We start from the raw sequence: 72,089 nt of genomic DNA, 5'->3' as shown, positions 1-72,089 counted from the left end.
TTGAACAGTGACAATTCCATGTCTGACTTGGGGGTGGCGACGTGCACCGATTTTTTTCTCTCAATCCTCTCCAGACCATTCACAGGAAATTACACAGGTTTCCGGCGCCAATGATGACGTCACTTCCTGCCCAGATGAGTTCGCCTGTGATGACGTCACTTTCCATTTCTGTCCCATGATGATATTACTTCCTGTCCAATCTAAGTTACTTCTGGTTCCACCCCATGATGATGTCACTTCCTGTCCAGACCTTTAAAGCTGCCATCTTTGCCACATGTCATCAGTTCTGTTTTGGACTTTGAACCAGACACAACTAAACAATATCCAACCCTTTGCAACCAGGGCATAATATACAGGTGGTTGCCCAAACCTTTTTATGTCTACTGTCCATTCTTGGCATAGGTTTTTCCCTTAACTATCACACGTTTAACTCTTTCACCGACACACTTGACTCTAGTCAGAGTTTTTGTTATTGTCCTTATCTACCATATTTGGCTTTAATCTGCATTGTTAAAAACACATTTTCTTTAATATGGTGAGTGAATAAAATATAAAAGTTTGATCTGAAGGTGTCATCATATATCACATTTGTTTCCCTGTCTGACTAACATTTAACTCATCAGTTAATCTGTGCAACAGACCATCTTTATTGTATTATCTCTTATACACATAAATGAGGTACATTTTAATCTCTTATTTCACCTTCACCACTTTTTTAGTTTTGTATTGTTGTATTTTTACATAAGCGAAGAAAGGGATGAAGGTGAGGCAAAAAAGTATCTGAGCTTTGCACACATTTGAATTTATAGTACTTAGGTTTAGTTTCTAACTGGTTTAAAGGGGAATAGGCTGAATTGTCCCACTCTGTATGATATCACAAACGCTATTAATGAGACAATACTTTTCTACAACAGAGGCACTGGTTATCAGCCTCATTCAGAATTTTAGCACATGGTCTGACAACTTCAAAATCCCACGTCAGTTGTTCCTATTTGTCTCACAGTCTTTCACAGTCACACGTCCAGATGAAGCCAATATTGTTTTGCTTAGTATCAATAAAATGTCAACTGTATATTTGATTAATTTACTGAGCAACAACATGACCAAAGCCAAGTTCTATAAGAAGGGACAGTGTACATTAAGGACACAATCTGCACAGCAGTACTCTAAATGCATCGGACTAACCACTTGAATGTTTATCATTTTTGACTCTACATGTAATTATGTCTGTGAGATGGGAGTTTTGACAATTAATGTTATTTTAAAGAATTACTTGCACAGCAGACTCATAGACCAGTACACGCATCTAACTCTAACCTCCCTCAAGCCTGCCTTCAGCAAACTCTTGATGAACCTGTAATATCACCTGATTAATCGCCCCAGCTAGGTAAACTTGCAACATTCATTATATTTTGGGCAATAATTGCTGTAAATTACTTATTTCTCTTTTATAATATATGTTAAAAACGAAAAATTTAACTTGATGAATGAACAGCAAAACGATTTACTGCTGTTACAAATTAATCACAAGTAGCTTCAAGGCCTTCTGTCTCCAAGTGTCAAGAAAACGGACCACTCTGGCAAATAAGTAAATGCATGGCCTAAGAACCCAAATGAAATTAATTGAACATAAAAAAGGGCATACCGGTATTTTTTTCTCAAAATTTACATCGAAATCTCATCTTTCATTTAAACTATGAGATTTTCTGTAGTTCCCTATTAAGATATAAACTAAGCTATTTTTCTTTTTTCTTCATAAGATTTGCTTGAAAACTAGAACTATGTGGTTATTCAGTTTTCTGTATTGGTCATTAAAGTATTATGTTATAAAATATTAACAGATTTTAATCTTAACAGTGCTCATTGTAAAACATTAACTGAAAAGCTTAAAATGCATGTGTTGTGGGTTTTAGATAGAAAAAAAAGTTTATTTCAAGTTTTAAGCAGGGTAAGTCCTGACTGGGACAAAAAGTTAAGAAGTTGGAAGATCAGAACAATTTGATCCAAGAATTTCTGATATAAGCAAAATGAAATTTAAAAAACAGACAGATCATCTTGAAGATAGAGAGGAAGGTCTAAATCTGTGTAAGTCTTGCCAAACTGTTGTAAAAATATTATTTTTACTATTACTAATATTTTGCCTTCAACCCTTCATTTGTGTGATTCATTTCTGTACTTTAATACATAAGCTATAGTCTTTTAATATTAATTTGGTGTAGATTCCTACTCTTTTCTGGTCTCAGAGGTTCAGATGGGGGTGTCAAACTAGGAGTTTCATTGAATGGGTAAGCAGGGTTAGATATGTAAGGTGAGACAGTGACCTGCAACATGTAACCAAAACCTGTTAAAGTTTCAACTCTGGGTGTTAGGACCAGAAATTTGGAACTGTTGTGTGACTCTTGGGGGCCCCCAAGGTCACCATTGCTACCACATCTCTCACTCGCTTAGCTTGGGAAAGAGAAACTGAAAACCTGAGAATCTCTCCAGGCCCAGGTCTGCATACCAGTCTGGCATTATTTATCAAAATTGCTCCCCAGGCTCAGGTCTTAAAGGATCAGTGCAATGCAGCACAGGCTTGTGACAACTACAGGGTGTTGATCAATATGTTATCAGTGGCATTGACAAATGGATAAATTTGTGAATTATCTTGTGGAGATGTGCATCTAGTCTCCCCTTACTGTAAAAGCATAGCCTCCACCATACTATGTTACTGCAGAAAAAGGTTACCTTTACCATATTCCATTCATTGAAGCACAATAATATGATTTTTTTTTTCATTTTTTATATATAGATAGTACTTTATTTGTCCCAAATTATTTTGCAGGAATATAAGAAATATTTTAGTAAACAATAACCATCCCTCAAAGACACAAAACAATTATAAAAAAAGAAAAAAACTTCACACATGACTAATGATATTAAAGCAGTCACGGTGAGGCACTAAAAAGGCATATTACTGTTGGTAGTATAAAGGTGCCCCAGTAGCACAGTGTCACAGAGAGGATGTGCAGCATTGTTCAAAATGACACACAGTTTTGTTTTAATTATCTCGTTTGCTGCTTCAAGAGATCCAAAGTTCATCCTTTAACCGAGTCTGCTCTTTTAATTAATGAAAATATTTGAACAGCTTGTTTTATCTGAAGTCTGTTACTTCTACTGTTCTTGATCCTCTTCAGTTTGCATAATGAGGAAATAGTTCTGTGAATGATGCCATCAACATGGGCCTTCACTTTATGCTGGGTAATCTGGACTGTAAAGGATCTTATGCCAGAAAACTGTTTGTTTACTTCAGTTCAGCCTTTAACACCATTGTCCCTGAACTGTTGTTAACTACTCTTCTACAGACTGAACTGAATTCTTCCATCTGTAAATGGATTTACAGTTTTCTGATAAGCCAAAAACAATATGTTCACATTAGCTCCCACCTCTTAGATTGTCTCCATATTAGCACAGGTTCCCCTCAAGGCTGTGTACCCCTACTTTATGTCTTGTACACCAATGACTGTAGGTCCACTGATCCTTCAGTTAAAATCATTAAGTTCGCTGATGACACCACCATTATTAGTCTAATTACTATTGGCAATGAAATACCTTATAGAAAGGAGGTGTCATGTCTTGTTTTTTGGTGTACTTCCAACAACCTAGTGCTCAATACCACCAAGACAGTGGAAATGGTCATTGAATTTTGCAAACAGCAGTTACAACCTCTCCCACTAGAAATTAAGGATTCTTCAATATGATGGAATCCAACAAATGTTTGGGCACAACTACCACAAACACTCTCAGCTGGGAAATTAACACCACTTCGATCACTAAAAAGGGAGAGCAGTGATTGTGCTTTTTACGGCAACTTAAGAAATTAAATATTTCCCAGCCAATTTTACAAAGCAGTAATTGAAAGTGTAATCACATTCTCCATTGTTGTCTCAAAAATAAATTACATTGTGTTGTGAGGTCTGTTCAGAAAATAATTGGCTGTGCTCTTCCATGTGTGGCACACCTGTAAACATCATGTGTCACTAGCCATGTCATAAGGATCACCATGGACTCATCTCACCTAGCTCATCACTTATTCCAAAAACTCCCCTCTGGTAAACGCTTCAGGTCAATTAAAACTACAACTAACAAACACCTCAATAGTTTCTTTCTTGAGCCATAGCCTTCTCAAGCCAATAACTTAGCCTGACCTCTTTGTATATTCATGAATCGTCATATACTCTATGAAGGTGTGTGCGCTTACAGTGTATGTACATGTATACAGTGGTGTGAAAAACTATTTGCCCCCTTCCTGATTTCTTATTCTTTTGCATGTTTGTCACACAAAATGTTTCTGATCATCAAACACATTTAACCATTAATCAAATATAACACAATAAACACAAAATGCAGTTTTTAAATGATGGTTTTTATTATTTAGGGAGAAAAAAAATCCAAACCTACATGGCCCTGTGTGAAAAAGTAATTGCCCCTGAACCTAATAACTGGTTCGGCCACCCTTAGCAGCAATATCTGCAATCAAGCGTTTGCGATAACTTGCAATGAGTCTGTTACAGCGCTCTGGAGGAATTTTGGCCCACTCATCTTTGCAGAATTGTTGTAATTCAGCTTTATTTGAGGGTTTTCTAGCATGAACCGCCTTTTGAAGGTCATGCCATAGCATCTCAATTGGATACAGGTCAGGACTTTGACTAGGCCACTCCAAAGTCTTCATTTTGTTTTTCTTCAGCCATTCAGAGGTGGATTTGCTGGTGTGTTTTGGGTCATTGTCCTGTTGCAGCACCCAAGATCGCTTCAGCTTGAGTTGACGAACAGATGGCCGGACATTCTCCTTCAGGATTTTTTGGTAGACAGTAGAATTCATGGTTCCATCTATCACAGCAAGCCTTCCAGGTCCTGAGGCAGCAAAACAACCCCAGACCATCACACTACCACCACCATATTTTACTGTTGGTATGATGTTCTTTTTCAGAAATGCTGTGTTCCTTTTACGCCAAATGTAACGGGACATTTGCCTTCCAAAAAGTTCAACTTTTGTCTCATCAGTCCACAAAGTATTTTCCCAAAAGTCTTGGCAATCATTGAGATGTTTCTTAGCAAAATTGAGACAAGCCCTAATGTTCTTTTTGCTTAACAGTGGTTTGCGTCTTGGAAATCTGCCATGCAGGCCGTTTTTGCCCAGTCTCTTTCTTATGGTGGAGTCGTGAACACTGACCTTAATTGAGGCAAGTGAGGCCTGCAGTTCTTTAGACGTTGTCCTGGTGTCTTTTGTGACCTCTCAGATGAGTCGTCTCTGAGCTCTTGGGGTAATTTTGGTCGGCCGGCCAATGCTGGGAAGGTTCACCACTGTTCCATGTTTTTGCCATTTGTGGATAATGGCTCTCCCTGTGGTTCGCTGGAGTCCCAAAGCTTTAGAAAATGGCTTTATAACCTTTACCAGACTGATAGATCTCAATTACTTCTGTTCTCATTTGTTCCTGAATTTCTTTGGATCTTGGCATGATGTCTAGCTTTTGAGGTGCTTTTGGTCTACTTCTCTGTGTCAGGCAGCTCCTATTTAAGTGATTTCTTGATTGAAACAGGTGTGGCAGTAATCAGGCCTGGGGGTGGCTACGGAAATTGAACTCAGGTGTGATACACCACAGTTAGGTTATTTTTTAACAAGGGGGCAATTACTTTTTCACACAGGGCCATGTAGGTTTGGATTTTTTTTCTCCCTAAATAATAAAAACCATCATTTTAAAAACTGCATTTTGTGTTTACTTGTGTTATATTTGATTAATGGTTAAATGTGTTTGATGATCAGAAACATTTTGTGTGACAAACATGCAAAAGAATAAGAAATCAGGAAGGGGGCAAATAGTTTTTCACACCACTGTATGTGTGCATACACACTACACACTAACCCTTTCACTTGCAAGTTTTTCTTTTTAACGTATGCTATTTATGTTATGCGTATGTGATGTTGTTTTCTGTTATAAGCAGCCCCAGATCTACCAAGTCATTATTCTGTACATTAAACACTGATAAATAAAAGTGATTCTGACCTGATTCTGCTTCATTAGCTTGTTGATTTCATGGCCTCTCATTCCTGTTACTGACCTAACACACCACAACATAGAAAACTGTATTAGCTACCATGGAGTTATAGAATATGCAAAGGAAGTCACTACCCACATTAAAGGAATACAGTGTCCTAAGAAAAAGATTCTGCTTTGCTCTTATTTATTAGTTCCTCTGTATGACAAGAACACTTCAACCTGTCATTGATGCTCACCCTCAAGTATCTGTAGCAGTGCACCACCTCCTCATAGACTTCCTGAATAGTGATTGGACAGAGAGGTTCCTTGGTGCTGCAAAAGTAAAAATGCACTTCCTGGGGTTCCATATGGTTGAGTTGCATACAATTCTTGCTGCACCAAGAAACAAAGTTCTCTACACCTGAATCTTATACTCAATCCCTGTCAATACAACCCATTAAATCAGAATCATCAGAGAATTTCTGCAAATGACATGACTTGGTGTTATGTTTATAGTCAGAGGGGTACAGTGTGAGCAGAAAACATGACAGAACTTTTCCTTGTGGTGCTCTAGTTTAGCTCATATCCACATTAGAGACACAGTCCTTGAGCCTGACAAACTGCAGACTGCCTGACAGATAGTCCACCATCCAGGCCAATATAGACTCATCCATATGCATATCCCTAAGCTTACCCTTTAGCCAGGATTGTTTGATGGTATTGAAGACATTTGAGAAATCAAAAAACACAATCCTTAGAGTGCTGTCAACTTTGTTCACATTAAAATAAGCTTTGAGGAGCAGACAGATAACTGTATCGTCCATTCCAATATTTGTCCAATAGGTGAGCTGCAGTGGGTGCAAGTGCTCCTTCACCAATAGTCATTAATCATGCTGCCTGTTCATCTTTATAATGGCCATTCCCATGGTTCACCAAATGCAAAATGAAGAATCACCAACTGACCTAACATGTATATACATCTTTAGGATTTTGGTGAAAACCCCACACTGACATGGAGAGAATGTATAAATTCTACCACTGATGTTTTATAAGAGATCACATTTAATATTTTTATCTAAAGATACTGTTTTTGATTGTGTTACTTTTAGTAATAATCCCCTATGAATGCATAGCTCAGTTTTATTAGTCTGTTTATCCAAGTTCAGAGTCTATGCAAACCAAATGAAAAAATTCTATTTCTGTCAAGTTGTTAATTATGACCAAACTCTGAAAATTTTATAACATTGTAATTGTTTTGTAGTCCTATACATCCTTTATACAAGTTTTTTCTCAAAATGTGTATATATTTCAACAGTTATTTATTTGCAAAAATTACTGCAGGAAACACATGCGCATACACGAAAATGAACATTCAAACTAACTTGAAACAATTTAAACATTATTACAATTTACTTGCCACTGCACACAGATGAGTTCTAACTGGATATCAAATGTTGCAAGTTGCCTTGTATAAAGGTGTCAGATAAATAAGTTAATTAAATTAACCTCTGTCTGTACCATAATGCCTAGCAGATGGGAGAAGTTCAAAGAGGTTGTGGCCTGGATGTGAAGGGTCAGTGATTATTTTTACTGTTTAAATCAGGAAAGCTGGTGCGAGTGATCGTTTTGGCAGACTTGACTATTTGTTATAGCCTGTCCTTGTCACCTAACTTTACTGATCCAAACCACACTGTAATAGATGACATTAAAACACAATCAATGACTGCTAAGCAGAACTGAATCAGACGATCCTGTGGTAGACTGAACTGACAAAACTGTCACAGGAAGTGCATCTGTTGTTGTGCCTTATTGATGTAATCTATTTCTTTCATCTATATCAAGTGCTGAGTCATTATATATCCTAGAAACGTGAAGGTTTCTACAACTGACACATTATAGTTAATTATGCAGAGGGAAGGTAATATTTTCCTGAATTACACTGACATCTACACAATTGTGAGCATGTTTAACTCATTGACCACACAACAATAATAATACAATTTATATTTTTGTATGGCCCAACATAACACAAGTAGTGCTGTATTGGGCTATAACAGGCTTTTTTTTTTGACACCACCCTAGCCTTGACTTCAAAATCCACTAAGCTCTACAGTAGTAGGCAGACACAGCATTGGGGCCCTGTAACTAAAAGCTCAACCTCCCAGTGATAGTTTATTAATACTTGGAATCATAAGCACATTGGCAGCCAGACCTTGGCCATTTAAGGCTTTATATGTTAAAAGGAAGATTTTGAAATATGCCCTAAACCTAACTGGGAGCCAGTGTAAGGATTTAAGAACTGGAGTTACTGTATATGTTCATATTTTCTTGTTCTTGTAATAATTCTTGCAGAAGCATTTTGAATTAACTGATTAACAATTTGAACATCCAGTGAACACCGCATTGCAGTATTCAGTCCTTCTAGAAATATGCATGAATTAATTTCTCAGTATCCCACATATTTAGAAAGCACCTTCATTTCCCAATAGTTTTAAGATGGAATAACTATGTTTTGGACAATTTGGTAATATGCGCTTTAAATGACATGCTAGAGCCAAAGATAATGCCTAGATCGCAGGCTGATTCAGTAAAACTAATGGGGATTTCAACTGAGATAAATGATGACAGAATATTCTTGCAGTCAGCATCATTCCCTCCAATAATTAACACCTCTGTTTAATCTGTGTTTAAAGAGAAGTAGTTCTCATGTATATACTCCTTTAATTCACTAACACATCTAATTAAAGACAATATCAGAGAAACATCATTTGTTTTAAAAGAAAGGTATAACTGGGTGTCATCTGCGTACAAGTGTAAATTTACATTATGTCTTCTATTGATAGATCCCAGTAGAAGTAGTAAAGTAAAAACAGTAAAGGTCCTAGTACCGAGCTGTGCATATTGATGGAGTACTGTCAGAACATTTTTGTACATACTGGAATCGATTTGATAAATAAGAACTAAACCAGGCAAGTAGAATGCCTGTAAGCCCAACATCATTTTCTAGCCTGTGTAGTAAAATAGAATGGTCAGTGGTGTCAAATGCTGTGCTTAAGTCCAACAACATAATTACAGTGGAGTTTCCTTCATCGGAGGATATCAGAATGGCGTTTATAACACACATTAGTGCCGTTTCTGTACCAAGACCAGTGTGGAAGCCAGACCTGAATTTCTCAAATAAATAATTTGTAATGCACAAGGTGTGACTGATGCTGATTGCCAATTACTTTTTCAAGTACTTTAGAGAGAAAGGGTAAATTTGATATGGATTGAGTTATTAAGTATATGTGGGTCTAGGCCTAACTTTTTAAGTAATGGTTTGATGACTGGCATTTTCAGTGCACCAGGTACTGTGCCATGCAATAATGAGCTATTGATAATGCAAATAGGTCTTGCAAGAACATCTATTGTGCTTTTTACTATTTGTGTTGGCACTGAATCTAAGAAACAAGTACTGGGTTTCATTTAATAATGAAAGATTTCCTGTTTTTACAGGATCATATTTTTTTTTTTATCTAAAACCAGCTGCTCAACCTCTGTTCTCTAAGTAGATTCATCACTATTTGTGATGAGTCCAATGATGTTTGTGTTGTCCAGATATTTTAAGGAGCTTCACAGAGGGGTTTTTAAGAGGTGCAGACATTTGCATAAAGGGAGAAGAGCAGTGGGGAGAGCACACATTCCTTGGGACACCTATGCTGATTGAATGATAGCTAGAGGCGAGTTTCCGCTGTTTCACCTGCTGCTTCCTGTTTGTCAGGAAATTCGTAATCCACTGACAGTTAGAGGAAAGGACAAGAAGCTGAGGGAGTTTACAGTGTTTATTGTGCTTGTATTTCGGCAACCATATCACATGCACTTCATAACAGCTTATCCTCCTAAAGGTAGGCATGTTTGGGATTGCCCAGTACTTGGAATCGATTCTATCTAGGAAAAGCTTGGGTTGCTGCTGGAAATGGTGGTGATAAGCACATCAGGGGGCACTTTCCCTATGGTCATTGTGTTTTCTAATGTCCCAAGGCAGTAACTGGGACACTATGATGTAAAAATTGGTGCTCATCAGATGAGATGTAAAATTGAGGTTCTGACTCCCCGTGGCCATGAAAGATCCCTAGGGAATCTATGGAAAAACAGTATGGTATACCCCAATGTCTTGAATAAATTGCCCACCATAGCCTTGTCCATTCAGTCTTTCTAACTAACTCTCTCACCCATTCATAATCTAACAGCTGATATGTAGGGCGGATACTGGTGGAAGAACGGCTGCCATGACATTATCCAGGTGCATGCTACACATTGGTGGTGGCTTACGTGCTTTCAGCAGGTTAGGCACAGGTAAATGTGACTAATTACTGTTGCTATTATGGGCATTTGCATCTGTTTTATTACGTGGCATGTACTAATCAATAAAATGCTTATGTCTTGTAAGAGCTGCTGCTATACCCCGCATAATCTAGTTCTGAGTCACAGAGGCCGCAAGGCAAAAACAAATCCTGGACGAAACGCCGCTATATAAAAGGATACACTCACTTTTACAAGTGCAAGTTTCCGTCAACATTTGCGTACAAATTCTATAGAGGCGACCCGTATAGACTAAACATTATAAAGTCTATTCTGTAATACACATAAATAAGAAACACGTAACTAACACAGTCAGTATCAAAACTCGGTACTCTTCTCACGTTATATACGACTACCGCAGAAATTCAAACAAAATGGGTCAGCTCGGCAGGCGTGACCTTTGCACCGGAAGTTATGGAAATCAGCCCGCCTGGCGGCGGAAGTAAGTGTTCAGTTGTTTTTCTAAACCTTTTTGAATATATAAATATGACGTCATAACCTTTGGCAATAATTTGGTTTGCTGCGCTTGTTTAGTTGTTTGGCTATTTCCAAAAAGTTAAAAAGAATGACGATGCCAGTGAACTGCTTCTTATCTCTACTAAAGGTCAGAACCGTCAATCATTTTTTTTTACAGTACATGAGAAAACCGATCTTTTACTTCTGAGACATAAATCGTTTACTTTCCAGCTAAAATAATTAACCAACGTCAACGTCGTCAGCACTTGCACTCTGCGATCTATATAGAGTTTCATGCGGTACGTGGTAATTCTAAAGTGCAATGCTGCAAACCAAAGGTTATACTTTATGCTGCAGAGCCATCTTGTGGACATCTTTGTGATATTAAGAACATTTTATAAGAATCGTTTCCCAGTGTCATTTTGTTTTTTAGTGGGCGACTCTAAAATAGCCTAAAATAGCCCCGTGGGTATGAATGTGCTGCCCTTTTTCCAACTCCACTTTATCTTTATAATTTATAGTAATTTTCAAAGAAATAATTCTAACGGTAACAAAAAATACAGTTGTTGAATCTACCAGCATGCCAGGAAGAGAGAGATGTAATACTTCAAACACCTCAAGGAATTTTGACGGGAAGAAATTAAAATACTTCCTGCAACAAAGATTCAAAAGGTAATTTAAAATGACAATTCAATAACTGGTCAGAAAATTGTAAAGATGATGGATTTTTGCTCTTCTAACAACAACTACTTAAAAAGATGGTATTTAAAAGTCGTATAATGGGACAAATCAGGCATGTCGCCTATACCTTTTTTATTGTAAAAAAATCATAACAAAACATAACTCAAATCAAATTAACACGTTACTTAAACTAATATATTCATATCCAAGAAATTCAGCATTGAACCCTCTTCAACTGCAACACATTTAAGACTAGAAAGCCCCGTTTAAAATGGTTGAAAAGAGATTTAGCATGGAAACTGATGAAAAATATGTATATTGTGAAAAGGATCCAGAAACACTTTCTCATATTTTTTGTGAGTTTCATTACTCTATGGTGCTCTGGACTGATATAAAACATTTGCAGAGTTACACTGTTAATTCTGAATAGTTTTTAAAAATAGTGATATATTTCTGTGTTTAAAAAGGAATGGTGTTAACCCTAAAATTACACATCTGGTTAGCCTGTTATTAATTCTTGGAAGATAATATATTCATATAATGAAATGGTCTAGGTGAAAAGCAAAATGTAACATTTCCGGGGTTGAACTTAATCATTACCTGCGGTCAATAATTGACTAAGAACTGACTGTAAGAACACTTGTGCCTATGGTGCAATTCAATGGCTTCCTAAAAGTGGTTAGATTGGTTGGATATAGGACATCCAAGACTGAGCTCAGAGAAGATCAATCATCTTAAAACATCAATACAGTTTCCAAAGAACTGGATAAATAGGTAGTATGGTGCAGAAATGTGTGTTATATGAAATTCACAAAAATATTTTTGCCCTTTCAGTCCAGTTTTGGATATTCATGTTCTGTAATGTTATAAATGAATGAACGATTTTCCTTTTAATATTTACTAATCTTTAAAGTCAGAGAGATTAAAATTTTTACACATTACATACAAATAGAAGTATTTTTATTCGTTATACATTTGATACACTAGGACAAATAATTTAATAAAATTATATTTGTATATCACAATTCATCTATCCATTTTGCAAATTCATTCACTTACATTGAGGACATTTAGAGATACCAATCAAACTGATATGCTTATTTTTGAAATACATTAGGAAATCACAATACCTGCAAAATGTTCCATGCAGACTTATACAGACTGGCAAATGTCATGCAGATACTGAATGAGCTAACCATTTTCAGCTCATTTTTAACCAAATGTTTAGTAATCATTAGCAATAGGCCAACAGATTGCTGTAGTGGCAGCTCCACTGTTCACAACTCTGGCATCCCGAATTTGGTTATAATGCCTGTAATAATGTCTGTATGCCATTTTCTTTCCACATCCCCAAAGTTGCGCAGTTTAGATTAAAAATTATGTCCTGATGGACCTCTGTGTGTATACATAGTCAAGTGGCCACTGAGATGGACTGGCACTCTTAAGAGTTGGTGCCTACCTTGCACCCAGTGTTGCCAGAATAAACTACATATACTGCATATGATAAAGAAAACAAAACAAAACCAAAAAACCCAACTGATCAAAATATACGAGGGTCATGCACTTTGTGGAAGGCCCACTTTAAAAAGATCATATTAGTTTTGGTATAGTAGTCCATGGAAATATCTGCATATTTTCTTAAATTGTGTCTAAATATCAATTATGATTGTCTGTGCAGGTGCAGTTTTACATTTAATAATCTGGTAATTGAGTTGGCTAGTAACAGTCTCACTGTACACATGAAAATGCTACTTCTACCCCACAAACAAGACAAAGCAACAAAGGCTCATGATCATGATGCATCTTTTGTCAACCACAAACAAGCAAATTCATACTAAAAGCACTCAAGTGGTTTTGATGGCTAGACATAACATACAATAGGCTACAGTAACAGCAAACACAGGGTATTTGTCCAGAAAGAACACTGACTGTACTGTACATGCATCTCTGTATGTGTATGGCAGTGCATCGCCCTCCTACTGTAATGAGGGAATTCCAAGGTTTTGGTGCAATAGAAAACTAGGAAATTTTTTACAGATGCAGCAAGAGAGTCTAAATGTTAATTTGGAGGAAGTTTAGTAGCCAACCAGTAGTTTTAGTTAATTATGTTGTTTTTGATATTTTGTTAAGGGTAATACAATAGGCAGAGCACAGAAGAATTGCACAAACAGCGCAATTACTTGTTGCATGTCTCACAAGATGTTTTATGATGTCAAAGTAGAATTTTTTTTTTCCCTCAAAGTACTGGCATGTCTTTGTTGAGCTTTTACCATTTTTCTATGATACATTAGTTTTCCTTTGTGGTCACTTTAAAACACTTTAAAAATAACATATGCCTTTTTGGGTTCAAAAAGAGAACATGAGGTTTGGTATAACCCAACCAGTAACTAACTCCTCATTGAAGTCATGAAGGATGGCGATGGCATAATAATATTGTTTGGATGCATTTAGTACTATAACCTGCCAGGAAGACAAACTCAAGGAATGGAACTGAACATAACCTTCTTCTAGGATGAAAAGGAATATTTCAATAGGGCACCAAACCCTACAGTAACACATAAGTGGCCATAAGAAAAAAAAAAGTCAATAAGCATGACTGGATCATTGAAAAGCTCTGAATTGAATTCTTTTGAGAAGAGGAAGGTTGCAACAGAGATTGCAAACATTCCTTCAGATTTGCTTTCTGTACAGTAGCCAACTGGGGATAAACAGAATTTAGGATACTTAATTATCAGAATCCTTGAAGTTTTAAAAATACAAACAAGCTTTCAATAAAGTCCATAGTAGGGATTAATTTTATAGCTTTTAAGTAAATCACAATAAGTATAATCTCTCTATTACAAAAGAAAATCCTGGGAGGGAGAGACTAGGGAGACGAGATGTGATCTTCATGGAAGACACTTAAAAGACCCACGAAACGAAAGATTGGCCACGGTGCGTCTCGCCGAGACCTTAAACATGAGACTTTGTGCCAAAAGATTGACCCAGGACTGTCTCGTGGGGACATAGAACATGAGATTCTTGCAAGACACGCCCTACTTACAACCGATATCAAATAGGACTACAGGCAGCAAAACACTCATTCGTGTAAAAGCTTTTAGCAGCCACAGATCCAGGGCTCTCAGCGCATATAAAGCGTATAAGGACAATAAACAGTGTCACAGAGCAATGCTCTTTAAGTAACATTTGTGACTAATCACTAGAATTCAAATATAGTTCATCATTGCTTGTGTGGAAGTGTACATGAGAGAGAGAGCATGCCCCTTTAAGGCCAACCATGAAGGCAGGGACACTAAGTTAATAGTTCACTAGGACACAGAGAATGCTCACATTTATACATTCAAGGCAGTACTAGTCTTAACTTGTAGACTATTCAATATGTCCAAAATTAGAAACAAAGAACATTATTTTGAACTATTGGCCACCTCTTAAGTCTGGCTAAACTGATGAAAGTTAATGCTCACTGGCAAAATTTGAGGTTTTTGCAGCAGTTTGTTTTAGATGCAATAAATAAAATACAGTATAACACAGCCCTCAGAAATAGACCTAGCTGAACCCAACTTTGTGAATGGGAAGTTAAACACCTTTGGTAAAAAGCCTTACCGATTTCCACACAAAAATTATTCAATACTATACATATGTGCTCTTGATCCTACCTCTACAGGCTATTTTAAAGAAGTCACAGATTTCCTTCCTTTGCTTAACACTAAACTGGTATCTCACCAATTTGTCTTGCATGTGGGGAGTCCATAAGACTGCTGCACACCACCATTTGGGCTGAGCCCAGCTGCGTTATGTGGGTTGATAAGACACCAGGCACTCATCAAAGAATGTCAACCCAAGGCCTGACTCCAGAGCTGATTCCCAGTAATTGTATCTCATTTATCATTTATTATATTGTACTTTCATTAGGGTCATTGTCAATAGTTCTATGTCTTAACTTTAACCCCAAACCTGTTTGCCAAGGGAGACGCTGCCAGGAGCTCAAAGCTCTAGATGAGCTCTGCACATCACTAAGATGTACAATTCCCACCATTACCTCAAAGCGAAAGTTCAGGTCTGATCTGGTTCTGCCATGACCCTCCGATGCAGAGATAAAATAAATTACTTCAATGAAAAATTTATTCAGGACAAGCATCATTTGGTTTTAGATCAAGTCACAGTACAGAAACAGATTTAATTAAAATAGTAAATAATGGCTTAATGCTGAGACAAATAATTTATCTGTTCTTGTTCAAAAAGACCCGAGTGCAGCAGTTTATACCATATATCACACATTCTACAATAATGGAAAGGATTTTCTGACCTACTTTGTACACTTCTCTCCATCATTTGTACAGCTGGAGTTTGTTTTCCTGTCCTTACTGGCCATATGACAATAGAAGAAATTAAGATGGACATTTACTTTATTTTTCCTGACTTACAAAATTTTTATAATTATTCTTTATATTCTGTTTCTAGTTTGTAACTCTCTAATTTTAGATCCTACTATTGTAAAGCACTTTTAGCTACTTTTGTGGCTGAAAAAATATAAATATTAACTTCTGGATAAATATTTTGAGTATTAAACTAATTTTTAAAATGAACAAAATCATCTAAGTTATGTGCAATTTATTAAATACACATTTTTGCCGAGTACCTGGATCAATTCAGCAATAAAAATTTGAAATAATGGATAATAAATCTCTTTATGACTTAAGTTTATTGCAATGCAGATTAAAATATAGGACAAAGTGGCATTGCAGTCTTTTCTTTGGCATGGCTCAAACATTTGATGGACACTTATCAAACCCCAACCTCATCCAAAGCCACCCTAGTAGTTATGCATTTCTGTACAGAACTACTGCTGTATCTGGATCTCTACCAGATAAAATTGCATTAATCACACTCATATGACAATAGTGCTGTTCAGTAACTATAGTAACAGTGACTCAATGTTTTTTATATCTTTGATGGACAAAGCTTTGCACCAATTACAAACCAAAATGTTGGGCTAACAGTACTATGCAAAAGTCTTTGGTATAATTTTTATAAACATTTGGCCTAAAGCATTATTGTTTGTGTTCTGCATTAGTGTGTCAGTAGAACACAGTAAATTTGAGGTTTCCACACATTCATCTTCTAAACTGCATTATCCTAATGAGGGTTAGAGGGAAACTGGAGAGCATCCTATCAAGCATTTGGCAAAATGCAGGAAATATCCTCGGCAGGGCCACAGTCCAAAGGGTAATTTCAGATTTCTATATATTAAATTTACAAAAAAATTAAGTGTCAAAGAAATGTTTATATTTTGTTAAAAAAGAAATTAATATGTTAAAGCATTTTGTATATAAAAACCTAATTACTTTGTAGTTATATAGCCCAGTGCACAATTAAAAAAAAAATATGATAACACGCAGATGCCAATGATCCTAATGAATTAATTGAACTGATTAAATGAAACTAGGAGAAGGACTCAAACTGGGCGGAGGACAAACAGATATCTTAAACTTCAAATCATCAATTCTTGCACCACTGTAAGATTAGAGTATAGCAATAAGAGTCAACATGGTCATCGTGCAGCAGTAAGGTCTCTGCAAAGCAGACAGGAGTTTCAAGATTTGGTATGGGTCTTCTAAAGTAACACAAGAAATCAGGTTGGTCTGAAATGAGTCAGGTCAAAAAGTCTGAGCTGAGCGACAGAGTGGTCAGCCATGACAACCAAGCAAAAATTAGAGGCACATTAAACAGATGAAATCAAAAAAGTCCAATCCTGCTTTCCGCTCTGAATTCACAGAAACCACTTGATCCCAAATCAACCCTTCAACAGCCAGTAAGTTTTATCAGACACATTCTGTCAAAAAGCCATTTCTCCAGTGCCAATAGACTAACCTAGGAGACAAAAAACTAGAATGATGAATAATAAGTAGTACTCTGGACTGATGGGACACAAATAAAAATTTTCGTCTCAAACAGAAGAAAGTTTGTTTGTAGAAACGCTGGAAAGTGCTACATGTATGAGTGTCTGCAGCCAACAGTAAAGCATATCAAGCACTCCACAGAGCGCACAGCCAAAGTAAAAACACACCACACACGATCTTCACCAAAAACGAACAATTCATTGAGATGGTTTGGCCTCCATAGAGTCTGAACCGTAACATGATCAAAGCAGTCTGGGATTAGCTGGAGAGATAGAAGCAGATCAGTCAGCCAACATGTGCAGAAGGACTGGGGAAAGCTCTCAAAGATAATTAAAATAATACATTTATATGCCAAATTTCCCTTGATTAGAACAAACTAAAAGCAGATTTTCCTTACAAAACTGCATAACAGTAGACTGAAGAAAATTAATGCAGTTTTAATGCCAAAGGATGGTTACACAGAATATTGATTTTTTTTTTTTAAACAGTTTAATTCTTAGTTTTTTTTTTTTTTTTGATATTTTGAAAGTTTTTAAAGCAGCTTTGCTCCACAGAATTTTGCATAGTACTTAACTATGCACCAAGAAACTAATTTAAAAATATTCACACCTTCCTTTATAAACCAGTGTTGGTACTAGTTCCCCACTCTTTATTGTTGCAAAGTCTTGGGGGTTAACTCAATAGCAGAAATCTTACAACCAACAGCAAAAGACTGAAGCAACCCTTCCACTCCCTACCCTGACCTTTTCCTTGAGCCAGCACCCCCCTCTATAGACCCCCATGGAATTTTAATTCCATTCCTACCTACTTTGCAAAGATTTTATCGTGCATGCATGCATGCATCTGATCCTAAAGAGAACCACATGAGGCCCACTGTACTGCTGGCATCAGTTAGAGGGTGCAGTAGGCCTGATTTATAAGTGAACTTAAGGGATGGTTGAGCCCTGGCTACATTTCTCCTATTACATTATGGGTTCGATTTTACACAACAGCATAGAGTGATGGTGTGGTTCATTTTGGTCAAGTATTAAAAGGAGAATGTCATCGTTTTACTCTGTATACATGACAATAAATCTGACGTAATCATATGCAATTTTCTTTTAAATATACTGTAAATCAAAGCCTTAGTTTTAGTCCACATTAACAAGGGTAAATAAGTCTTCATTTGAAAAGCTTTCTCCCACACTAACATTTTCAGATTGTTTTATACAAGTTGGTCATCTACACTGCAACACCAAAAAACATCTTGTCTATTATAAGCATACAAAGTTTAGTCAGGTGCACAATTCACCGAGGAACAAAAGACGTATTTCACTGTAGGTCCAGACAAAGAAATCAAACTACTTTTAAAGGCTTTCCACAAGTATAAGTTTGCTAAAGCCTTGGTGGCATTTCAAGGCAAAAGTGCCCATTAGTTGCTGGATAAGCTAGTGAATGGACTACTCCCCATTACAAAGATGCTATAAGAGAATAAGTATAATACATCAAACTCTGAATCTGATATCACAATTATATATCAAATATTTTCCCCCCTATCTGGTATTTTGAAACTTTCACTAAGTGCGTTTCCAAAATGATTTTTTTCGTGGATGTAAACACTGTTTAAGTGTGGATGGAAGGCCCAAACGAATTACAGCTCATAAATTTTTACAAGAGACAAAGCCATTGGTTACCTACAAATAATTGCTAAAAGTTTACACTCATTATGTGCTGTCTAGGGTGTCACAATTTAAATGATTTAAAAAAGTGATAGATGAAACAGAGTTACCACAAAACAATTTTGTTTTTTTTAATTCCACACAACAGGTTGCCCATGCTAAAAATACAGTAGAAAACAATTAGCAACTTCTATTTCTTCTCAGTAGACATTGTCAATGTTCAGGTGGCATATCTAATTTTAGGCTTTTAATGCAATATAGTTGTGATTTGTTACTAATTTGTATCAGTTTTCAACCATCTTTAGAACATTACTAAATTCTGCTACTGACATGGTTTCATGCAACAGAAGTCATGAAGCAATTTGTGCAGCCATGTCTGCATGTAACTAGTCTGCATTCTCTTCAACTCTGACTAAAGCTTAATAACGCATATAAACCCCCTATGTATCTAACTATATGGAATCTCATTAGCTAAGCAAAATTTCAGTGTATTAAATATAATCAACCTTAAAGGAAGAATCCAAACATGTAATCTCACCAAAAACAGGTGAGAAACTATCAGTAGAAGCCACAGTAATGATTAAAGCAGTAGTAATTGTTACCTCCTAAGTAGGACCCTATGGAATCGATTTTATTATTTTTTTTTATTTTCCGATTTGTTTTATTTTTCCTTGATTCGGATTTTTGAGTTTTTCCTTTTTTACTATAAGAAAGTAGTAACAGCTACAACAAAACGAAAAAATAAAATGATACCACACTTTCCATTCCTTATAATGAAGCAGCTCATTAGCACAACTGAACCTTATTTTGCAGTTCCATTCATCAGGTAGGAGCCCAGATCCTCCATGATGGTGTATGCAGAGACTGCAGTAGGACAGTGAGTGTCCTCCAGAATTTTAAGAGCGGTTACTAGATTGATGCATCCTTTTGAGATAAAGGTTAACTTCACTTTTAGGGTCTAGGATATTTGTTACAGCCTGAGCTGATGTGTTCTCAGCTAGAAATAACTACTTGTAGAGGTGAATATGTTCAGCGTGATACCCTACTGATTCAAACCAGGGGGAAGGCCTTGGTCAGCAGAAACTCTTTCAGTGGCAAGAAGGTTATCCATCTCCTTTGCATGGCAGGCTTCTTGAAGACGACAGACTTTACCCACATCACTAGTGATCCAGCCTCACTAAAGTGTTTATAGTGCTGCCAGGTCTCTCCCCACAAACTGAAGGTTGAATGTACACTGTTAGACACAACCCCTTCTAAAACCTCCTGGTATGCTTTCAGAAAGTAGTCTGTAACCACTGCTAAACTGTCATTAAGATACAACTGGTTGTTGTGAAGGGACTGAAGTGCTGCCCGAGAGAAGGTGGAAAAGTTGCAGCTCTCCATAAAGAGAACATCTACCAAAAAGTACTGGACTTCAGTACCAGTAATTGTAAATTATTTCTGATTCTTAAACCTTAAATGTTTACAGATTGAAAACGTGCATCTTTACATCTGTAGCGTCATCTACTGCATATCTTAAAATAATTCTTCATTACAAAGCAAAAGCGAACTAATCTGCAAGACGCTAAATTCGGGAAGAAACAGACACCTGCTTTTAAGGGCTTGTTGCATCTGAGGAGAAGCCTGCTCTTCTACCCAGGTTTGTAGGTACAGAGTTTATAAGGGAAGAGCTAAATGTGGACCTTGTTTGCCTGGTCACCACGAGGCAAAACATTATTAAATCCAGAAACATTACATTTTTAAAAGGGAACCCGTTAACAACCAGTGCCATTCAATAACATTTTCTACGGGAAAGACTTAATACTGGTTAAATATAATTTATATCAGTAAAATGATTCACAGTAAATACATCCCGTTACAACAGAAATGCCTACATAAAGGAATTACAATACAGCCAAATATTTACTCACCTATCACTATGTTGAGAACTATGTGGTCTCAGCTCAGTGGTTTCATCAACTACGTTAATTTTCTTGCCACAAATTTTTCGAAGGACGCCATCCATATCTTGTTCAAAGACACGGGCAAAGGGCAAATGAGTTTGACGAAGACTGCTCTCATTTTCTGGCAGCGTGCCACACCTTGTGTACAGTGCTTAATAATGACAGGATGCATCTTGTATCCGACAATTTTGTCGTTTCCTCCGTTGTTACCTGAAGGGGAGCACTTTTTGATCTTAATTTCTCCTTGTTCTTGACATGGGTTTTTAAATTTGATGTGGTCGTGGCAAGTATCTTTTCATGTCCAGCCTAAGGTATGCTGGCAAAACTTGCAGAAAAGTTATTCAGATTTGTAAAAGTCGCAGGGGTATTGATGTGCCCTCAATCTCGTAGTTAAGCTCGTGTTTTTAGTTTTTTCAAAGTAGTTCTGGTATCTGATACTGCTCGCTTTGACATTTCTGTCTCGTGCAGCCTGGCAATTTGCGCGACTTTAACGAGAAAACACATGCACAATCAGATAGATGCACCGCTGAATTTCTACGAAGAATTGCGTTCGCTTGAAAAACAAACTAGAAAATAGTATCTGAATGATAGAACTACAGATTATTCAATCATTTAATTTATATGGGAAATTTTGTAACAGTTACCCCTTTACTCTCTAAAATTCTGCACATTTCCATTTTTAAATCTAAAATCCATGTTTTAATGGATTAATTTTGTGATTCTGTCCGTTTCCTGTATCGTGGAAATCATAGGGCCCTACCTTAATTACAATTTAGTATAATGCTAGAAAATGATAAATCTTTTAAACATTTTGGACGGGTTGAAATATGGTGAGATTAATACTGTGGGTGTGAAAACAGGAAGCCAAGAGTTTTGAATAACTTAAGCACACACTTATGAAATTAAGCTGAAATTATTTTTATTTTTAGACATGAAACATAGGCTTATATCTTCTGTCTAACAAGAGGCTCTCAACAGGCAAAATAAAAAAAAACCTTTACCAATTTAAAGGATCCAACCCTCAGTTTTCTATTAAAGCATACCTTAGTGAGGATCACCACCCAAATCCTCTGAAAAATAATAGAAGCAGTGCAAATCATGATGCAACGTGGACCACCAAAAATAGTATAAGTATTAAACAAAAATACTTTAAATTTTTAGGAGGGATACCAGGAGTTCCTGCTAGTATGTGTTTTTTTTTGTTTTTTTAAAAACACCAAGCACTAGGTGGCAATACTCACTTTAAATTGGGCTTGAACCTAAAAAGGTTGAATGGTGCTGCTCTTTGCACTCGCCACCTGCAAGGTAGAAAAAGGTGGGAGTCCGATATGCCAGCCACATGACAGACATGAGTGGTGTCAATCAAATCAATGATATATTGGCTAAACATAGCTAATCCATAAAAGATCAGAAAAGTACAAGCTGTTTGCACAATGCAGAAAGGAAAGCACACCACAAACATTTTAGACAAAACTTGAAAAAGAAAGCATCCATGCATATTTCTACATACAAATGTTCCACTGTAGGCAAATTAAAGGATTTCACATTCACTTCTATTACAGATGTAATTTTAACAAGAAAGTGATAGCATCGTTAGGATAGAAAAGTCTGTGAACACCAAAGGCTGTTTATAAAAAGTGTACATCTTATTACAGACTGTATTGACAAACATTTGGTGTACTTTTAGCTAATGTAAGAGGAGCCCAAAATCAGGTAAAGAAGTAACCAACCTTCACTCAGCCTATATCATTAATGTTTACCTTGTGTGTGAGAATCAAGATAGATAAGCTTCAGTTATACAAAAGCTAAAAAAGGATCATATCAAAAGGCACAGTTAAGCCAGGAATCAACTTGTTAAAAGTGAAGCAATCACACTTAAATTTATGATGACACAAATATATATAAAATTATGGGAATACACTGTTCCCGATAATTACATACACCTCAGTGTGAAATATGGGCGGTCACTGCCCCCGATATATACACATTGGTAGGCAAAAACTACCTTTTAAAAATTCACATTATGGAAGACACTGCTCCCGATAATTCTAGGATTACATATAATGTGCCAAAATTAACAGACCAGAAACTGAAACCTCTCAAACTTGAACAAGTAAAAATGTCAACTCTTCAGTGTCACAGTTGTACTGAAAGTTAAACAGGAAGAGGGTAAGGACAAAATATCCACTGAAGTACCAGGTCAACAACATAACCGGTTCTGATATTTAGTCATTTTTGGGTAGGGAAGTAGGAATAAGATACTTTAAAAGCTAAATTCTTCACAACCTTAATGTTATTTTATACTTGCTGTTCTTATTTGGCCTGAAACACTGTTGAAAAATTAAAGTTTCTGGTTAATAATTTTTGGTCACAACTGTTCCGGTAGCAGATGCTGCTTTTATTTAACCGACAGTATAACTGTCATAATTATGGAAGGCACTGCTTCCGATAATTATATTATGTATAAAAAAAAAAATACAAAAAAAGACAGAATATTTATAGTGAACACGGTCACTGATAAATAAATAAATGCAAATAAATACCTTGGTGCCAGATTTAAAAAAATAAAACAGCACACAACACACACAACTTTCCTGATTTTTCTTTTTTTGGCCAAGTGACATTGGCATACAGGAAAAATAGTCAAAACCTCACTAGTGATAGACCGGGAATGCAACATTTTACTTATTGTCATGTCAGTTGATGTAGGTGGGGTAGTTATAAATCAATGGAGGATTTAAACAAATACTTGTCAAGGTGAAAAACTGACTTCCTTTATTAGTAACTCTCTGTCAGGAAAATGAGGTTTTTCCAAGTAACATGCAGTGCTACCACTATTCTTTCAAACCTAAGCAGTGTTTACCTAGTTTTACTGTACTGTCATTTTGAAAATGTAAAACAAGGTTTACTACAGAGCTATATGCTTTACGAAATTACTGGACAAAAGCATATCGATATGTAGAAACATCTACTCAACTTAAGCTGGCACAATTATCTACATCTAAAAAAACAGTGAAAAGAGAAATGTCAACTCTTGACAGAAAAAGTTCACATTTTCAGAGCTTCTGAAAACTTGTCCTATTACTAAAAAGCTTGTGTGTAAGGGAGGCATGCAAAACAAAAGAAAAAATCTATGATTATGCAGTCAACATCCGATTCAAGATGACCGATCCATCGCATGTTACAAAAATGCTCTTTTAGAGGACTTGTCTAACACCTTTTCAATGAATTTGAACGAAAAGGATCATCAATGCAGGTTTAAAAGTATATCATGCACCGAGCATGGAAAATTCAGGGAAAGAAGATCTGATTTGTGAGACAGATGTACTTAGAATTTGTGTAGGTTCTTTTGTTCTTTGGAATTTCATTCCAGAGACCTGTTCATTCAGAATGAACAACATCATTAATAAACATTTCACTTTTACTAATACTTAACGCCAAAATACATTTTTTATATTAGATTGAAAGTAATCTCAGTGCTAATATTGTTACACCTGAAACCTTACACATACAAAGCAAGGATTATGTGTTAGAATTCATTGTCTAAATTCCAAACATCTCCAGACAGTGAATTAGCTACTCCTTGTATGGTCCAAGTGGCTAGTGCAAGCTGGTTTTTCATGACATCAACATTAACGGCATCCTTGTTTTTCTTCAAAAGATCCAGGTTATCAAGCAAAGCTTGTACAGTATGATCACCTTCGCCACTGAAAATATGTCTGAAAGGAGTATCCTTTGCTGAAACATAGGGAGAAAGGAACTGATGTTCCACCTGGAATAAACAAAACCATAAAAATTAATTTTAAAACAAAATAGAATTACCTGTCAGGGCATCATGGAAAAAATTACTAGCTTTTTACATTTACTAAATCTATTACTATTCCAATTTTCTTAGTCGATAAATGTTCCAGGCATTGGCACTTGGCCATCTAATTCACCAAGATCAATTTGTAGTTTCATCTAGATAAGTGATAATGCCATCATTTCAAGGATTTTTAACCTTCATGTCTGCAGGTTTAAAAATAGAATAAAATGCAGTACAAATTGTTTTTTTCTTGAAAATACAAGATATTCTAAGTTAAGCTATGTTAATACTATCAAATGTGTAAAACTGACAAATACATACCCTCATAATACGGTCATTAATGGCTTTAGCCATGTTATTTTCATTTAAGTCACTGTTAATTACGTCATTTTTTAGTGATCCAACAGCACGTTTGTAGTCGCCATTAGCAGAGGACAGCCACTGGGATGATAGATTTGCCGCCTAAAACAAAATTTAAATGCTTATGACTAGCAATTTCAAGTAAACCTACTACTTTGAAAGCAACAGGATGCAATCTACAGAATAATTAAAGCTACTTTTAAAAAAGCAATGCTAAAGGGAAAAAATTAAGGGAATTGGGGGATGACACACTATTTTAGTTTCACTTACCTTTACTTCTCTAATATAGCGATTGAAGCGGACCACAAATGCTGACACTACTTTACTGTATCTCTCACAATCCAAACTTAATAGGTTATCATGAGTCAATTTCAGAACCATCCGTCCAGCCACATTCATGGCAGAATCAAGTAGCAGTCTCAGTTTTTCATCTTCATTTAATGTACTAATCAGCCGTGATAATGTATCGAGTTTTGTTCCAAAGAAGTCATAGCTACGATCATCCTTCTAAAATGAAAACATACAAACACACACACAAAAAAAAAAATTAAAATTCACAAAAACTAAAATGCTAACTTTGACCATTACCAATATACTTTGAATGTTTTATGGCTCCACTAGGGAATAAATTCATTAATGAATTAGCACTTGACAAAAGATATTCAGCTAAATAACTAACCTCTGTAAAGCTAAAAGAGATAGATGGGATTCCAGCATAAGCCAAGAATGGGTAGGATGCATCATCCATTGACATGGGTACAATTCTGAAAAATATTCAAAAAAAAATCACTGCAGATTTAGCATTACATAAATGTTTATATATAAAAAGATTAAAAGGTTACATTTTGTAACTAAAGAAAATTATACAGAATGAATAAGTGGGCTCCCACAGTAAAACTACCTTCAGCTGCAGACATCCTATAACACATATTGCTTAGGCCAGATGACATTTTGCTAGCATGCTTAATGTGTGCTGTGGCATATACAAAACACACTTATGGACAATCAGAATTACAAAATTAAGGACAATCAGAATGACCTTTCAATTAAAAATTGGCTTCCTCTGTACATCACTGAAACACCTTTGTCAGGTTTAGATTCACTATATCCCGATTTAGCTGCCACTAAAACAGAGACACACAAACTCAAAATTCTGCCCTGTAAAAATAATTGTTCCTTTTTGAATTTATTTCAAACTAGTTCAAGTGCCCAGAATTACCCAGCTATGCCTGCATGATGGGTTAAGGAAAGAAAGCAACTGTGATATTGTTAAAATGTTGATCATTTGTCATTGTTGGCAGAAAAGCTAATGTTCCATTTGTTATCTACAGTATATCTCTGATAAGTACCAATATCTCTACTTTCATTAGTCAAGAACATGTTCTTTTTGTGTGTGACTAGATTACATAAATTGTAGCAACTACACCTTGCTGGGTTAGAACCATGAATGCTACTTCTTTGTATTTATTATAAAAGATACCACCAGTGGAAATATTTTGAGATTCAGAGTTAACACTAGAATCTCTGAAGCCTACGAAAAAAAACCTCAAACTCGGGCCACCTTAACAGTAGAATTACCAGAGCCTACGAAAAAACTCGTAGATCCGTCCCACCTTAAAATGCTTCTCACCTCGCCGTCAGTGTTTTTTGTCCTTAAAATGTGTTGATAAGCACCAAACAGCAAGCAGCCTGCTATCACAGCACCACACAGTTTTATTAGCTCAAGTATATTTACCTGCTTGTCAGTTGCTTAGAGTTGTATCGAGTGAGAAGTCAAGCAAAATTACACCTTTTGTAAATACTATCGTTATTTGGAACACTTGCATTTCATGTGTGTTCCGTGTCTACAACGATCACAGTAAACACATCGTTAAAACATTTTTCATGTTTTAGTAATTGACAAAATGTAGACATGAAGTGTATAATGTGTGAAGCCTGAATTCCAAATATTAAAGAAACACTTTCACAAAAGATACAAGTATAACAGAACAAATGCACTTTTTTCCCCCCCCCCAAGACTATGAAGAAAAATAAATCAGATTAGTGTTGCCTGTTGACCTGACTTTTCGGGCAGTATATTGGTTAGAGCTGCGGACTCCAATTCAGAAGGTTCTGGGTTCAAGTCTTAATGTCTCCCAAAATAAAATGTTTTGAGTAGTGAGCTGTTCTTATAGTTAATCTTATACAATAAAAGCATACATTTGATTTGCGTCTAACAGGCGCTGTAAATGTATAGCGTTTTTTAAGTTTTACTTTATTTACTTACTTACTTATCTTCCTACAGCATAAAGGCACAAGTATACTGCAGAGCTTCCTCTGTTTAAATCGTCAAGGGCATGCTCAGAAATTACACATGTAATGCTACGAAAAATACCTGCTGACGCTTTAGTAAGCGAGCAATGGTACGAGAATGCAGTTAGACTTTTTTTGGGCACATACACCATGCTAGTGTTTAGATCTGGACGGTGTAGCATTGGCGAGCTCTTTAAGCTGTGCTGTTTTTTTGAAGGACAGGTGATTGGTAGGATGATGCCGGACTTCGTCCTGTATTCAAATGGTGCCATCTTTCTCCTTTACGCCTGGTGCAGCTGTTCAAGCTTCCAGACACCCAACCCCACCCCTTCCGATCAGACGTCGTTTTCAAATAAAGATGCGCTATAACAGAGGTGAACTCAGATCAGAGAAAACAGAAGCTCTCCCCACCAGGTGCAGCTAAGTTGTTCATATGTGAGTGGACGTTTTTGCACTAATGCAATATTTGAAAACAAACAGCGTCAGATCGGGTTTGAATGTACGCTGGTGCTGTTACAGAAGGCGTGCGCTTATTCCGTGCTGCAGGATCAACGCACAGTACATGCAATATTATTTGAAAACGAACAGCGGCAGATCAGGTGTACATTCGACCCGATCTGACGCGGATTGTTTTCACATAGTATTGCATTATTGAGATGAGGTTTTCACATATATTGTCTCTTTCTTTCATCATGCGGTTTGGTAATCAGTGACCGCAATTTTTCCCCAATCTTGCCAGACTTCACATGTTGCTGTATGCCATTTCTTTTGCACTCCAGGACATGCAAAGGATAGTATAGTACAGAGCAGTAAGTTCAGCGCTATATGCAATCATCAGATTCAAATGTTAACAGTTCACACACACGCAAGGATCGTCCTTCCTACATTTACAACGTGCGTACCTGTTACAATGTACACACTTCTCTCTATGCTGTGAAAGACAATATATGTGAAAACATCATCGCACTAATGCAATATTTGAAAACAAACAGCGTCAGATCGGGTGTGAATGTATGCTAACGCTGTTACTTAGAGTCAGATCAGGTTGTTATTCAGTGCATTTTTTTTTATGCCTACATTTTGTCATTTACTACTAAAATATGAAAAATGTTTCTGTTTTACAAATGTGTTTACACAGATTACTGTAGAAAATGGAACAAACATGAAATCCATGTGTTCCAAATAATCATTATTTCCACTCTAAAACTCCACTCCCAGATAATCAATCAAGGCACGAGCTGGGAGAAGTTTGTGCATGTTCCAAGTCGGTCGGGGGATGGAATAGCCAGTTGCTTGCAGCTTCTCTTTAAATTGGCACATTTAGAGGACAAAGGATGCTGGCGGAGAGGTGTGAACGGATTTAAGGTGGGCCGGATCTACAAGTTTTTTTCATAGGCTCTGGTAACTCTAGTGTTACATTCCTTTGCACCTCTTCATTAGCGTCTTTTGTTTTGTAAATGTGTCGATCAGCAAGCAGCCAGCTATCCCATCTCTCTCCACCACAGCTCAACTCTGGGAGGGAAGTTCTCCCATCTCAAGGCTCTTTATCTGTGCGTTAATATTACCTTGAATTGTATAAGGTAAATAATATATTGTTATTTCGAACACATTCATTTCACGTGTGTTCTGGGTCTACAATGATCTATGTAAATACAGGATGACAGGAAATGCAAGAAATGTTGAAAAAAGCTTCTGTTTTATGTAGGTGTTCATGTTATGGTACTAATGACAAAGTGTATAATGTGTAAAGACTTAAGTCCAAATATCAAATGAAAAACCAGTCAAAAAGGTACATGTATAACAAAACAAGTGTGCTTTTATTCAAGTGAATATAAGTGAAGAAAATGAAATCTGGTTAGATGACAGGACTGATTGGGTGGTGCAGTAGGTAAGAACTGCTGACTCAATCAAGAGGTCGCGGGTTCGATTCCGGCCGCTTCTCAGAATTACCATTTTGAGAAGTGAGCTGCTCTTATTGTTACTATTATACAATAAAAAAATACGTTTGATTTACGGTACTCGTAAAGGTTAGTGTTTTTTTTTTTATTATTATTTTAAATTCAGTTTTATTCTCTCAGTCATATTCATGCTCTCCCTGATCTGATGCTGCAGTTTTCAAATAAAGACGTGCTATAGCAGATGTGAACTCCGAGGAGGATTCTGCAACCAAGAAAGAACAGAAGCCCTCCCCGCAAGAAACGTCCACTCACGTATAACACAGCTGCACTAGGCGTAAAGGCGAAAGATGGCATTGTATGGCTGCAGCAACATCCTGCCAGTTAATCTGCCACACGCATGTCCTTCAACGAAAGAGCAGAGCTTGCATAGATCGCCAAGGTATCGTGCAAATTTCCGTTTGTGATTATGTTTCTTGATGTTCTTTATATGAAAAAATGTATGTTGTTACTTATATAAAACGCCACATTAAATGTTGTTTAATTATGCTTATTTACTTACCCTTCTACAGCGTAAAGTCAACAAGTAGGCTACAGAGCTTCCTGTGTTTGATCAACATGGGCATGCTGACAAAGTACTCGTGCAATGCCACTCCTTATTCAGGAAATAAGCAATTATGAAAAAATGATGGCAGTTTCCACCTGCAGCTAGAGAGACACGTCAGTAAGCAAGTAACTCTTCACACTAGTGTTTAGATCTGGCAGTGCCATGCTTGCACTTCAGTATGCGAGCAATGGTACGCAGATTTCTTTTTTGGGGCACATACACAGTCAGATCTAAACACTAGCATGGAGATTTGCTCACATACCAAAGAATGTATAGCTGCAGGTAGAATCTGCTGTCACACATTTCTTAACTGTTCTTTTCCTGTATAAGGAGTGGCATTGTACATGTATTTTGTCAGCATGCCCATGTCGATCAAACACAGGAAGCTCTGCAGTCTACTTGTGGCCTTATGCTACAGGAAGTAAATATAGTAACATATGTTTTTCATATAAAGACCATTAAGAAGCAATCACAAATGAACTGTTCATGATATGTTGGCAAGCTCTGAAAGCCCTGCTGTTTCCTTAAAGCATATGCGTGTGGCAGATTGACTGGCAGGAGGACTGCCAACCTGTTGCTGCATCCAAACGATGCCATCTTTCACCTTTATGCCTGGTGCAGCTGCATTGTTACGTGTGAGTGGACATTCTTTGCGGGAAGGGCTTCTGTCCTTTTTCTCTTATGTAGAACCCTCATTTGCATATAAGTTCACCTCCATTATAGCACACCTTTACTTGGAAACAGCAGTGTCAGATCAGGGGGGAGCGTAAACATGACTGAGAAAATAAATCTAAAAAAATAAATAAATAAATAAATAAAAAACACACCACACACACGCGCTAACCATTAAAAGTTCGATAAAAATTTACACCAGCTGTTAGAGTCAAATCAAATGTATGTTTTTATTGTATAGTAGTAATAATAAGATCAGCTCACTACTCAAAACAATAATTCTGAGAAGCAGCTGGAATTGAACCCACGATCTCTTGATTGAGTCAGCAGTTCTTAGTCAGCGTCATACCCTAACCCAATTAAAATTTTCTTTGGTTATATTCTTGAATAAAAGTGCACTTGTTTTGTTAAATGTGTACCTTCTGTGAAAGTGGTTGATATTTAGACTTCAGTCTTCATACATTATACACTTTGCCAAATTTTTGTCACTAGTACAACAACATTGAAAAAAAGTTTTAGCTATCTGTTCAACATTTCTTGCATTTCCCACCATCCTACATTTACATAGCTCATTGTAGACACGGAACACACATGAAATGCAGTTGTTCCAAAGAACGATATATTTACCCTATATGATTCCAGGCACCTTACACGCAAATAGCAAATAAAGAGCTTTGAGCTGGGAGAACTCCCAAACCCCACCAAGAGTAGAGCGGCGGCGGTGGGGGGATGGCATAGCAGGCTGCTTGTGCCGATTGCCACATTTACAGAACAAAAGATGGTAATGGAGAGGTGCAAAGAAATTTAAGGTGGCCCGGGATTATGAGCATTTTTGAAGGCATCAGGGATTCTAGTGTTAACTCATTCAACGCTGATGTTGTAGTAAAAGTTTCTCTGTCCCAAGTCATTTTTTTACCATATTCTGAACAGCAAAGCCTGGGCATATGCAAAAACCACACCACACCGGTTTCAGTCTGATATGCTATTGATATTAACGATATGCAGTTGTACAATTGTGCTAAAAAAAGTACACAGTGCAAAGAAAATCTTATCTGCACGTTTGACTAACAGACTAAACTTCCACATTCCTTGATCTGCTGCCCAAGATTGCTCTGTTGTGCAAAATCACAAAATGAGTAGTTGAGTGAAACAGCAGGATATTCTTTCTCAGTTTGGCAAAATGTAAAATCACATGCAAATCAAAGTTTAGCATACAACTTTGAAACTCATTAAAAAGGGAAACAGATTTAAAAGTTACGGGGGAGTGATTGGGAGGTGGGTGTAGGGTTAAAAGAAGAATATTGTCCCTTAAGGGTTTACAACCACTTTAAAACCTCCTTCTGGGCCCATAGGTTTTTCAGAAAATGAAAAATATGGGACTGGGGAAAAAAAAAAAATATATATGGGACTGTGTAACGACTTTGTAATACAGTTTCACAGTATTGCAAGCTTACCCTTTCTGGACAGCCAATAATGTGCTACAGGATAGAGCAGGGGCATCTGCAAAAGGTTTACAAGTACGGGAAGTTCAACACTATCACTAATCTTTTTCCCCCATTCTATCATAGTACTTAAAACACAAGACATCTGACATATTATCCTCTCTTCAGTCTACAAAGTCCTTATTTCTTATCACTGCATTACATGCATTGCACTTCCAGGTCATAGCTCATTGGTAGTCAGCTCTCATTCACAAAGAACCATCTCCTACAGCTCAAGACTAGAATCACTGAAGCCTATGAAAATATTCGTAATGCCGGGCCACTTTAAACTCTCTTGCACCTCAGCGGCATCTGTTTTGCAAATGTGTCAAATGTGTTTCTACCCGCAACATACAGTGGTGGACAGAAAGACTGCTAAAGGTGATGTACATAATGTTTTTCTTTCATAGCCTTCTACTCTACTCCATCTTGTGACTTGATAAGGGATTGCATAGTAAGCAAACATGAAAAAACACCACTATAGGAAGATTTCTAGCCACAACCCTAATCAGCAAATTAGTGCTTAAATATCCCCTGTTGATTTTTAGCAGAAGACATTAACTATTTTAAACCAGTCATTTAAAAATACAAATAAAATAAGGGAGAAATTCCAACTATATGGAAATAGAAAACAAATGCATTTCACAATATCAATACAAACTTACATTTGGCTCTCCCAATCATCTGATTCAGCATACTTCTGGTATACTGAAAGCTCACCAGGAAATTTTACCTGTTAATCACAGATGAATAGAGGAAGGTTTCTTAAAAGAAACTCTGAAAAAGTAACATGTAACTACTTATGTGATCAACCAATCTTAAAATAGAATAGAGTCTTAAAACAGAAGTACAATGTATTTACAGTTATTCAACCAACTGGCATTATCATTTGATTTAGCTTGGAATTCCAACAACCAACTAAGATTACAAAAGGAATGTGTTAGGAAAGGACATAAAATGGTCTTTTGTGAAAACAGTGTTATAAATCGCTTCCCAGAAGTATGCTACCCTTGATATGGTGCAAGGGGAATATCTCTTTAGATTAGATTAAAGGAAAAATATTTCCAACTTGCAAACAAACTCAGTATAGCACAGTGTTAACTAATACTTATGTTTAGGCTCAGTTAAATAAAAGCCATGTTGAACAACCAAGACAGACTGACTATTTCACATACAGTATTTACTGATCTGGGTTAAGAAATACTTAGCATTTTATGCATCACTTATTAACTACAATGTGAAATAGATCCAAAAGATATCAAAACCTACAATTTAAAAAGAGCTTTTCTTACCTCTTTCAAAACATTTTTCAGAAGGCTATACATCATAGGGCTGGCTGAAGCTTTAAATTTTTTGGATCCTTAAAGGAAAATTTTTAATGAAATAAGTTTCACAAACTCATTTATAAATAGCAATAAAATTAAACACAACCCATAATTATTTAAACTGCTTCCTGGTATCGGACAAGAGTTCATTTACTACTTGCTATTGTGCACTAGTACATTAATATCCTCTGCACTTCATTCTAAAGCAAAGGAATTTTCATACGATAAAGTACTATGGTGGCAAACAAAAAGACATTCCTTGTAATTTAAGGAATGAAAAACTGATTTCAGGAGCATTTTTCCTCTATATCATACCTACTGTTTACAATGTACTTACCCAGCACTGTGCTGTCTAGGTTTATGTAAGCAAAGGCCTTTAAATGCAACATGGACATAAAACCCTAAGGAGACAAAAGATACATTTTAGTAAATGGTGAGCTGTATTCATATGTGAACAGTATACCATTAAATTCAGTGACGTGAAGACTGTCGGAACAACTTCCTTAAAAACTTGCCTCTAGCCATTCTGTTGCCCCAACATGCCCATAATCGCCACCACTCCAGCTTGCAAAAACAATGCTTCTTTTAGGTTTATAGCCATCTGCATTTTAAGAAGAAGAATGAATGAATTTTCAATTTAAGAAATAAAATGTATGATGCAGAACCTGGTCAGGTAGAAAACAATTTTGACATAAACTGAATGGAGAAATTGGGAGCTTGGGGAAGTATACCTAGTAAAACAATGAATGTTCAGGTTCTCTTGGGGTAGTCAGAGGAAGCCATATTGTTTTTTTTTCACATTTGTCTGGTATACACAACTGTTATAATTTTAATGCTCACAAACCTTAGTCAATGTGATGTTACATAAAATGCTTAACAGATTTATTATATACAACTATATTTCTCCAATCGTTAAGTAAATTAAGATTTATATTCTCTATGGGTAATCTTAATTTAGAAGAAGGGGCAAGTGGAAATCATTCTCTTTAGAAGAATCTTTTACTGACAGAATACAAGATAAAGAAGAATTAAACATTGTCTTATCAATGCAATCTATTATGCACAGAGCACAATAGTCTAAATAATAAATTGATGAATATAATGTCACAAAATGTAAACATTTCTTCACTAAATGGGAGTAAACCTCCTTCCATCTGTTTTCTCACTTTGAATGGAAGAGGGTTTTTAACTAAAGCTCAACAAATGGAAAGACAAAAAAGTCAGAAAGGAACTTTCAAAATTAGATTCTTAACAGGCTTAAACCTAGACACTAGAGAAACCATTAGCCAAAGGCTTGCAGAATTGAACTATATACAGGTAAAATTCCATTACAACGAATATCTTTACAACGTAATTTTCATTACGTTTATGGTCCCGACAATTTCCCCATATGACACGAGTCTACGGGAATCACGTTTCATTATAACGAAGTGCACAAAACGCCTTGAAATGCCTGAATGAATCATCCACAGAGCAGTTAGTTCTGTGGTCACAGCTCAGTTGTGCACAATCCCCAAACAGAAACATTGTAAAAAAAAAAAAAAAAAAAAATCTTTCTTCGAACTTTCCTCATACTGTTTTTTTGCTGTTTTCGGTTCGGTGGTTTTCAGTGATACCTTTTGCTTATTGCTCGTCAACATTTGAAAAACATCCATTGGAATGTAACTCATTGTCATCCTCCTTAGACACAAAAAACAATTAACAGTTCATATTAGGAAAAAATTTTTTTTCGTAGCTCTCTATTGCGGCAAAAAGAAAAAAAAAAAAAGGTGTTGCCAGTGAATTTGGAATTTCACCATCGACAATTTCAACTTTCTTGAAAGACCGAGCAAAAAAAAAAAAAATTAATTTCAGGTTGCAAATGTATGCAAACTGCTGCATTTGAAGATGTTGAAAAAGCAGTTCTTACGTGGTTAAGTGATGCTTGTTCAAGAAACGTTCCTAATAATTTGGCACTCATTCAAGAAAACGCGAGGTTTCTAAACTCTTGGGACCTCCCCCAACTGGACAACACGCTGAAGAGCATCCTGAAGTGTGATCACCGCAGCTGCGGAAGACTGTTTATCCATTCCCGGAGCAACAGCAGGCTCACAGCTGTGCTGCGGCTCTTCACCAAAGCAAAATAGAAAAAAATCTCGATGGGTGATGCAAGGAACATTGTAAATGCAGGGAACCTAGCCACAACCCAGTCTGACTGCTGTGTCTGTTTACAGATCCCACTCCAATAAATAACCATACTGTTCCGGTTTTAAGCTGAATAAAGCTGGTTTTGCTAAAGTACCGAGACTCAGCCTCATGTTTTGGGGTGTAAGACAGAGACATAGTGCAACCCGATCTTTTAGAATTTACTTCTGTGGCACCTCACCGCACCGCTGTGAGCCTGCTGTTGCCCTGCCCTGGCAACAGACAAACAATCTTACACAGACGCGGCAATCGTGCTTCGGGACGCACTTCAGCGTGACGTTTTTGTTGGGTGGTGGGAGATCCCAAAAGTGTTCAGAAACCTCACAATATGAAGAACAATGATTCGGCTTCTGATTGATAACTGTGCTGCACACAACATGCTTCCACATTTAGATAATGCACGTGTTGAATTCCTCCCAACCAATTGCACAGCAGTGTTTCAGCCACTGGATTTGGGCATCATTCGCACCCTGGAAGTGTATTACTGCAAGAAAATGCTGAGAAAAATTCTTGTGAGCATAACTTGCAGACAGAAGATTAAAATTAACGCAAAAGAAGGTATTGAAATGATTGCAAACGCCTGGATGAAAGTTAAAGAAAGCACTATAGCAACAAATATAGAATCTCATTACAACAAAATATTTTTTAGGTCCCTGGCAGTTCATTGTAACAGAATTTTACTTGTAGTTATTTCCCCCCCTTCACATTTTACCACTCAAATTGACTCACTTGTTTATACAAGGCAAAATCTTATTTAGGCATGGAGAGATGCAGATGGACTACACCTTTTTAACCAACACCCCAGTTCCTTAGATTAATCCACATTTGCTGAAATCAATCTTTTGGCCATGGATACAATGATGATCCAATAGGTCTACTACATTTTAGACTTTCTGCTCAAAATCCAAGTTAATCAGGAAGCAGGACATTAAATAGGCTTTAAAAATGTATACATTTTTTCTCAATCAATGACAAAATTTGTTGTGAATTTCTAAGGGTGTACTAACACAAGGAATGTTTGCTCTTTACCGTGCCCAAGCGTGACTGCCTTTCCTCCCTAGTCCCCAACTGGCCTGCACTCGCACCACGCTTAATGTTCTGGGTCCAGGCACATTTTGTAATCACCGTGTTGAGCGACAGCATGCAGGTTTTTACTTATTTTATGGCTGTTTTGGGGTCATGTAGGGCAGGGTAACACTCTACCCTCTTACAGATTTATTAAGTGTGCAACACAGCATTTTGCTGTTAATTGTGCTGAACATATGAGACGCTTTTTATGAAGACAAAGGATGTTAGGGGAGGAATTTGCAGCTTTTCTTGTCAGCTACAATTCATGTTCATGCGTAAGGCGAGAAAAAAAAAAAAAAACCTGTTTTTAACTCCAAAGGCATCGACTATCAGACATGTTGCATCATTGACGTCATGTCTGTTTTCCATGCTTGGGCACGTCTAGCAATCACACAGTTCATGAATGCTACCCACCTCTTCCATGCAGGCCAGGGCATGGTTTAGGTCTGGCATGGAGCAATTGCACTAGTCAAATGAAATTAGACTTTGCGTGGTTAAATGCGGACAAACATGCTCAGGTATGGAAAAAAAAAAAAAACTGCATGAAAGTTGAGATCCAAGAGTGTTCGAATGCGCAATAGATATTTTTCAGGAAAAAGGGCAGACTTTCATAAAAAATAAAATTTTAGTGAGATTCATTAAGTATATATTAAATACTCTGAAAAAGATAATTGATGAAATATTAATCAGGCCTTTCCTAAAACAACAATCTATACAACCAATTTTACTGCACATATGTATAAAATATACTGTAAACTTAATTGTGTAGCCACACAAAATCTATGTAGGAAACCAATATATAAACCTATAGGGAAGGTTAAAAAGTGTATATGTGCTTAAATTCAACCAGTTCAGATTAAACTTAACTTGTACTTCAATATGATTGATTTTCACATGTATTACAAAAATATTCTGAGTAATACCATGCCGAAATATATCCAGATACCTCAGAACACACTACTTACCTTTCACCAAACTTGATAATGCTCTGGAAAGTTCCAAAAGTAAAGCAGTGCCTACAGCAGACTTTGTAGCACCAGGACCAAACGAATCTCTCTGAGCACCAACTACAACATACCGCTCTGGAAAGAAATACATGAAAAAAAATTGAGAGGGGAGGATATTGCAGTCAGGTTCCAATAGAGTTGTCTGAAGTCTTGTATTCTGAATACAGCTGGACATTAAAGCTAAAAGTCAGACAGACAATTTTTCCCCTCAACACACACCATTTTATACTAGAATATAAAATATATGATGTAGAATACTGGAAAGTATCCAAACATCTAAATGGCCATGTGTCATTTCACATGGATAGGCTACACTGGCTTACGTTCTGTCATAATATTAAAAAGGTTCTTAATATTTTTATGTAATATTTTTAATGTTTTTCACCTTGGGTACTGAACCTATACATTCTTTGCATTTCAGCAGTTTCCCCCTTTAGTCTACTTTTCTGCAAACCTTTAATGCAGACAATAGATTTATCCTAATGATACAATGTTGATACAAATACACAGATTTTGTACAGGGCAGATCTTAAATAAGTTAAAACAGGAAAAGGAAACCATTTCAGTTAATCTACCTGTATTACAAGTTAAAATTATGACAGAACACAATCTTCACTTTGAAATTTGACTTAAGTTCATTATCTCTCAATATCTGAAGGAAATGCTGGCCAGTACTACTTGATCCAGTAGATACATACAGGAATTTCTCCCTCAAGTGACTTTTTTATATAAATCAAGCAACAATGTAAATGCAATATTTGTATAAGGTTAATAATCTTTCAGAGATAGGGTGTATCTGGTTTTAAAAAAAATGTTGAATCATAGAAAGGTTATACACTGTATTTTGTTACGTGTAATTTAACAGCAAGCTCCATAAATTTCATATACAGGACCAAACTCTCTTAAGCATTCATCCTTGAGTAATCTGTTTACCTTTTTTTTTTCCAAACTTAGGATACAGAATAAAACACAGGATCTGAGTAAATTAGGGCATATAATTTGTTCACTTCCTACCTGGATCAACAAGGCCCTTAATGACACCAAACACACTGTAGAGCTTCTTTTCAAGAAAAACATTGTTAACTTCTACTTTGACCTTTAAGCTGTCATCTCCTGTTAACTTGTATGATGTGAAACTTCCTTCCCAGTCAGAGGGTACATGTTCTCCATTCATTTTACTGGAGTAAAGAAAATATTAAAAAAATAAGGCAACATTTTTAGGAAAAACCTGAATGTCCAAGGTCCTTGTGTATTATGTCTAGGACACTAGTAAGAAATTTTAATACTAAATGCCCCAACATATATACCGAATTGTCAAACAATTGTTTCAACAGGTTATAGGCACATCAAGTTACTTTTCCTAACAATTAATATATGTTTATCTAAGCACATATACAAATAAAAACAATCATCCTTAGTTTAAGTAGAGAAAAAGCAATATGTATTAAAACAAACATTAAAAAAACTTACTTGAGAAGTGTTTCAGCAAAATTAGCTGAAATGGACTGTGCTTGAATACCAGGTAATCCAGATGATTTAGCAGGAGGAAACTGGGTGTGGTTAAAAGATGGGAAGCCAGGAGTATAAGGATCACCACAACCAAAGTGAACCTGCAAAGATTATGAACAATTATAAGCACATTGGATGGAATTTAAAATTCTAATCAAATATTACTACTTAAAAGTATTTAATAATTAGAAACCACTATGATTTTAGGAGATCAAACACAGTAATCAAATACAGCTTTGGGATAGTATCTTGGATGCATTTTTTTCCAACTTGCTTATCAAATTTGGTTTTGCAAAGTAATAATTTCTGGACCAGTCACCAATCCAGAAAGGTATCCAAGATAAGTTTCTTTAATAGTTCTAGATGATATATTGCTGCCACCTCTTCCAAGCAGAATGCCATCTATTTATAACGTAAAAATTGCTACCATACTTATATTTTCTTTGCATCCTCTGTAAGCAACATGGCATGTGTAAAGGAATTCTGGGCCCTGACTATCACATGTAATGGCTTCAAGGTAAATACTTTATACTTGTGATGCAACTGTTTTGTTTGCTTCTAGCAGACAAGTTTGTACTTTTGACAACTTCAAGCAGTATGCAAGTACTGTCACACAATAGGATGTCCTATCTGCATAGTTTATTCATGAGAGAATAAATGTCCCCTGCAATGCCTCAACCAGTTTTAAAAACTGCTTTGTACTTTATGCTGCTTGAATAAGCTCAACTGAAGAAATTCTACATTAGGCAAAGACAGCATAGAAAATAACATGACAATGGGTGTATATTTTCACTACTGCATGAAAATTATATGGCTTTTACGTCTTATAAAAACCTTTGCTACACATAAAAACTACACAATTAAAAATATGTAAAATCTAACATTACAGATTTTAAAATAAAGATTAGGTTTCAGTTCAGGCGCAACTGAAATTTTTCCAGCTCTTCCATCTTGAGCTGATGCAGTCACAAATTAGGCACACTTGCATTATAAATTTAATTGGGACATGTATATACCTAGCCATAATATTTTTTCACACTTGAATATGAAATTCTGCACATCAGATCAAAACAAGCAAAAGGTCCACAAATGACAGCATAGGTGATGTAGCAATGTCATGCTGACTTGCCATCCCACTTAGTCTCTTTATTGGTATTGAAATCCAGATGTACCTTAGAACTTGCTTTACGCAGCATGTAGAGCCCGATACCAAATTGTGCAAAGGTTCAGTTTCTAAAACTGGCTTAACAGCTTTGTTTGCTACTGTGTGTTTTTGGTGCTCAGGCTCTGCCCCACTAATGAATATTGATGAATTACCATACACCAACAAAAAAGTGGACGAACGCATTGAAACATTCATTATGCAGCTTGTTATTTCATCCACTAGGTGGCAGCAGAATAATGTACAGTGGAACCAAAGTAAATTTCCCTCCCCTTAGGATTGTACATAAATACAATTAATCCGTTCCGGACCGTACAAGCTTTATGTCAATATATATTTTTTAAAAGATTTTTAAGCACAAAAATAGTTAATTATACCATAGAATGCAGTGTAATCGTAAACTAAATGTAAAAACATTGAATAACACTGAGAAAACATTGAACAGAGAAAACTAACACTGTAGGAGTTCACGCTATATAGCCTTACGAATTGATCGATGTAAACACTTTTTTTTAAATGAGGTTTTAAGCACAGGGAAAAAAAAATTAACATTTGAAAAATCTGTAATTTATACAAAAACTAACCATAAACAACCAAGAAAACTAACCTTGCATGAGTGGAGTTCTGGCATGAAGGAAGCGAGGAGGAACTGGGTGGAGAGGAGATTACAGTTTTGAGGTAAAGTCCCTATGCGCGATGCATGTCTGACCAAGATGTACTTGTACATCGAGAGACTGAACACGTGCTTAAATCACCGGCACGTACGAACCAGAAGGGAAATGAAATAGAGCACAAAGAGTTCACAGCGAATGCACAGGGAGAGACTGAATACGTGTGGAAATGATTGGCGTGTACAGAACGGAAGGGAAACTGGCTTGTTCGTCACCCGAGTGTGTGGTCATGAGCAGATGCAAAAGTTTTGAAAACTTTTGGTCGTAACCCGATTTGTACGTGTTCCGAGACATTCGTGACCCGAGGTTCCACTGTACCAAGAGTTAATAATTACATCTCACCGGAGTTTAACTTGAGCTTTACATATGTACGTACAAATGTAAATATAGTTATGTAGACACAACAAAAACAATTCTATAACATTTATGTATTTATCATAACATTCTAATTTAACCCAATTAAAGATCACTGGAGACTGATACTTATCTTTGCTGCACTGGAATAAACTATTCATAGAAAAGAAATCAGTTCATCATGGGCCCCACAACAATTGCTAGGCCAATCTCCAAATAAATCAACATTTTCCTCCCAAATCACAAATTATCTAGAGAAAAATCCACACACGAACACACACAAACACACACACACAAACAAAAAGGTATGGGATTTGAACCAGAAGACTAAATCACTTCAGCATCAGATATAACCAGCGTTTCCCTTTTTCAATTCAGTTTGATCAATCAATCGATTCAAAAAGTAATTTTATTTATGTGGACTAATTCAGGCAGTAAATGTTTCACACCAAGTGTTGACGTGACAAGGTATCATGTGACAAGGTATGGAAGCATGGATTTGAATATGTACCAGCACAACAATCAACACCTACATGCCCAAAGAAGTCATCTCCTTTACTAAGATTTGGATAGTCTTTTCGATCCCTGTATATCAAAACAGCAACAGCGTTTGCACTTTCTGCAAAAGCAACCTAAAAAAAAAAAAATATATATATATGTATTAAAAACAGATAAATAACATTTTTTAGAGGATTAAAAATATTACTCTACACAAATTTGCTAATGAAGATAAAGAAGATTTAACCTTTGCAGATGTGTTACTGCTTACTGTAGAAGATTACCAGTTACATAACACGTTTATATGCATTGAACAATAGACTTGAAGGTGAACATGCATCTTAAATGGGATGTCCATTACTTACTCTACAAGGGTATGACAATTGCACACCAATGCTCCAAATACATACATATGGAACATGCTTTTTAAGATGTTACACTGTGAAATTCTCATCAGTGTATATATTTTTCTGGTGGGGAAAAATGATTAGGAAAATATACCATATATACAGTATAAATTTATAAATGGACACAGCTTTAGTGTAACGCAGTCAGCAAAAAAATCAATTTACAACAGTGCTAATAAACAGGGACGGTCCAATCGATCAGCCAATTTTCAATAAAAGAGACTGATTGGTAAATGGGCTGATCACAAAAATATAAACAATAATTTAGTTGCAGTGCCCCTTTATTTAAGCTATTATGATATTTGTGCAAGTGTGTTTTTTGTTTTTTTTTCCAAAAAAAACAATAAACTTCCTGCAATATAAAAACAAAGACCAACAAGTCTTCTAGCGATCCGGGGGAGATAATGTCCTGTGCACGCTCTCTGCCCTATCCTTCCACTATGAAGGTGTTTGCCACTGTAGTGTAAACTACTGTGTTCTATAGTTTAATTACAAAAATAGATTTTAATATAGAACATAATGTTTCTATGTATTTGGCTACGCTGGAGGCCAGTGCATAAAGTTTAAATGGGGGGGTGTGTATGGGGGGTGGGAGAGAGAGAGAGAAAGAAAGAAAGAAAGAGAACACAATAAATCTGAATCAGTATTGGCTGATCAATTCTGTGATCAGTGTCAGCCTTAGAAAAACTCGATTGGAACATTCCTACTAATAACTTAATTTACTTTGCACATGCTTTACATTTAAACCATCTAAAATAACAATACCACTCACTTTTTCTGCAAGACTAATTTTGCCATCTCTGACTAAAACAACTGTTCCATTGACTGCAATATTTCTTTCCTTCAGCTCATTAAAATCATCCTTTCTTCCATAATTTGCATAAACCAATTTGCCCTATAAAAGAAAATAAATTGTTCTATAAACAAAAACAGATAAATGGTTAATAAGAACATCTCATTTTCTTTTCAAGCTTGGAAGACATAAAAACTCCTTGCAAACTGAATTTAAAATATATAGAAAAACAAATTTCATCCCCAAAAACTACTATATATTGATATGCAATACATAAAGCCAGTCAGATGCAAGTCAACATACAAAGTTAAAAATCTCCCACTTCACACACACACACTTATTTAGGACCACTAGAAACATCTAATAGTGACATAAGAAAACAAAATCTTTAGGTTTTACCGTGACACTCCCAGAAGCACTATAAGCCAAGTATCGGGCTGTAATGTGAGATTCTGCTGGTACACCATTTTCCAGAATAGTCACTTTATTGTCACTGTTCATATAAGAAAATAAGGCAAAAAATACAACAAAAAGGTATTTAATTGAATGTCACACTTTTTCAAAATATTGGATTAGAAATCTCAAAGGTCATCAACACTAACCTTCCACTTTGCTGAAGAGTCACATACTGTTCATTGTTCCAAATGTCCAACCCATAGTTCTTGAATTCCCCAGTAATATACCTTGCTACCTGATCATCACGGTCAGATCCAGCCTCATGGCCATCAACTGCTATCTTCCTTTAAGAGAATGAAGGAATTTCACATTCACAAGAAATCCCGATTTAACTAAAGCTGTAAATGTGACAAATTTTGCATCAATATTCAATAAAAAGACAAAAACTTACTGAATACGATCACGATAATTGGAACTTGGCAGTTTAGTAGTAAACTGATCTTTCAGTTCAGCCAAACTCAACACTTGTGGAACGTCATTATTAATTGCTTCAGGAATATCTTCTGAATCTGACTGAGTAGTTTGACAAGATGGCACAGTAGTTCCATAAGAACAAATATTGTTTGTAATATCAACCTTGCCTCGAAATGCTAAGTAGCCAATCAAAAATCCTGTAAAAATAAAAAAATGTTGTTAAAAAAATTAAATAAAATAAAAGACGCAACTTTTTCAAGAATGAAGTTTCTCAAGATAAACATCTTCTGATACAATGATACAGTGTATGTTGGGTCTGCTAATATGCAGTAAAAAACACTAAAACAAAAAATAAACTGAGTATTATCTGAAATGCTTAGGACCAGAAAAAAAAAAAATAAAAAAACACAAAAACAACCACACCTGTCCTTATTATAAGCTTTTGCATCTTTCATCCTACCACCTCGACCCACTCTTTAAAAAAGTTTCTGTATATGACAGTATTTTCAGACCTTCAGTTGAAGGACACATACTCACTATCAAACAATATACTTCAATTATATCAAGTGAATTGTCTTGTATATTACTCATGTAAAATAAAAACCATTTTAGTGGACCTCTAATATCAAGCATCAAAACGTTGTAGCATGAAATGTATGATTTTATTTCCCTAACGTGACATAGCATGACTTGAGATGCACACATTGCAATGACAATGTTGAAACAATGTACCATGAATCCATAGCTATTACCTCCTTTTATAAAATTGTGATATTCAGTAGAAAAATGTTTGTAAATAGCCTTAATTAAAATAAAACACAGGTGTGACATGTGGCACCACAGATTAACATTTTGACATGGGATTTTTTAAATTGACCCTAGTGTTTCATAATACAAAAATCTGAGCAGTTTTGGTGCACTCCCTTAGCACCCAACTTAACATGGCGATCTATCCATTACTCTGCAAGTAACAGTACGATTGTTATACACAACAATGCTGCTGCAGAATAAAAAGAAAAGGAGAAATCTGCCATATAAAATCTGTGGCAAATTTTTATTCATAAAAGGCCAAACCACACTGATAAAAATATTTCCCCACAATTGCACAATTGGCTCAAGCAAGAGTGTGTGGACCATCTACGTATAAGCACGTTAACACTTTCCTTGCCTTTTCCTTACCTATGAGAAAAGTGCACATACAAAGTTTTGCAAGCAACTGATGAAAAAAGGTTCAAAAGACAATTCATCCATTCAAAGCTATTCAATTCAGACACTGATAGCTCATTAACATAAAACTTTTTACTAATGTAAGCAACAAACCAATCTGGGTTTAGCCTGTATGAAATTTTAACAAAATGGTTCAACAGAAAACACGATATTAGTTGTATTGCTAGTTTTATACATCATGCATGGGTACATGTGTACAGTAAATGTAGGCCCCAGAATTCAGGCCATATTTAATTATGTACTTTTAATATGAAACCCTCAGATAAATTAAAGGCATCTGCCCAATCAGCACTGTTAGCAACTATGCTATCATGACACCATTTCATCAGAGTTGCACTGCCTGTCCTGAATAATAAATGTCATGAGGAAACAGCAAATGTACCTATAGCCAAATACTTTGCCACCACAACATACATTTGGTCAAGCTACATCATGGAACCAGTCTTATAACCGATTACAATGTCTTCAATTTGAAATTATTGTCAAAGTGTCTATAAACCGTGCTTCTCCTTAAAACCACACAGGGAAAAACAGCCCATGGACTTAGGGAAGCAATGGCTACATGAGGCTTAAGAGAGTATAAGCTTGGTGGCCAAAGTTAATGGATGTACAAGGCAAGGACAAGGACAAATTTGTTGGTACCCCTCCAAAGAAAATTGCCACCCACAATTGTCTCAAATAACTTGAAACTGACAAAGCAATTTGCATCAATCACCGTTTATTCCATATTTAAACAAAAAAAAAAAAATAAATAAAAATAAAATAAAATTTTGACTTAATAAAATAAGCAAGGACAAAATGAGACCATTGTGTGTGTTATATATATATATATATATATATATATATATATATATATATAACACACACATACACACACACACAACTGCACCCCCTCTCGGAGAATCAGACATCAGTGTCAGAGGCAAAGCCTCTTTACTTTGCGCCACAGCGTCTGGTTAGTTTATTTGACAGCACGTACATCGTGGTAATTACATTCATGGCTGTCTGAATCTGCAAGTCACCAAACATCCGCCACGGTGCCCTCTTTCAGTTGCAAGAAGCAGCAAGTGTGTAAGCCTGATGAGCCCAGAATTATGGCGAAACACATGTTGCATACTCTTTGCATTATTTGACAGTAAACTATTCAACCATTCTATGATCTTCTTTGGATACTTCCAAAGTTAATGAGTAATCTTGATCTCAATATTAAACAATGCAGTGATGTACCCTGCAGCAGGTTGGCTCCCTATAAGGCTAGTTCTTGTCATGCACTCCATTAGTATTGGGATTGTCCCAGATCCCATTTAAAAAAACACACCTTAACTCCCACCCACTCTCCACATCAACAGGTTTAAGACACATTAGGATAACATTTTTGGACTGAAAGTGGCACAATAAGATCTCAGGGTTAAGATATAACACAAAGTAAAATTGTAAAAGAACTCACCAATGAGAAAAACAAGCAAAGTCCCTATGATCATAAAACAAGTGCTCCTTGGATTATTTCTCTGTTTAATGCGGGTGGTTGTAGTGTCTCCAAAGGAGTTTCCCACTTCTTCTTCCATCTCGGAATTTCCTAGTTTCATTTCTACTTGGCTATGGTCTCCATCCATCTGCTGGGCCAGGCTAAAACGAGTGTATGTACGTGGCTCACCGCGAAACTAGCAAGTAAAACAAAAAAAAAAAAACAAACATCAAACCAAACTTTAAAATAAGGAGCCAAAGACTTTCAAAAAAAGCATTTTTTGTTATTATTCCAGAAGAGTTATTTTACCTTCTTACACTATTAAAACTTATCCAGAAGTTAAATGCAGAGGATGACAGAGGGTAGTAACACAAATAAGAACTGTCACACACGTGCATTTAGGAGACAGCTAAAGGGCCTGGGGAACTGTAATACTACACCAGACAAGGGGGTGGCAGAGTGTGCCGACTGTCTCACTCAGTTTCTTGCAGACCATTCCCGGGAAATCTCATCAGGCTCCGGTGCCTCCGACGACATCACTTTCAGCTCCAGCACCTCCGACGACATCACTTCCTTTCCCAGCCCTTAAAACCACCATCTTAACTCCAAATAATCAGTTCTGTTTTGGACTCAGTCTTGTGAACATCCCTTTTCAAAATATTTCAAAAACTTCGCAGCCGGCAAATATATGGGTGGCTGACCCAAACCTTTAATGTCTGGAGACTCACTTATTACAGTGGCATAGTCGGCAGGATGGTGGTTCCCAAAAAAAAAAAAGGGGGATGAATTTCCTGGTGGGAAGTTAGTTTGGGGGTCAGGAGTAACTTGGTGCAGACTCCGCTTCCTAAATACGAAACCGGGCTAGTATTTTCTCAAGAAAGGAAGATTATGGATGAGATTTACAGACGTGTGCTGGTTCCTATGGAGGAAACTAAGGGGGCTCATTATGTTCTCTCGGAGGAGAGAGCCGAGACACCCATTGGGGTTAAGATCCCAGATAAATATGGGCTTTCCCCAGGCCAGCAGGCAAGGATCTTAAAAAACTGGGAGTTAGATCCAGAGCGATCTAACCGGGAGCAGGCAGAAGCTCTGTGGGAACAAACATGCCATTGGCAAAGGCCATTTGAGCTGACAGTCTTCCAAATAGTGCAGCAGGTTGCCTGCTTTTTGTTATTAAAATGACTCCCCAAGCATGTTGCCCAGCCGACCTGGGGAGAATTCCACACCATGGAGGGAGGAGCTTATAAAGCTCCTGGAAAATCCTAAATCAGCCTCACAATCGGAGGGAGCAGAACGGTCCTCTAGTGGAATCCGTGGGGATTCCGTCACACAAATTAGGTCTCTTTCATATAAACCAGAGCCTGTTCCAAAGTTCCCGGGCCTCAGGGCAAACAAACTGTTGGGGGACGAGGAGGGATGCAGGTGGATGGGGAGAGCCGGTTTATGTGCACTTGTCAACCCCCTACGCTAACACATACAGGAGTGGTGACAGTTAATGGATATAAAGTAGAAGCGTTCATGATACTGGTAGTAACATTTCCATTGTTCCTCGCCGATATGTACTACCAGGACAGTGGAGAAAAACAACAATCAGTATCACCTGTGTACATGGGGAAACCTGTAAATATATAACTGCCCGATGTTTCATTAGCTATGGAGGATCGCTGGAAAAAAAAAATTTTTTTTTTACCAATGGCAGTCCTCCAGCATCCAACTTTCACTGTGATTCTCAGGAGGGACTGGTCGGATAATAAAACTGGTGTACCAATTACTACTCCCGAGAAAACCTTGGGCCTAGCTATAGACAGGGATGACTTGACTCCAGTTGTCTCCACGCCGTGTAAACAGCCAGCGGAGAGAGATATGGAAGGCCAAGAGGCAGACGTGGAGATTCCTGGGCTGTCGCAGGTGGACACGTCATCAACCCGCACCTCAAAGTGCCGGGAGGAATCCTCGCCCCTTGAGGTCAGACTGGACCTTCTCTCTGAAATACACTTTCAGTTCAGAGAAACGCGCTTTCATAAGGGAGCAGTGGAATGACTCCCCCCTGAAACATGCTAAAAATGCAGCATTACTTGTCAATGGCCAACACACTCATCAGCCCATGCCACAGGGTCCTCACTTTGTGATAGAAAACGACCAGTTATATTGATTAGCTGTGCATGGGGGGGAGGTGAAAAAGCTATCAATACCATGAACTTACTGGCAGCAAGTCTATAAATTAGCACACGCCCACCTCCTAGGAGGCCATTTGGGCACCGAAAAAACATTACAGCAGATTAGGTTCAGATTTTTTTGGCCGGGAATTAATGAGAAGGTTCGCTGTTTTTGCGTCTCTTGCCCAGACTCAATTACAGCAAATTCTTAAGAGGGACGGTGCTCCTCTCATTCTCCTTCCCTTAATTGATGTTCCCTTTGAGAGAATTGGGGTCGAGATTGTAGGACTCTTAGAGCCCTCATCCCAAGGACATAAATATATATTAGTCCTCGTTGATTATGCTACTCGATATCCTGAGGCTGTTCTCCTGTGCTCAGCCACGTCGAAAATAATCGCACGGGAACTTGTAGGGGGGTCTTTGCGTGTGTTGGCATTCCTAAAGAGGTCTTTATGGATCAAGGGACGCCATTCACCTCGGAGATGTTCAGAGAAGTTGCCAAGTTTCTTAAAATAAAGCCGCAGTGTATCATCCTCAAACTGATGGTCTAGTGGAGAGGTTTAATCAGACTCTCCAGCAAATGCTTCGCAAAGTGGTCAGCAAGGACTGGAGGAACTGGGATCAGCTCCTCCCCCTTGTACTCTGCCCATCGGGAAGTCCCACAAGCGTCTATGGAATTTTTTGCCTTTTGAATTATTATATGGGCGACAACCTCAGGGATTATTAGATATTTTGAAAGGATAAGGAGAGGCCCTTCCCTCTGCCAATATATTAGAGTATAATCGCACAGTTATGCGATCGATTTGGAAAAATTAGACCTGTTCTAAAAAGTCACTAAGAAAAAGCACAAGCAGCATGAGCCTGTTATAATTATGGTACAATCCTCCAAGAATTCCACCCGGGAGATCGTGTCATGGTCTTAGTTCCTACCTCCCACTCCAAATTAATTGCCCACTGGCAAAGACCTTATGAAATTAAGGAGAGGAAAGGACTTGATTTGGTGAAACAACCCAATCATCGACCGAGCGGATCTATTATGTGAACTTGGTACAGAGTTACAAGAGATGGGAGCTGGAAGCAGCTATCCTGTCCATACCGGAGGTGGCGAGTGAAAAACCCGGAAGGACCTCTCTGATTGTGCATGACATAGTGACAGCACCCGGGGTTATCGTTAGAGAGCGGCCCTATCGACTTCCCGAGGCAAAGGAAATTGAGGTGGAACTTGAAATCAAGCGTATCCTGGAACTAGGAGTAATACACAAAAGTTATAGTCCCTGGTCCAGCCCAATTGTATTGGTTAATAAGCCTGATGGGAGTTGGAGGTTTTGCAATGACTTATGTCGGCTTAATCAAGTATCCCAATTTGATGCTTATCCAATGCCCAGAGTGGATGACCTCCTCGAGAGGCTTGGCCAAGCTAAGTTTTTGACCACACTTGACATGACGAAGGGGTACCGGCAAATTCCTTTAACGGAGTCTGCGAAGGTTAGGGCCGCATTTAGTACCCCTAGCGGACACTGGCAGTATCGTGTCCTTCCATTCTGGTTACACAGGGCACCTGCAACTTTTCAGCATTTCACCATAATGCATACAGTGCTGCCTATCTATTCCAGCACGTGGAAGGACCACGTGCAGCAGGTCACTGCGGTGTTACGGACGCTAGGAAAAGCCGGGCTTCAAATTAATCCAAAGAAATGTTTCTTCAGATTGAAGGAAACTAAATATTTGGGCTACCTGGTGGGAAGGGGTACCGTCAAACCACAGTTTTCAAAGATAGAGGCCATTGAGAACCAAGCGGCAGGTCCAAACTTTTCTCGGACTAGCCGGGTACTACTGCTGGTTTGTACCCCAGTTTTCTGAGAGGGCGACACCCTTGACGAAGGCGGCTCCTAACAATGTGAGGCTGCATTTAATGACTGAAAACAGGCTCTTGCGTCTACACCAATTTTGAAAGCTCCCGATTTTTCTATTCCTTTCATTCTCCAAACAGACACTTCAGGTACAGGTCTCAGTGCTGTGTTGAGCCAAAACATCGATGGTGTAGAACACCCAGTCATGTACCTCAGCTGGAAACTGTTGGATCAGGAGACCAGGTATGTGGCAGTGCAGCGGGAAGCGCTTGCAATTAAATAGTTGAGGTACAACCTCTTGGGTCGGGAATTTACTCTTGTGACGGATCATGCACCCTTACAGGGGATGGCCCTACACCAAGAGTCGAATCCTCGGGTCACCAGGTGGTTTCTTGAACTTCAACCGTTTAAGTATTTGCTTATTCATCGTAAGGGCTCTCTTCACTCCAACTCTGATGCCCTTTCTTGTTCTCACAACCTGGTGGGTCTGGGCTAAGTGGGCCTTGTCACACATATGCATTCAGGAGACAGCTAAAGGACCTGGGGAACTATAATACTACACCAGACCAGGGAGTGGCAGAGTGTACGGACTGTCTCCCTCAGTTTCTTGAAGACCATTCCCGGGAAATCTCACCAGGCTCTGGTGCCTCTGATGATGTCACTTCCAGCTCCGGACTAGAGGACCTCATTTCCTTCCCCAGCCCTTAAAACCACCATCTTACCTCCAAATAACCAGTTCTATTTTGGACTCAGTCTTGTGAACATCTCTTTTCAAATATTTCAAAAACTTTGCAGCTGGGAAATATACAGGTGGCTGCCCCAAACCCTTTATGATGTCTGGAGACTCATTCTTATTACAGAACATAATAAATGAGACCACTTAGTCCATCAAGCTCATTTGCTTAGGTAATAGCTAAGCTAATCAAATATCTCATCCAGCCGTTTCTTAAAGGTTGTTAAGGTTTTCACCTGAACTACATGGCTCAGTGGTTTGTTCCAGATTCCCACAACTTTTGTTTGAAGTGGCTTAAGTCTTAAATACTATCCACCATTAAGCTGAAAGAATTCTGCTGGATCTACTTTATCAGTGCCTTTGAGGGTTTTAAAAGCCTGTATTTGGCACCCACAAAGTATATCTTGCTTGACAAACATTTTGAAAATTTTCTACTGTATTATCTATGGTAATGTATCGTCAATATACCAAGGACAATTAGAATTTTCTACCAAGCATGATAACCAATGCAGCAATGGTTACATACAGTACATACACACACACACACATGCATGCATAACACACACAGTCATATGAAAAAGTTTGGGAACCCCTCTTAATTCTTTGGATTTTTGTTTATCATTGGCTTAGCTTTCAAAGTAGCAACTTCCTTTTAATATATGCCATGCCTTATGGAAACAGTAGTATTTCAGCAGTGACATCAAGTTTATTGGATTAACAGAAAATATGTATCATAACAAAATTAGACGGGTACATAAATTTGGGCACCCCAACAGAGATATTACATCAATGCTTGGTTGAGCCTCCTTTTGCAAATATAACAGCCTTTAAATGCCTCCTATAATCTTTGATGAGTGGCTGGATTCTGGATGGAGGTATTTTTGACCATTCTTCCATGCAAAATCTCTCCAGTTCAGGAAAATTTGATGGCTGCCGAGCATGGACAGCCTGCTTCAAATCATCCCATAGATTTTCGATGATATTCAAGTCAGGGAACTGTGACGGCCATTCCAGAACATTAAACTTCTCCCTCTGCATGAATGCCTTTGTAGATTTCAAACTGTGTTTTGGGTCATTGTCTTGTTGGAATATCCAACCCCTGCGTAACCCCTGTGACTGATGCCTGAACATTAGCCTCAAGAATTTGTTGATATTGGGTTGACTTCATCCAACCCTCGACTTTAACAAGGGCCCCAGTCCCTGAACCAGCCACACAGCCCCACAACATGATGGAACCTCCACCAAATTTGACAGTAGGTATCAGGTGTTTCTTGGACTGCGGCGTTCTTCTTCCGCCATCCAAAGAGCTTTTTGTTATTACCAAATAACTCAATTTCTGTCTCATCAGTCCAAAGCACTTTGTTCCAAAATTAAAATGGCTTGTCTAAATGAGTATCTGCATACAACAAGCGACTGTTTGTGGCGGGAATGCAGAAAGGGCTCCTTTATCATCACCCTGCCATACAGGTGTTCTTTGTGCAAACTGCACTGAATTGTAGAATGATGTACAGATACTCCATCTGCAGCAAGATGTTCTTGCAGGTATTTGGAGGTGATCTGTAGGTTGTTTGTAACCATTCTCACAATCCTGTGTATATGCTGCTCATGTATTTTTCTTGGCCTTCCAGACCTGGGTTTAACAGCAACTGTGCCTGTGGCCTTCCATTTCCTGATTACATTCCTTACAGTTGAAACGGACAGTTTAAAACTCCGAGATAGCTTTTTGTAGCCTTCCCCTAAACCATGAAACTCAACAATCTTTGTTTTCAGATCTTTTGAGAGTTGCTTTGAGGATCCCATGCTGTCACTCTTCAGAGGAGAGTCAAAGGGAAGCACAACTTGCAATTGACCACCTTAAATACCTTTTCTCATGATTGGACACACCCATCTATGAAGTTCAAGGCTTAACAAGCTAATATACATACATATACAAACACACTGCATACAATGTATCGCATATCTATGAGCTGCTTCTCGCAACTGAGAGGACATTGAGGAGGTTTGCCAACCGGCTGACCAACCACAAGTGTTACCTGGTAGGTGACCACCTAATAATCAGATTGAGATTCAGACTTAAGAATTTATATAAGTAAATAAAACTTACAAAGCATCACAGGAAGGTTGATCACATTGTGTTTGTGTTTAAAGGTTTGATAATGTATTTGGCATATGTCAACTTATAAATATGCACTTTTATTTATATTTTATAAATATATATAAATAAATAAATCTAAATATATATAAAATCTTAAAAACTACTGGTTGACCTATTCACTACTCAAACCTCTGGCTCTTACAATGCCTAACCCAACACAAAAATTAAAAATGATGTAACAAATTTGTGTGTTATGTATTGTATCTGAATACTTCCAGTCTTACTGTTGAGAATAACAGACACTTAAAATCACTTTTACTAATTAAAAAAAATAAATAAATAAAAGCGGGACAGATTCATTTATATCTTTTTTTTTTTTCCATTAAATTAAAATCAAGCTAAGACAACAAAACAGTAACTTCACTTAGCAGTACAATGCCGAACAGAAAAACCATGTAAATGAAATAACTTACTAAATTTTGAATTGTTGACCGGGCGTGATCCATTAGTGCCTAGTTGAGCAACTTTCTTACTGTGTAACAATACCTAGGGGAAAAAAATGTAACTTAAAGTTCAAATTCATAAGCAATACAACTGCAGTGGATAAAACAAGCAGGCAACAACAGGAGATCTTATATTACATTATGGACTTGCAACATTGGTGCATTTCTTGTGTACCCCTTCCCCTACCACATACTGGATTATTTAGTAATAGCTCCATGATATTTAAAGCAGATCAGAAAATACCAAAAGGTGATGTCTGTGCAAAATTTTGAGGTAGCATGAATGAGACTAAAACATGTAAATAACCTTACATGCATATGCTGGTATAAGACAGACTGAAAAGAAAAAAATGTATATACAGTATATATGCAGCCAAAAACAGTCCACCATTATTACATCAGTGAACGCAAAGGTTAAGTACAACACTGGTAGTGAAAATCATTACTGTATCAATGGGAAAAAAAAGGTTAGAAAGTACAAACACTGGTACAGAAACGGACACATCAAAACAGGTTTCATTTTCATTGAAAAAAAGAACATTGCAGTAGGCTACGAAAAAATTATCACTGCACTGGTAGGAACCAGAACCATTGGACAGCTCATTCTAATGGCAGGACCATTATATGTCAATTATCCTATGGTGATCACAAATTCATCCTGGTGGCTTTTAACTACACAAGCTGATGTTAGCAGGTGTAATGGTGTAAGGAACATTTTATAGCACACCCTAGGCTGCTTGATAAGATACAGCAACATTCAAAAGTCAGATATCTGAACATTAATACCATTAGGTAAATCCTAACACAATAGTGTACTCATATACAAGTGGTATTTATCTACCTTAATAATGCAGTTGTAAAAAAGTCATTTTTTTCCAACAAACCATGCCTATGCATTCTGCTTAATGTGGTCACCAGATCTTAGATTTCTTCTTTTTTTCCCCCCTCTTAATCCTGCATAGGCTTGCACAACCAATTTGGAGAACTTCACCATCACTATATCTGTCATACCTATCACAGAATCTAGGGTTAAGCTCAGGCTACTATTCCCAAGACACACATTCAATACCTTGCCTAGTCAGTGTACTGGTTGTTCTGAAGGCAAATGGGGAACTACCAACTTAAAATGTATTGATCATCTAATCTAATTTATAGGGCCGAGGGTGGCAAAGAACTATAGTACCCTAATGGCGCTTTTCCACTGCATAGTACGACACGACACGGTTCAGTTCAGCTCACTTTTGGGGCATTTTCCACTGGTAACAGTACCTGGTCCTTTTTTTAGTACCACCTCAGCTGAGGTTCCAAGCGCGCCGAACCGTTACCAAAACGTGACGTGTAAACTCTGCTGGTCACCGATTGGCCGGAGAAAATCGTCATTACTGCGTCACTGGCTATTCTTTTCTTTAAAGGTACACACACGCGGAAGTTTGTGTCGCGTCTCTCCATCGCTGGACGCAGTTTGTTGCATAAGTGGATGAATGTTTCTTCAGACATTCGAAAGTTCTCCAGCCACTGAGTGTTTGTAAAACCGGGAACAATCACATCCCACCACTGAGGCACGGTTAAATGTCCAAACAGATGGTCTGTTGCGGCGACTTTTTTGCAAAATGTGGAAGATCTGTAATATACAGAATCAGCATTTTAATGTTACACTGGCAGTGAAGTTCATTTTATGCTTTGCAACAATGATAAAAGTTAGCTAGTGACGTGCTTTTTTTAGATGCTTACCCTTGCGCGTCGTCGAGCTAAAGTGTTGTCGTTGTCTGCGTGTTGTTGTAAAAGTTCCACAGTGTCACGGCAGTAGAGGCGGCGCAACTATAACGACACATGAATAATCCCGCCCACTCTAAAGCGGTACTAAACTGCAGTCGAAACGCAAACCGAGCCGAACCAAGGTGAGCTGTACTGAACCGTGCTGTGCCGTACTATGCAGTGGAAAAGCGCCTTAAAAGAACTGGGCACAAGGCATGAACCCGGCCTAGACAGGGACCCAGTCCATTATAGGACAAACTCTCATAGAACCCTGTGTTTACTCACATGGAAAGTGTTTAGAATTACCTGGGATTTGAAAAAAAAAAAAAAAAAAAAAACTTGCACAGAAAAAAAAAACAACTCACATATATTCAACAAGCACAGCAGACTTAAATTTTACACAGTCCTGCTCAAAAAAAAAAAATTTTTTAAAAACTTCAAATGAAAAACTTGTATTTCAAAGGGAAATTTTATTTAAAAAATACCAATCAACAGATACTGTACATCAGCAAAACAATGTTGAGAATTTGAGTTAAACATTCCATAATTCAAATATGCGCCAAATATATATATATAACAATACAAATCTACTCAAATAATGTGCCGCATAATGAAAGCTACCTTACACTATATTAGAGAACTCCACAACCCTCTTTCCAAAGCCAAGTATTTGCCTTAAATTGCTCAATCATGCATTTTATGAAAAATCAGATTCAAACAAAAATATTTGAATTTTTTTTTTTTTTAAATATAAATACTGGAATACACAATGGCACAATGGAGAACTCTCATGACAAAGTAAAATGATGGGATGCATTAGTAACAACTGCAAGCACATGGCATTATATACTGATGTTGTGTTTTCAGGTAGAGTAAAAAGACTAATGTCATTACATGTAAAAACATTTTTTACACAAAAATTTAATAAAACTACAGATTTACACAAACTGTATAAACAAATTGGCAAAAGGTTCACTGAAATTTGAAAAAGTCATTTAGGAGGAAGAACACAGAAACACTTTTTCCTACAAAAGTTAAAGTTCTGGCCTTTTTCCTTCAAATGTGCTTAGAAGATAAATGGCCACTAGCATTTTGATGATACACTTTTGAGATAATATAACCATATACACACCCTTCCAGGAAGGCTACCCAACACTAGGCCAATCGATTTCCCATTCTTGAAAGACATGTGCTATTAGCAGGAATTATAAGTTTTTTTTTGCTGCATGGACATTTCTAATATTTAAGCCAAAGAAATGGTAAAAAAATGTAACTGATCGTTTCATATTATAAATCCACCAAAAAATGAAAATATCACAAAGCACTAACACATTGAGATAGACACCAGAATGTGTAAATTAATCTGTTCTTGAATTAGTACTAAAATCATATCAGAATGTATTAAATATGGTTTAATATATGAAAGTTATGCTTTCATGTCTAGCATAAGCAGCTGCTGTCTTCCACAGTCTGGGAACAACTACTGTAGTATGTATAGAACAGAATTTAAAAACACCCATAAATCTGACAAGTCACCACTTGATGGTTTAATCTGACAAGTCACCACTTGACGGTTTAATTTTAATTTTTAAAACTAGTAGCAGTACAACAAGGAAACCAATTTAACAAGAACCAAATGTCGAACTTGAGACATTCCCCCAACAATAAGCCAAACAAGACAAATGACAGATGCAGCTGACCAACCACTGACTGTGCTACAATGTTTAATCTTAAAAGAAAAATTACCTAACACTAACGATGTAAGAAATTCCCCAATAACCAATTTACTGTTTGAGTGACAATCTGCCAGAGCACTAGAAGTCATTGTGCAGGTCATCTTTATCAACAATCACCGGACACCTTTTCTGCTTGTTAAAGGCAGTCTGCCCATGCAACATAATGCTTAGTATTGTCTTTTATGAAGCTTATTAGGCGCCACTCACCAAGTACACCTATATAGTTTGGGTCCACACAGTTTCTTCAAAACATATATATGCATGTACAGACAAACATGTTTTTAACCAAGTAAGTTAATGGTTAGCCAGGTGTATGTAGAAATGGAAGAAAAAAACAACAGGGATGCCCAAGTCTATTTGCCCTTGACCAACTGACCTACCAGCTTTACCTGAACAATATAAAGCTTACTATCTTATAGCACAGTATCCTTAATTTTGATAGAATTTTAAGGTTTTAAAATTTCTATTATATGTAATGGAAATTTCTCCTCTAATCAGCTATCTAGCTCTAATATCAGGATGAATAACTTGTTTGAAGAAATGACACCAATCACTGCATAATCCATCCATTATCCAACTCACTATATCCTAACACAGGGTTTTGGGGGGTCTGCTGGAGCCAATCCCAGCCAACAAAGGGCGCTAGGCAGGAACAAATACCGGGCAGGGCGCCAGCCCACTGCAGTCACTGTATAATTATTTAACCAAAAAGAAAGCCATAACAATAATTTTGAATGACTTACTAAATGTATACATCTTGCATGTCTTCTGCATAGCAAAAAGATAACCAAAAAAGTATTAATGGTATAAACTCATTAAAAAAGGCGCAGCAAACTTCAACATTATCTGAAATAAATACTGTATTAAACAACAATAATAAAAAAAAAAATATATTGTACTTCTATAGAAGCCAATTTTAAAACCCCACTCCAAGGACAGGTCACTCTGCCAAATTATAAAGCAGGCACATTTAGATCCAAATAGCTGGCAGACAACACCAGTGTTATCAAATCAAATACTTGCAAATAAACTCAATGCATGAAGGCCAAATTCAGTATATATTTATACAGAAGTCTGGTAATTTCGTAAAACGTTCACACAAATGTATTACAGTAAAACCTCGATTATCCGTCTCTCGACTAACCATCTGGGCAAAAAAAAAAAAAAGTTGCGCACACCAATGCTTACCGATTACTACTGCTCTGCAGTACGCTGCAGATAGAACAACTCTCCCATTTGCTAGTTCGCGTCATGCCGCATTCTGAAATCAGTCTCGGTTACACACCTTCAACGTTCATAGTGTTTTATAGCTTTTCTCTTTTGTTATAATGAAACTACTATACATTGTTATAGCCGATAAATATACGTGTGGTATTGGAATTGTCACAAAAATGAAATTATTAAAGGTTTACGAAACGGCAAAAGAGCTTCAATTATTGCTTCAATTTATGGAGTAGGATGCCCACAAAACTGAAAAACTTGTCGAAAATGGAAACCACTGACGGGAATGTTATTCTGTATAATTGTTAACGTTCTTCTTCATTGAAATCTATTTAAATTGTTACGTTTTATTAATGTGCAGGCAGCTTGTGATAAGCAGAAAGGGCGGAATGATATGTAAGTGATAGGACTGGGTGAAGGGCTTACATTCTGTGAGGGGCGGACACGTCGGTTAGGAGATGAGCGACAGAAGTTAGGAGGAAAAGGAAGGTGTGGCGTAAGGAAGTTTAGACTTGGGAGCCAGGAGACAATAAGCAGCAGTGTTTGCGGTATGTAAAAAAACAAAACGTGAGTGGCAGGGGATAATCACTGGTTAGGGAAAGCTTCATTTTATTGTTTTGGAGATGTGCTCCGTAACCCAGATAACGGCAATTAAGACGGGCACCGTTTGTTACGGTACGAAGACTCCAAGTAAAATGTAGAAAACTCTAGTACCTCTGAGTTGTAATTGCTTTTTTTGCTTGTCATTACACTATCATGTAAATGAATTGATTTAATTAATATATTTTTTAAATATTTGTTTTGTAAATAAATACTTATTGGCTAAACTAGTCTACTCTCCATCATTTTTAAAGTTGCTGTCCTGTTTACCCATCTTTTCCCTTATCCATCATGGCCTTGATCCCGACCCCTGACGGATAATCGAGGTTTTACTGTACTTCTGTCGTTTTGCAAACTGTACAAAAACCAAGATTACCAAAAGATTGTTTTGGTAAAATGCATTTATATATGCTGTATATTACTTAAAAACTAAACAAAAACATCAAGTACTGTAATTGATTAAATGTATGAATGGAAGGGAAAAGTAATTTCTTTAAAAACTGCCACCTACACATCTGCGATTAAGACGACTCAAGACAGTAGATTATGGGATTATAGTATAGCAACATCCTATTCATTTTCTACAAATGAAACGGATTTAACAGATCTTGCGTGCGTCTTTTGCACAGATCCCACAGACTGCTCATGTGATCGTCACAGGGAGGATAAAGCATGACAGGTTCAAAGCAGCAAAAGGACGTTTAGTATTATTAAAGATAAAAACTAGGCTAACTGAATTCAAACACATTTTCCAAAGGAAGGCATAGGCTGAATTAATCAGAAACACAGAAAAATAACGACGTTGTGAAAGTTTAAACACAATCTAATCCAAGGGGACAAGCTAACATTTAAATTGAGACAAAACAAAAAAGTACTGTTTCTATTCAATTTTTATCAGCCGAGATAAATAATTCTGAAATAAGCATTCCAAGATATAAAATTAAAGGTAAGTGCAAATTTGAACTTGACAAAGCAAAGCATATTTTATACAAAGTAATTTACATAAGGATTAGATTAGGATGCTAAACACTCTTACATACTAGTGAAGGAAACAGTTTTTGCATTTGTGCCGCTGCTTCCACATTTAACACATTTTAGGGGCATTTATGGCGTAAATTCACGGTGCAAACCACAATATTAACTAAAGTACTGAACTCTCATATACACAATATGAACGAAATGGGAGCATGGAATTAATCTGGCAAATTGTGGGTCTTCTGAAAAGAAACAATGTGAACATTCACATCGTGCTGCAAGATAATCAACTAGATACAATTTTTACTATGATGAAGCACGAAAAAAAATACTATTAACTATTACGCCTTATTCCTCAGAAACATGAAATACATCTTGAGGTACAGGGTTAATCGGGTAAACGTTAAATGATATAACCTATGGCGCGCTTTGATGTAGGCTTTCTTCAGATTCTAAACGAATGGCAACTAGCTTCTTGCAGAGTTAAGAAGATACCAACTTCATACTAAAACTCACAACAGCATTTTGGCCGTTAATACCATTGATTATACTTAGGGGGTTTTGTGATTATGAACACGACTTAATTGTGGCTGAATGGATTCTTTGTACTACGTTCCTTCGAACAAAATACAACAATCTTTGTGTCCTGTATTCCCTTAAACGTCTTTTTTTCTTATTAAAGACTAACAAATACTGCACTGAAACCTTGTATTTGAAACGATACCGCAGCAGACAGGAAGCACGACGTACAACGGATATATGCATTCCATGAGCAACTGTTGTGCATTACTTTATAAAAGTTACTGTTTTTTACGATGAATGTTAAAATTATACATTTTATTAAGATGTAACATTATAAGATAAAAACAGGAATATTATTTAATGAGACCAAGCACATGTACGGCTGAAGGTCACCGCTTCCTGCTCTGTAGGCAGCCATGTGCTCTGTCTGACTTGTACGGACAGCAGAGGTCAATCTCAAACATGCAGAGGGGTTAAAAAAAACAAATTCGCGTCTACCTGGATGAACACTAAGCCTTAGATACGACCACATGCTATAACCTACTGCAGGTTCACATTCCAGAAAACTCCACGGCTCCGTGACAGCTCAACAGTCATATCATCAGAAATCAACGAGCCGAACATGCAGAAAACAAGACAATCCGCGATAATTTGTAAAGGAAGCAGCAATATTTACTCGTAAACCTGCAGCTTAATATCACTGCCTAGCTTGCTTACCTATAGCGGGTGCCCCGACAGCTTCCCACTCCCTTCCCAAACGACTTTCCAGCAAAGGTGACACTTATCTCCCGGTACCGCTTACTATTGTAAGTCTTGCTTGTGACGTTATTTCCGGCATCACGTACACATGTGGGTAGGGCAAAAACAGAGAAAAAAAGGAGAGAGAACCAACATTGGTTTGACAAATCATGTGGTGTGGCTCTCAGCTCTCAAATTTGTGCGCACGCATGTTCTTAACGCGACTGTCCCTTCAGCAGCACAGTGACTACAAAAAATGTACTATTGATTACCGAGTCAGAAGTTTTTTTGTGCACTTGAACAAGGCTGTGTTTTTTGTAATATCTGTGTATTTCTTGAACAGTTGTAATAGTTACATTTCCCCATTGGCGCAAATCAAACAAAATAAATATATTTACCCATTTGCCCCAGTGTTAAGTGACAAAAATATGCTAGTTCATTAAGCTCAAAAATGTTCAGAAATTACAGGTATTAACAAAATAGAGCTTGTTTGACGCGTTCAAAGTATCTATTTTGCGCCACTGCAAAGTTCACCCATTGTGGTTACAGAGAGTCACGGTGGTTTCTGATTCTTGTTTAAATTACATTTTTTATCTGGAGTCAGTTCTTACACTTAAAAAAACACGTCATTGTAATTAGGTTGCATATTACTGCACTAATTCGTTTCCCGGGTTCTCCCTGTGTGGAGTTTGCATGTTCGCCCCGCGTCTGCGTGGGTTTCCTCCGGGTACTCCACAGTCCAACGACATGCAGGTTAGGTGAATTGGCGATTCTAAATTGTCCCTAGTGTGTGTGCGTCCTGCTGTGGGCTGGCACCCTTTGTTTCCTGCCTTGCGCCCTGTGTTGGCTGGGATTGGCTCCAGCAGACCCCAGTGACCGTGCAGTTAGGATATAGCGGGTTGGTTAATGGATGGATGGATGTGTAGAATACCAGAATGGGTTTGTGCCATTCAATATGCTTTAAATTGCTCTTAAATATTCACAGTTATTTTGCTACGAACACTGGAATGGGCAAATAGTATGAAATCAGTTGCATTTTTATGGGCTATTTGGGAATATATAAATAAAATAAGGAAATAGGCATAAAATAAATGAGATTATGAGGACTTTAAAAAGGAAAATGTTAACGTGACTTTTGTGGGATAAATGCTTTGTGAGCAAAGATTATATTTGTGAATGTTTTAGAGAATTGAAGACTGCACTTGCTATTGGCAGAGGTGAGCAGATGGGAATTATAGGATACCAATTAAAAGTGGAATGATGAACCTTTTGTTAGATTATAAAATATATGCAAATATAAAGTTTTTAGAAGCAGCACTCTGAAATAACCGGCATTAACAATGTAATGGGAACTTAAAATTACTATTGAAATAATGCAAACAAAATAAAATTAATAAAACAAATAAAAAAATACTACAGTTGTCTCTATTATTAGCTGTTGTTATCACTAAATTATTTATTACTATCTTTTTGAATTTACTGCTTGTGCATATGATACATTATGGTCCTGGGTTCTAGTGAGTGCTGTAATAATTGAATCATTGGTAGCATGGACATAAATCTTCGGCTATCAAGGGCCATATTTACAGCAGACACTGGTTACAAATCTACAGCTTCGTCAATTAAAGTAGCCACTTCCCTCAGTTAAAATCTGTGCAATGTTTTCTTGCACAATTATCTGTCACAGACATGCCCAGCCCCATCATTAAGCATGCCTTTTGCCGGCAATTCACCAATCAACTGTGACTAATGTCACATTTCAGAATGCATTTATTTATTTAATCTTGTCCAAAATATTCCTCTGTAATATTTAGCATAAGTAATACAATGCAAAAAAGTGCATTTTTACCTTCAATATGTAGCTGCTTGTTGACTTTTGGTGCTTATTAGGATATATTTATTCATATACAGATTATTATAGTAATATCATCTAATTTCACATGAAGACATTTCCCCAAAGTGAAATTAAGCATATTAATTCTTCATAATTTCATTGACTTGTTTTTTCAAACAGTTTTCATTCCTGTTTGCTTACTTAAGACATTATTTGATAATGGTAATAAATTACTTTGCACAGACAATGGAAAAATTATATCTGCTTCAAGAATAAGATGTGAGCATCCTCAAGGTTTTCAAAGCAAGAGAGATAATATGTACTGTATATGCTAAAAATGAGAAGTCCCATCAAACCAGTAGTGTAAATGTAGCATTTTAAACAAATACATGGTCTGAGGCAGTATGACATACTGTAGTAGCTAAGACAGTGTTTAATAAACCACAGACTGTTTCTCATAACAGGTCAAGCAATGATTGACAGATCAAACTATAATTGCATTTAATCAGTCAGATAAGTGAATTGAGTTATGATCTGTTTCTTGATGGAAATTATATCCTGCAGCTCAATATCAACAAGACCAAGGAAGGGGTTATTGGCTTTTGCTGCACCAAACATTCTCTACACCTTGTCACTATACATATAATGTGGAGGTTGTGTACTGCTACAAGTACTTGGTGCCCCACATAAAGGAAAGCTGGACTGGTCTATTAACACAGAGGAACTAGAAATGAAAAGGCAGAGAAGACTGTTTTCTTAGAACACTGCATTCCTTTAATATGGGTTGTGGCATTTACATGTTGTACAACTCTGTGATGGCAAGTGTGATTTTCTGAACCAGTGTGTACTAGACTGCTAACTTTACTTCAAGAGAGGCCCAGCAAATCAACAAGCTAATTAAGAAGGCAGGCTTAGTTATGGGACTCACACATGACCCACCCACCTGTAGTAACACAGGTGAGAATGAAGAGAAAAACAGTGCTTTTATGAACAATGCTACACATCCTCTTTATGACACACATCACTAAGTACTTTCAGCCAACAAATTATTCTGCAGAAGTGTTTTAAGAAAGCAATAGGACTTTATAATGCTTCACTGTTACTGCAACCTTCTTATAATTTGTCAAGTCAGAGTTTTTGTTTCTTTTTGTGGAACAAAAATGTGCATCCCGGCCAGGGAGGAGCATGGTTGTTTACCTGCATGATAGGCGTAAGAGGCCGGTTGGATGAAAAGATAACTTTGTGCCCAATCAGTATAAAATAATGGATGGGCCAGCAAAATCAAGAACTTAGCAGTGGTTCCATCCCCCATATCCTATGTGGCAGTGGTCCTCACATGAGAACCCAGTCAGGACACCAGTTAGGATCCCCACATTCCAATAGAGGGTGCTGTTAGGCGAGGACCACCCTACTTTCATTATGGTCAGGAAGTGATCCTGGAAGACATGGCTTGGCCACAGAAGCATCCCCAGGTTTGGCAAAAAAGAAAGCCCACTGCCACACATGGATAAGTCAGAGTTGGGAGGGATTGGGCAACAATCAAACTAAGGAGAGAAGGAGGAAGAATTGTAAGAATTATTTTATTTATTGTATATTTGTGGCTTTTTACTGCAGAGAGGATTGGGAAGAATTGACTGGACAGAATAAAAAGCCTTGTTGTTCTTGTGTGTGTTTGAGGTAATTGTCATTATTGTTTGTTGCAATATTTCTGTATTTCTTAAGCTTCTGTGAATTTTTTTTGTCACAAGGAAAAGAACAGAACATTTTTTTCAGGATGGTCAAAATCTTTAATAATGGCATGTGCTGTATTATATCACTTTTTGAAACTGATATCTTCATTTAATTGCAGAGAACATAACACAGACAACATTATTGAATCAAACAAAAAGAACTTCGATGTGCCATTTTTACAGCTTGTCATGATGATATTTTGTCATTTTATCATCATCAAAAGATTATAGAAATGTGCCACTAGCAAAGAATATCACAATAACCATGAGGTAGGTTTTTGTGGCTTTGTAGTAAATATTGCTATACTAATTGCTTCAGCTGCAGAGAATTATGGTACTTTAAAGAAATCTTTTATTTAACCATTTGTAAAATGTAACTAAATTTCCAAGTAGTGACAATAATACATTACAAATTCATTATAAAGTTTTCTATAGTGTAAATATGTGATAAGCATATACAAAAGTGGTTCCTTTTCCGAAAAAGGTTTGTCCTGTTTGATCCCATAATCAGCTTTAAGCAGAAAAACATCATAGCTAAACATATGAACTTGATTGGTTTCTAAGGATTTCAAGTTCAGTATTTGTGAATTGAGCAATGCATGCTGTTTTGCATGCTATCAAGCAGGCATTAAACTGTTTGCAGAACCCATGATTATTTAAGTTTTTAGTAATCTGTATAATGACCACATTGTTTAATACATTTTAGCAGTTTTGTACGTGTTATTTTACTTTTCTTGAGCTTTCTCGTCAATCTTGGTGTTCACATACTTCATGTAATTGGATAAACATTGCATTATTTATGTTACTGCTTTTTATAAAAATGTGTTCTTATTCTTGTCTTTTGGGAGATAGAGCTCATATTGTTTGGTGGTAGGGGGGTAGTTCAGGTAATCCCCCATTTAAATGCTGACTCTGTTTTTGATTTATTTTAAATTTATTATCCATCCATCCATTTTCTAACCCGCTGAATCCAAATACAGGGTCACGGGGGTCTGCTGGAGCCAATCCCAGCCAACACAGGGCGCAAGGCAGGAACCAATCCTGGGCAGGGTGCCAACCCACCGCAGTAAATTTATTATTTTTAATTTTATTTTATTTGAGACATTACTGCAAAGTGGATCCATCCATTAATTTTTTTTGCTTATAAAATTCAAGGTCACTGCTTACACCAGCATTACAGAGCAAAAAGCACAGTTTAATTCTGGTTGGAGAGTCAGTCCATTGCAAAGCACACTCTCACACAGAACCACACACACTCATAGGTTTATGGAGTTATTATTGCCATGTGTATGGATACTGGTTAAATTTGGAGCATCCAACACAAGTTGAATATACTGTATTTTTAGAATTAGGAAGGAAAATCCATGTGTACACAAGGAGAATGGACAAACTCTATAATGGTGGCACATATACCATGAATTCAGATTTAAGCCTCTAGAGCTGTAAGGTAGCAGTACTTATGGCAGAAATGCAGAACAACAGTTTATATTCTTCTGCTGGTTATCAGCTTCATTTGTACATGCACATATGCCCCTTTTCCTGGAGTGCTTGACTAACGTGCATGTTTTTTCTAAATAACAGTTTTTCAGCTTAAAACCCTGTAAACACATTGTGTTTGACGCTATTCATATCTCAGGTGTTAAAGGAATAGGCTAACTTCCATAGAGGAAAATGGTTTTCTGTTTTTTTTCTTTGTCTTTAAGGGAGTGCGTATGCTGTTAACTTCTTTCATTCATTCAATTCTTTATTAAACCCAAGTAATTCAATACAGGATTGCTCAAGGCCAGAGCCCATGCCACATTGGATACTTTATATAATAATTTTTAGACTTGTAGAATCTTATAGTTTAGAACAGGTAGAAATCATTGTTATGTCTTGCATTGAAGCCTTCCCAGGGCAACTCATTACTTCTTCATTCCATGCAGGTAAATGGCATGATGGAAACAGTAGATGCTGCCTTTATACTGGTAGACATTTCAGTGTTTTTCTAGCCATACAGTAGCTGTTATTGGTGGATATTTAAATTTATTTTTTTATCAAATCCCCATTTTCACCAATCCCTGTGCACAAAAAAGTATTTTTTGCAAATGGGAATTCAAGCAGATGAGTATGTCTAAATGTTTATGTCCCTAGGTGTTCACATTTCTAACGATCCTTCGTGGTCCCTCAACATCTCCGACTTGGTGAAGAATGCACAGAAGTGCCTTTACTTTCTGAAGAGTCTGTGTAAAGTTCAACTGTCTTGTCATATTCTAGTGGATACCTACCACTGCACCATCAAGAGCATTCTGGACAATTTTATAAACAGTATGGTATGGTAACGACATGCCGACAGACTGGAAGTCTCAACAGTAAGTGGTAAAAACTGCCCAGGATAGCCTTGGTGCCTTTTTACTTTCCACTGAGGACTACCAGTGCAAATGGTGCCTGCAGAGAGTAGGTAGAATCATTGGGGACCCCACTTACTCCAGTCGTGTTTTCTTTACCATTTTACCTTCTAGAAACAGTACAGAAGTCATGAGCTTATGTTGCCAGCACAAGCAGGCTCACAAATCAGTTTCTACCCTGTAGCTATCACCCTGCGGAACTCAAAATTCACCCTTCCCAAATCACCTTAAAACCATACATGTGCATAGTAGAAGTATGTACCCACCGCAGGTCTTCCATGTTTGTGCTATAGTCCTGAACCATTAATACCTCAGAGCTATCAGAGCACTCCTGTATTTGTACTTATACAGCTGCCTGCACATTACTGTTGCTGTTATTTAAACTGTTTTCAGATTTTACTGTACTTATTCTGTTCTATAAATCCTGTACTTACTGAATACATTGGCCATATTGTATTTCAACTCTCACTAATCACTTTGTATATGCTTTTGACTTACTCTTGTCTATACAATCCTTCAGTGCTGTATTTATTTATATTTATCTGATTACTGCATTCAGTGCCAATACAATTAAATCTAATCTAATCTAATGATATCGATAGCATCAGAAAAAGCAGTTTCAGAAAATGTATTGTGTATTTGAAGATTAAAAAATCTGACACGGGTAGACTCAGTTAATGTACTCTATGGTTTTACTTCCAAAACTTTAGGATTCAGAAACTGACATCCTCGGACTCTGTTATTAATTAATTTCCTGAACCATCTCATTTTAATATAGTGTTGCTTGGTCACCAGAACCTTTCCCAGCAGCACCGAATGCAACAAAGAATGCAGGCATGGGTAGCACAAATGCCCCTTGATGGGCCACTAATTATGACACTCACACTTGCTCATATAGGGCCCATTTAATGTTTCTAATATAAGTAATTTGAATTATGTAGGAGGAAGGGGGAACACATAAAGGAAACCTACTTGGACAAAGTAAAAACTGTCACTAGCTTAAGCTGCAGGCACACAGGACACCTTCAGCATCACTGTGTTGATCTCATACTTAATACATTGCGCTTCATTCTCTGTTTTTGTTTTTATCTGATGTACATATCTTAGCTGTCTATTAGACAATATCATAAACAAACAGTAATGATGCAACTCCCACGTCCCAAAGTGATCCCTAAATTTGGTCCTTAATATCTACTTAATTAAAAGAAGCGCCCTTTGCAGAGTCCCTTGCCCACATTAATTGAACTCAACTAAATGCCATGTATGCAAATACTTTGCTTGCTCTGCAATTGCAGGGAGCAAATGACATATGGTAGACACAGATGCTGAACCCCATATTCTTGTATTATCCTTCACAAGATAACAGAGGACATACAGTCATAAACATTTTCTACAAGTTCATAAAGCAGATGTAGGCAAAACTGAAAAACGTACATAACCCTTCAGATATACATGCAAGGGAAAAGAATTGGTCAAGTTTTCCACTGCCAGGATAGGTTCCTCTTAATCTGAGGTGAACCTTTCAGATTGCAGTCTTTCTTCTAGTACTGTAATAATATAGTAGAGACCTTCCCAAGTAGGCTTAATAATAAAAAATGGGTGCAGCCTATCCAGTCTGTTACACATAAAGCACTGTCTAAAAGAAAGGGCCTCTTAACAAAAACATTCTCATTTTCAGTATTTTTTAATCATCTGTCCCTGTAGACTCATCATTGTGAGGCTCCATTATCATTGCATTTGTTTTTGTCACAGAAATGGACCAAATCCCAAATAATCCTTCCAGAACTGGCATCACCAAAATATGTATATCAATACAATGTTAAGGCACAGAGACCTACTCCTTGAGCTAAACCTGACAATCATGTGTAGAGCAGATGTATACATATCAAACTATACAAAGTGCCCTTAAAAACTGGTTGATTTATTCAAGTGCTCCTTGATTATTTAATTTAATGTGACAAACAATCCATTGGGTCACCTTCCTTCAACACGTGTTTACTTTCATTTCTGTCCTTATAAAGATATGCAACTGTACTGCTTCTTTAGAGTTAAGCTGTGTTGCAAAAACTTGGACTTTTAGAGAACTTGTGGAATCTAATAATGAAAGTCTCACAGCACTTCATAGAGAGCGGGTTCTAAAGTGGCACACTAGTCTGTCTCTGAGTCACAAACTGAAATAAGAGCTGGGTGTGGTCACAGTATAAAAAATGTTTGAGGGTGTCTCTCTGCTCCCTATGCTGTTGGAGTATGCCAGATAGAGTGGGTGGATTTTTTTTTCTTTGTTGTTAGATAAGAAACATACTGACCACCACCTCTATATTTTACTCTCAATTTGTTATCATTAATGTCCCTGTGGTCATAAGGAAGTTTAATCTACCAATTCGTTATTATTACAATTAATGTAAAACGTTGTCGTTTATTACCATTTTCAGTGCATGTCATGTGTAGCCATCAATACAGGGGTTTAATACCCTCATCATGCAGGGTTCCTGGTTTTTATTCCATTTGTTTTTTTTTTGTTTAATTGTTGATCTTTGCTACTAATTGAACATACATATATTTGTCTTAATTTTTAAAGATGTGGCATTTCTGCCTCATTGGTTGTCTGTATGGGATTTGCACATTTTCTCAGTCCTACAAGGGTTTCCTTTCTGGTACACTGGTTTTCTTCCAACATCCCCACAAATGTGTAGGGAAGGTTAATCAGTGATTCTAAACTGCCCCATGGGAGCATGACCGTGGGTGGATGAATAAGTGAGCTGCACTAATTAACTGGTACTCAACCAAGAGATGGTTCCTAATATGAGTACAATTCTGCCCTCAGGAACTCTGAACTGGATTACTGTAAGCAGGTTTATTTACTTTTAAACAACCTAAACTCGAATGTAATTATTTAGATTTACCAGTTTCCATAACAAGCACTTCTTTGTAATGTGGAAGGAAAAGCAGAGTAGAAAGAAATATATACCAGAATTGGGTGAAAGTAAAGCCTCCACACAGACTGTATCCAAACAATGGATCTGAATCAAAGACTCTTCGGTTTGAGCCAGTAGTGAGAATTAACAGTCTCCAGAATTTAGTATTTTCCATCTCTTGTGTCACTGACAGATTATCACCAGAGTCCAATACTATCTCTTGAATTCAAATGTTAATGGTTCCCTTATGCCTTTCTTATTACTTATTTGCATCAGTGCTCCACTTTTATTTCTTATTTTATGTAAGTTTTGAGCACATTTTAATAAGATCCATATGTAAACATGTTACAGTGCTCAACTGAAATGCATTTTCAGACCTTATATGCACCAAATAACCATCGCACCCCAAATTAATTCATTAACCTGGCATCTCACAAAACTCAGTTAATAAATGACCAACAGCATTATTTTAGGCTTAAGGATTCCTTAAACGATAGATAGATAGATAGATAGATAGATAGATAGATAGATAGATAGATAGATAGATAGATAGATAGATAGATAGATAGATAGATAGATAGATAGGTACTTTATTAATCCCAAGGGGAAATTCACTAAACTATGTAAATCTGTGCTACATAACTCTCAGACAACATTTGTTTACTTTATTCTTTGTACAGCTGTGGGTCTATTGGTCAGTCATATCATCTTAATTGTTCATCTTTTCTTTTGTCCACTTATGATCTACTGTCCCAGCATTTTATTATTTAGAGCAGCCTCTACTGTACTTACCACACCATTGTAAATGCACTGTCTTTCCTCCTTTCCTAGAGGGCTGTTCATAATGAACATTGTTTGTTGTCCCATATTCGATTACTCTTCTAGTCACTGTCTGTTTTAACTCAGCTCAATCTCTCTTTGTTTATTTTTAAACTCATCCTTGCAGTCTTCCTTTTTCAACTTCCACCATTTGATCCATGGCTCTGCCCTCACTCTCCTCCTCTTCTTGATCTTCAACGTCATCCTACAGACCATCATCCTATGCTGCCTAAGTACACTTTCCCCTGCCACCACTTTACAGTCTTCAGTCTCCTTCAGAATAACCCTCCTGCATAGAATATAATTTTTCAGTGTGCATCTTCCTCCACTCTTGTACATAACCCTATGTTCCTCCCTCTTCTTAAAATACATATTCACCACAGCCATGTCCATCCTTTTCGCAGAATCCAATATCATCTGATCTTCTTCATTCCTCTTCTTGACACCAGACTTCCTGCCAGCAAAGCAGTGGGTCCAGATAGATTATCGCCACTACTGCTGAAGGCCTGTGCACTGGAGCTGGGGAGTCCTCTACAGCACATCTTTAACCTGAGCCTGGAACAGGGGATAATCCCGAAGCTTTGGAAAACACATTGCATCACCCCAGTCCCAAAGGTACAGTATCATGTCCTAGTGAGCTGAATGACTTCCGGCCTGTCGCTCTGACGACCATGGAGCGGCTGCTGCTTCACCACCTGAGGCCACAGGTCCGCCACACCCTTGACCCTCTGCAGTTCGCATACCAGGAGAAGGTGGGAGTAGAAGGATGCCATCATCTATATGCTACACTGATCCCTCTCTCACTTGGACAGAGGTTTCTGGACTTCTCTAGCACCTTCAACACCATCCAACCTCTGCTCCTTACGGACAAG

At 37.2% G+C, this 72,089-nt stretch overlaps 1 protein-coding gene across 1 annotated transcript; it reads right to left on the bottom strand.

Annotated features, from left to right (window-relative positions):
• Positions 1 to 21,898: 21,898 nt before the first annotated feature.
• LOC120536086 (transferrin receptor protein 1-like) lies at positions 21,899 to 61,616 on the bottom strand. The gene is made up of 19 exons (XM_039764458.1): positions 61,512 to 61,616; positions 53,956 to 54,028; positions 46,631 to 46,844; positions 43,934 to 44,153; positions 43,689 to 43,826; positions 43,486 to 43,579; positions 43,066 to 43,188; positions 41,922 to 42,020; positions 39,163 to 39,302; positions 38,707 to 38,870; positions 37,651 to 37,767; positions 33,949 to 34,034; positions 33,771 to 33,834; positions 33,401 to 33,468; positions 32,774 to 32,841; positions 25,841 to 25,925; positions 25,432 to 25,668; positions 25,123 to 25,263; positions 21,899 to 24,768 (listed from the first exon to the last, which is right to left on the bottom strand). Exons 2-19 carry the CDS (start codon positions 53,986 to 53,988, stop codon positions 24,526 to 24,528), a joined length of 2,334 nt encoding a protein of 777 aa, XP_039620392.1. The 5' UTR covers positions 53,989 to 54,028; positions 61,512 to 61,616; the 3' UTR covers positions 21,899 to 24,525.
• Positions 61,617 to 72,089: the final 10,473 nt, after the last annotated feature.

The sequence above is a fragment of the Polypterus senegalus genome, chromosome 1 (assembly GCF_016835505.1).
Source record: "Polypterus senegalus isolate Bchr_013 chromosome 1, ASM1683550v1, whole genome shotgun sequence".
In the NCBI taxonomy this organism is placed as follows: domain Eukaryota; kingdom Metazoa; phylum Chordata; class Cladistia; order Polypteriformes; family Polypteridae; genus Polypterus; species Polypterus senegalus.
This window is presented reverse-complemented; position numbering and strand designations above follow the sequence as displayed.

Coding starts and splice junctions, on each gene's coding strand:
- LOC120536086 (XM_039764458.1), bottom strand. CDS start 53,988: ATGGATCACGCCCGGTCAACAATTCAAAATTTA. Junction 43,580..43,688: donor ACTCTTCAGCAAAGTGGAAG/GTTAGTGTTGAT, acceptor TTATATGAACAG/TGACAATAAAGTGACTATTC. Junction 32,842..33,400: donor TGAAAAATGTTTTGAAAGAG/GTAAGAAAAGCT, acceptor TGTGATTAACAG/GTAAAATTTCCTGGTGAGCT.